We start from the raw sequence: 72,089 nt of genomic DNA on the forward strand, positions 1-72,089 counted from the left end.
AGATTTGTGATTGCTTTAGTGATCTGTAACTGGTGAAATAGTCTATGTGTGGTTTAGTGATTAATGATTTAGTGTTCAGTATTCTGAGATATGCATGCAAGTGTTAGGTAAAGAAAGTGTGTATATATGCAAGTATTATTCAGTACAGTCGCATACATAATTTGATATTTTATGTTTCTGTTTGGGTTCTTCATTCAGTGAATTGATACTTTATAATTTTTGTTGACTTCGAGTGTGACTGTGTCTCAGATTCAATGCTTTAGTTGGTTTGGGTTTATAATTGATATGGGTCTAGTTTGAAAATTTGATGAAAGGTGGCCTACAGGTTGGTGACGTTTTTTTGACATGTGTATCTAGTCTGAAATATTCGTAAAAGTGGTCCACAAGGAGATGAGGGTTGGATCCTTCAGAAAGGGGGTAAGGGCTCCCTTCCAGTAGGATTGGTAAATGAGTTCAGAGGTGTTGTAGCTCCCTTCCAATGGGTGTTGGATAACAAGAGAAGGTTGTAGCCTTCTTCAGGTGGGTTCTGGCATAATGAAAAGAGTCTGCATCAGTACAAATATTTTTCTTTATATCATAAGAAATAATACAGAGACAATAACAATGATGGTTTTCTCCCACATTGGGCTTCCACCTAAAATCGTAGTGTTACTACATGTGTTTTTTATGATATATTTATGTTCTTTACTGCAAACTAAAAATTAACTAATATATTGATGCAATGATTAAATATAATCATCTGATAGAACACATGAAAAATTAGTAAACTAGATATATGTTGGTTTCCTTCTCTGAAGTAATGTACATACACACATTTATTTAATAACAGTAGCGTACATCTTTTAGAATATAAATTTTGGAAGTTTGAATTTAAAATATCTATTCAACACTTCCCCCCACCACCCCTCCCCCCTCCCTTCCCCCCCCCCCCCACCCTCTCTCAGTATTTTTCCAAACAATTGGTATCAGAGCAAGTCCCTTAGAAGAAGTTGATCGCTTAAAGGGAGATCCATCAAGATGAGAAGTCAAGAGGGGGTATCTTCTATCAGGTCACCTTTTTTAATGGAGCTAAATTTGTATTTTGGAAAGTCAAAATGAGAGCATATTTTCAATCACTTGGAACTGATGTGTGGGAAATCATTGAAGGAGGATACCAATACCCGTTTTCCATTCCCATAGATGATGCAGGGAAGAAACAATATGAGACCAATGCAAAGGCAGTCAATGCTCTCTTAGGGAGCTTGGAAAAATCAAAATTTGTGAAGGTCATGCAATTGAATACCATAAGAGCTATATAGGACAAGATTATCCAAAGTTATGAAGGGGGCATTAAGGTAAAGAACACTAAACTTCACATGTTTAGAATTCTGTAGAGACTCTCAGAATGCATAACGATGAAAGTATTTCAATCATTTTCCTTAGAGTAGATGATATTGTTAACTCAATGAACAATATTGGTGATGAAATAAAATATTCTACTATTGTTGAGAAAATTACCAGATCTCTAACCTCAAAGTTTGATTACAAAGTCTCTTCCGTTGAAGAAATGTAGGATTTGAAGAATCTCACTATTGAACAACTCCATGGGATTTTAAAAACTTATGAAATGAGAAAAGGGGTTCATCAGATATTAGAGAAGCAACATTCAAATCTACATATAAAGGGAAGGAAAAGGAAGATCTTAAGTAAACATGTTACATTTCAGACGAAGAAGAAGCGAATTTCATGAAGAAACTTCAAGTAGGAACTGGTAGGTTTAGAGGTAAGCTTCCTTTCAAATGTTTTGCATGTGGAAGGGTTGGTCACTATGCTACTAAGTGTCCTTATAAAGAAAATCATAAGAAAATGATGCAAGAGCATGCGACTTGGAGGAAAAATCTTCAAACTTATTCCAAAAATTCAAAAAAATCTATAGGCAAAGGAGTGGGATCCTTTAGCCAGCAATTTCCGTGCTTTTCTAGCTTAGGATAATGATAAAATTAAGAATAAGATCAAGTTATAATAAATTGCTTTATGATAAGCTGTAGTAGCTTTATTGCTTTAAATCGCTCTATGTAAAAAGCCATGCTTTTGTAAAGTATCAGGGCCGAGAAGGCTTTATCTATTAATTATAAAACAAAATAACAGGATGCTCTGAGTTAGGTGTGCCCATAAGCATTATCATCTGCAAAAACCCCTCTTTGTGCATTTGATTTATGGTTCTCTGTTGAGTCGTAATTGTATGCGTGAATCAATTTGATGGCTTCTTTTGAGTCTGAATATCAATGAATTAACCTTATTTCCAATTAATATTTTGGTTGAAGGCTCTAGATTGTGTTTTCATTCATATCGGTGAGCCCTATTTCTTTAATTGTTGTATAGAGTTTCGTAGCGAAAACTCTGTTTTACACATGAAATCATGAAAATACTTAAACAGAGCAGAGTTCTGGACCTGAAATTATATTGAATTTGGTTCATACCCATATCGAGTCCGAACCACTATCACATCGTAGAATTGTAAGTGGAGTGGGAAGGTTCTTTGGAACCACCAAAGCCCGAAACCCCGATAGTCTGGACCCAAAACACTATAGAGAAGAGTGTATAAGTTATTGGGTCCACAAGGTGTATCGCATCGCAAGTTCAGTGCGGGAGGAGCCAAGCCCTGGAATAGTGGAATCACCGATTGCCATCTTCAATAACACTATGTGTTATCGCATTGGAGGAAGGAGAGTTGGAAGGGCCAATTAAAGCGTCGATAGTGTTATTGGCGTAATACGAAATTCTTTGAATTTTAAAGCACCGATAGTGTAATTCTTCAGAATTAACACGAAGACTATTTATAAGCCGCGACAGTGTTTTAAAGCCCGATAGTGCATTTCTGTTCCTTTGGAACAAAAGCCCCGTCGACTGTGTATTTTGTGTTTAAACACAGTTTCCTCATTTTAAAGCGCCGATAGTGAAATTTACACTAATTTCATTAAATCCATTCAAAAGCCCACCGATAGTGTTTTAGTGTAATTCCTATGGAATTACAGTTCCGATAGGAACAAAAGGCTCTATTTATAAATTATGGCTGATAACAAGGGTTGGGGTGATTAAGAAAAAAAACCATGAAGCTGTTAGGTTAACAATAGATGACTGATATGTCAATTGATGCAGAAGTTCAGCGGGATATTGAAGAAATTGTAGCCAGATTTGAGAGGTTGTCTTTATTGCCTACACTCAGGTCACCATTAGTGGTATCAGAGCAACCTGTTGACACATAATTGAATCTCAGAAGCAGGAGAAGGAAATTTAATATGGTTTTCATATTTGGAAGAGGACGAGGACGTGGTGGAAGAGGATGGCTTGTTGCAAATGCTGAAGTGATGGAAGCTGTGCAACAGATGCAAGCTAGATTGGATGCATTAATAATAGGCAGAAATATAGATGATGGAGATGTTAGTGAACCTGAAGTTGAAGTTGCAGAGGAGGAAGCTATAGAAGTTAACCATGGGATGAGATTCTTATAGTCAGTGTTGAGATCCACAGCTAGGCCAAAGACTGAGGTTTCAATAAATGAAGGAGGACTGAATCCAAAAGAATTGATAGATTGGATTAATGGCATGGAGAAATTCTTTAATTATGAAGAAACATAAGATGAGAAGAAAGTCAAGTTTGTTGTCACCAAGCTAAAAGGCCATGTAGCACTTTGGTGGGATGGTGTGCAGGCAGAAAGAAAGAGACTTGACAAGCAACCTATCAAGAATTGGAGTAGAATGGTAGCAAAGCTAAAAGGTAAGTTTCTACCAAGTAATTATCAGCAAACTTTGTTTAGATAGATGCAAAATCTTAGACAAAGATCTATGGCAGTGAAAGAATACACAGAGGAATTCTACAAGGTAAGCATAAGAGCTGGAGAAGCCCAGGAAACAAATGAGAAGGTGGCTATATATGTTAATGGCCTTAGGATGGACATTCAAGATGAGATAAGTCTACTGTCTCCTAAAACAGTAGAGGAAGCTTATCAGATAGCATTGAAAGATGAAGAAAAACTCATGAGGAAGCAGTCTACCAGAGGGAGAGGTACTTTTCAAGGAATGAGAAGTCAAGGTGGTAGAGGAAGATCTACAACACCTAAAGATGGAGCTAGCAGTAGCTCAAACCAGCATGCACCCACAGGAGGTGATGCATGGGGAAAAGGGAGTTTTCTAGAGGAAGAGGAGGCAGAGGAAGAGGAAGTGAAATAAGATGTCACAGATGTAACCGACTAGGACACAGACCCTTTGAGTGCCCAGAGAAAGCAGAAACAAATCAGAGGAATGCTATTGCTGCTCAAGCTGAGGGAGAAGCAATAGAAGAAACAGTGACAGAAGAAGAAAATATACATGAGAGAGGAGAATCTTTGGTAGTTAATAAAGTTCTACTCAAGCCAACAAAGGAGATAGCTGAACCTTCACAAAGAAAGACTTTGTTCAGAACCGTGTGTAAGGTCCAAGGGAAATGTTGTTAGATGATCATTGATAGTGGCAGCACTGATAATTTGGTCTCTACAGAAGTGGTGGAGAAATTGAAGCTGAAGACAATGAAACATCCAATGCCTTACAAGGTGTCATGGTTACAAAAGGGACATCAACTATTAGTGAATGAACAGTGTGAAGTGGATTTCAAGTAGGAAAGTATAAAGATAAACTTGTATGTGATGTGATGCCAATGGATGTGTGTCACATATTGATTGGAAGACCTTGGCAATATGACATAGGAGCCATGCATGATGGAAAAAGAAACACCAACAAGTTTGGAAAGGATGGTGTCAATCATACGTTGTTGCCTCTGCAAGAAGATGTACCAGGAAAGAAGACTAATCCAAAAACTTTGTTACTAGGAGGAAAGGAATACTTTAAGCAGATTGAAGAGAATGAGGTAAATTTTGTTGTAATTTGCAAGCCCAAGGTAATAATGACTTCTACAAAAGTTTTTGATTTACCCATTGAAATTCAAGAAATGTTGGAGAAATATTGTGATATTATTGTTGATGATTTGCCTAATGAGCTACCACCCATTAGAAGAATTAGCCATCATATAGATCTAATTCCTAGAGCAATTCTACCTAACAAAGTAGCTTATAGAATGGCTCCTACAGAAAATGAAGAGATTAGGAAGGAGGTGCAAGAATTGCTTGACAAAGGGCTGATCAGAGAAAGCTTGAGTCCTTGTGCAGTACCAACAGTGTTGATTCCAAAGAAAGATGGAGGCTGGAGAATGTGCACAGATTCAAGAGCCATCAATAAAATCACAATCAAGTACAAATTTCCTTTACCTATAATTGAAAATTTAATGGATTGCTTAAGTGGAGCAAAGTATTTTTCAAAACTAGATCTTAAAAGTGGGTATCATCAGATAAGGATAAGAGAAGGGGTGAGTGGAAAACCGCTTTTAAGACAAATGAGGGATTGTATGAGTGGAGAGTAATGCCTTTTGGGTTTTCAAATGCACCAAGTACATTTATGAGACTCATGAATGAAGTTTTTAAAGATTTCATTGGTAAATTTGTAATAGTATATCTGGACAATATATTAGTTTACAACAGGTCTAAGGAGGAGCACGTGAGACATCTGAATTATGTGTTACGAAGGCTGCAACAGGAGAAATTATTGCTGAATTTGAAGAAGTGTTCATTCATGAAAGAAGAGCTAGTATACTTGGGTTTTCTTATTTTTGCTGAAGGGTTGAAGATGGATCTAGAGAATATCAAGGCAATCATGGAGTGACCTTCACCCAAGAGTGTTTTTGAGGTAACAAGTTTTCATGGTCTTGCTAGCTTTTATAGAAAATTCATCAAGAATTTTAGTAAGATCAATGCATCTATTATTGAGACCATAAACAAGGACAAACATCCATTTAAATGGACTGCTGAAGTAGAAATAAATTTTCAGCTGTTAAAGAAGAAAATCACTGAAAATCCTATTTTGGTTTTACCTGATTTTAGTAAGCCTTTCCAAGTGAAGTGTGATGCCAGCGGAGAAGCTATTGGAGGTGTATTAAGCCAGGAAGATAGACCTATAGCCTACTTTAGTGAAAAGCTAAATGATTCCAAAAAGAAGTATTCTTCTTATGATAAGGAGTTCTATGCAGTTGTGCAGTCATTGAAGAAATGGAGGCATTATCTAATGTCAAAGGAGTTCATACTTTATTCAGATAACCATGCACTACAGTATATTATGCAACAGCCAAATCTTAGCCAGAAACATCCCAAATGGGTAGAGTATCTTCAAGGTTTCCATTTTGTTTTGAAGCATATAAATGGCCAATTAAACAAAGTTGCAAATGCCTTAACTAGGAGAAGTGTATTATTTCAAGAGAGTCAAATCCAAGTGTTGGGGTTTGATTTTCTTAAAGAATTGTATGAAACAGATCCAAATTTTAAAGAGGCATTTGAAGCTTGTAAAAATCCTGTTTTGATGGATAGGATAGATGGTTGGATTACTTCCTACAAGATGGACTGTTGTTTAAGAAAAATTAGATGTGCATACCAAACTGTTCAATATGGGAGAATTTAATCAAAGAAAAACATAGTGGAGGACTTGCAGGTTATTTTGGCAGAGGGAAGACATTTGAATAGTTGAACAGATTTTATTTCTGGCCGAAAATGAAATCTGAAGTGGAAAAGTATGCGAAAACTTGCAAAGTCTATCAATATGTAAAGGGAAGGAGCTAAAACACAGGTTTGTATATCCCATTACCAATTCTAGATAGGCCTTGGGATATGGTAAGTATGGATTTTGTTTTGGGCTTACCAAAGACTCAAAAAGGTAATGATTCAATTTTTGTTGTAGTGGACAAATTTTCAAAAATGGCACACTTTATTCCATGTTATAAGACTAATGATGCTTCTCACATTGCTAATTTGTTTTTTAAGGAGGTTGTAAGATTACATGGATTGCCTAAGAGTATTGTCTCAGACAGGGATTCCAAATTTGTTGGACATTTTTGGAGGAAACTATGGAAGAAATTGGGAACTAAACTAAGTTTCAGCTTCGCCTATCATCCAAAAACTGATGGAAAGACTGAAGTTATGAACAGGAGTTTGGGCATTCTTTTAAGGAGCCTTACTGTAGAACATCCAAAGCAGTGGGATCAAGTATTGGCACAAGCTGAATATGCATATAATGATTCACCTAACAAGAGTACAGGATAGAGTCCATTCCATATTGTTTATGGAATGCATCCAAGAGGAGTATCTGAGTTAAGAAACTTGGGAAAGGAAGAGATGAGAAGTGCAGAGGGTGAAGATTTTGATTCAGAAATGCAAGCAATACATGAACAAGTGAAACAATAGCTGCAGGATAGCAACATCAAGTATACAAACAGAGCAGACATGAGAAGAAGAGAGGTGAAATTTAAAGTTGGAGATCTGGTTTTAGCACATCACAGAAAGGAGAGGTTTCCAAAGAGGGAGTATAACAAATTGAAGTTAAAAAAAAATTGGATCGTGTAGAGTGTTGAGGAAATTTTCTGCAAATGCCTATGAGATTGAGTTACCCCCTAATGTTGGAATATCACCAATTTTTAATGTTGCAAACCTATACAAGTATGAAGGTGAAACTACAAATGATACAACACAAGATCAAAAGACCCAAGAGATTGACTGGGTAAAACAGTTACCCACAGCAAAGAATTTGCAGCTAGAAAGAATTCTAGACAAGAAGGTGGTTAAAAAACAAGGGGACAAGAGTACTTCTAGTATTTGGTAAAGTGGGAGGATCAGCCAACCGCTGAAGCTACTTGGGTTACAGAAGACATGCTACAAAAACTGGGCAGTTCTGTAAATGATCTCATGGACAGGGGCCCCTGAAGAATTTTGTCCTTAGGAGTTTGATGCAGGAGCATGCGACTTGGAGGAAAAATATTCAAACTTATTCCAAAAATCCAAAAAACTCTATAGGCAAAGGAGTGGGGTCCTTTAGCCAGCAATTTCCATGCTTTTCTAGCATAGGATAATGATAAAATTAAGAATAAGATCAAGTTGTAATAAATCGCTTTATGATAAGTTGTAGTAGCTTTATTGCTTTAAATCACTCTATGTAAAAAGTCATGCTTTTGTAAAGGATAAGGGCCAAGAAGGCTTTATCTATTAATTATAAAACAAAATAACGGGACACTCTAAGTTAGGTGTGCCTAGAAGCATTGTCATCTGCAAAAACCTCTCTCTGTGCATCTGATTTATGGTTCTCTGTTGAGTTGTAATTGTATGCCTAAATCAGTTTGATGGCTTCTTCTAAGTCCGAATATCAATGAATTAACCTTATTTCCAATTAATATTTTGGCTGAGGCCTCTAGATTATGTTTTCATCCATATCGGCGAGCCCTGCTTCTTTAATTGTTGTATAGAGTTCCGCAGCCAAAACTCTGTTTTACACAAGAAATCATGAAAATACTTAACTGAAGCAGAGTTCTGGAACTAGAATTCTATTGAATTTGGTTCATACCCATATTCAGGTCCGAACCATTATCGCATCGAAGAATCATAAGTGGAGTGGGAAGGTCCTTTGGAACCGCTGAAGCCCGAAACCCCGACAATCCGGACCCGAAACACTTTAGAGAAGAGTGTATAATTCATCAAGTCCGCAAGGTGTATCGCATCGCAAGTTCAGTGCGGGAGGAGCCAAGCCCTGGAATAGTGGAATCGTCAATTTCCATCTCCAATAACACTATGTGTTATCGCATCAGAGGAAGGAGAGTTGGAAGGCCAATTAAAGCACCGATAGTGTTATTGGCATAATACGAGATTCTTGGAATTTTAAAGTGTCGATAGTGTAATTCTTCGGAATTAACATGAAGACTATTTATAAGCCACGACAGTGTTTTAAAGCGTGATAATGCATTTCTATTCCTTTGTAAGAAAAGCCTCGTCAACTGTGTATTTTGTGTTTAATCGCAATTTCCTCATTTTGAAGCGCTGATAGTGAAATTTACACTAATTTCGTTAAATCCATTCAAAAGCCCATCGATAGTGTTTTAGTGTAATTCCTATGGAATTACAGTTCCAATAGGAACATAATGCTCTGTTTATAAATTGTGGCTGATAATAAGAGTTGGGGTGATTAAGAAAAAAAACCCATGAAGCTGTCAGGTTAACAATAGATGACTAAAACGCCAATTGATGCAGAAGTTTAGCCAGATATTGAAGAAATTGTAGCCAAATTTGAGAGATTGTCTTTATTGCCTACACCCAAGCCACCAGAAAGGGAAGAATTTTCCAAAGTGGAATGTTAAAAGAAGATTTGATAACAATAAAAGTTTTTATACTCACGAAGATAGTGAATATTCTTCCAATAATAAGGATGTTGAATTTGATCAAGATTGTCAAATTTCTTATGGCATTTGAAGAAAAATGTATATATGAATCTGGTGATGTTTTTATGGATGATCTAGAAGAAAAGGAAATTTGTATTTATAAGGAAAATACTCTTTTTGAAGAAATAACTCATCTAAAAATCCGTCTAAAAGAATCTAAATTACCTGAAGAAGTTTTGAAGAAACAAATTCTAGAAAAGGAAAGGCACTGTGAAAATTTAGAACTTGAAATAGTGGGTCTAAGAAAGGAACTTTAGAAAACTAGGGATCTAAATATTATATTTTATAAAGGATTTGAGACTTTAGAATAAATCGTTAAAGTGCAATTCTCTCCTTTGATAAATATAGGTCTTGGATACAATTCAAATGGTGAATCATCAAAAATCATAAAATCTTATGAAACGAGTACAGGAAGTTACGTCAATGCAATGAACAGAAGAAGTCATGAAGATTATAGTTCTCAACAAAAGAATGAAGGATAAAATGCCTCTCAAGAAAAAAAAAAAACTTACCATAATCAAAGAGAAGTCTACTCAATAAGGTATTACAATCCGAGGTATTCCTAATTCAGTGGTCAATGCTTCACTTGTCATAGTTTTGGTCACAAAGTTGTTCAGTGTGTTTCTTATAAGATTATTATGGCTAGAGAAGAAATAAAACAAAAGAATGAATTAGGGGCAAATAAATCTTCTTATAATGTTTTCTCACCTCTTCAAGATGAAATTGAATGTTTTATTTGCAATAAATTTGGTCATAAAGAAACTGAATGCAGAAGCAAAATGGGGCCATCTTAACAGCATGAAAGAAAGGAAATATCACCCAAGGTATGAATAAAGAGAACTACAGACTCTTAAAATTGTAGTCTAGATTTGTATGCAGGAGATAAAGAAAATATGTGGTACATTGAAAATGAATGTTCAAAGCATATGACAAGTGACAAAGATAATTTTATTTATTTTAATGAAATAAAGAAAGAAAATAATGTAACTTTTGGTAATAACTCGCCTGTTGCTATGAAAGGGAAAGGAACCGTGTTGGTAAAGAAAAATGTCAAAGCTGGAAATGTTTTACTTGTTGATGGATTAAGACATAACTTGTTAAATGTTCATGGGGTAATTTTTTGGGAGAAAAGAAGAAGGAGAGCTTGGGAGGATGCGGAGTGGGAGAAGAGTAGAGGGTTTCAACCAGTAACAGAGGTCGATTTTCATGGAGGGGCTTAGAGGAGGGAGCTCCACTCCCTCCTACAAGGATGCCATAGACAGTAGAGGCAAGAAGCCTCTAGAAAAGGATGGCGGTACTATAGAGGAAGGAAGAAGGAACCCATCAGAGGAGAAAGGAGGAACCAAAACCAAGAAGAATAATGATGCAAAAGACAAGGAGAAAGAAGACAAAATACTAGAAGAAAAAGACAAAAAACAAAAGGGACCTTACAAACCCAAAGCTGATATTTCACCTAGGGTAGTCTTAAATGATCCTGCTTTGCAGGCACACATGGATCATATGAGGACTTATGCTATTATCTGCAAATTCATGGGATTATGGCCCACTGAAAGATCTCTACAAACATGGATCAAATATCACTAGAAACCTAAAGAAAGCATTGACCTACATCTTGGGTCAAAGGGATTCTTCACGGTAGTGTTCACAAACATTGAGGACAAAGATAGAGTGTTTAAAGGAGGGCCCTACTTCTATGCAGCAGCTGGCCTCTATATGTGGCCATGGATGATGAATTTTGTCCCTGAGCGAGAAACTTTTACCTCCGTACCAGTCTGGCTAAGGCTCTTTTACCTCTTGATTACTGGCAAATATAATCGCTAGTGGCTATAGGCAATAAATTAGGTCGGTTTGTTAAAGCCTCCGAAGCCACAAGAAGAGAAAAATACACGTCCTTCGCAAGGATATGTGTGGAAATGGATCTTTGTGGAGCCCTTCCGGAGGAGGTAATCTTGGAAGTTTATGATGAGGAATGGGTGCAAGCAGTGGACTATGAGCATATTCCATTCAGATGTCGTAAATGCCATGAACATGGGCATCTTTACAGAGACTGCCCCCTCAGTAAAGCAGAAAACAAGGGCAAAGCTAATACAGTGATGGACAATAATAGTTTTCACAAAGTGGTAAATAAAGGAAAAGGAGGAAAAAGAGCGTTAAAGAAACATCTAAATGAAGGGCTAAAGGTCAGTCAGAAAAAATTCCAAGTTCTAGAGGAGGAAGAATTGAGTACAAAAGAAGATCAAGCAATGGAAGGGAGTCCAGAGGAAAAGGAGAAAGAAGTTACTTAGAAACAATTAAAGGACATTGGTATCCAAAAAGAAACAATGATGAGTGATGCAAAACTGGAAATGGACCAGGAAATGACCCAAAGTGAAATGGACCTGGAGGACTAGGAGCTTCAAGAGATTCTTGACAAGGAAAACCTAGATCTAGAAGGATTCTTGATTCAGGGAACCATGGGAGGGGTATATTTGGTACCACAGGAAGAACTCAATAGAATACAATAGTTTTTTTTTATGGAAAACTCAGGCCAAGGGGTTTGAGAAAGAAGAAAATAGTAACAAGCAGGATAATAAAAGTGTGAAAACGATGAAAACAACCCCTGGGTTAGCCACCAGAAATCCGGGAAAAAAAGAGGTAGAAAAAAGTAGAATGAGCTCTTGATGGAGTGTGGAAAGCTAATGATAGACTCAGGTAAAATGAAAGATTTAGCCAACTACTCCTTTACAAATCTTTAATTATGAAGTTCACATCTTGGAATATTAGGGGTTTAAGCAGTAAAAGAAAATAGAGAATGCTTAGTAATAGAATGAAACAAGCGGCGCTAGACATAATTTTCATCCAGGAAACAAAATGTTCCATTCAAAAATTAAGACAAATTCATAGCAAATGGCTCAATAGATTTGAGTTTCTATAAGTCAAAGCAAAAAATATAGCAGGGGGCATCCTCACTCCATGGAACCCCTAAAAAATTGGCATAATAGATGCAGAGGCATCTAGAAATTATTTATCAATTGTTATTCAGCCTGTAAGAGATAAGGATAACTATCTGGTCACAAATGTTTATGGCCCCCAAAGAATAGAGGATAAACTCAAGTTTCTGGATTCCCTTGTGGAGCTCAGGGATAGACATGCAGGAATTCCTTGGATCATGGGAAGGGATTTCAACATGATCAAATATCTTTCGGAAAAAAGAGGAGGAACCAGAGCTCTAAGTAAAGATGCAGTCGCTTTTCAAACCTTTACAGACAATATGAATCTTGTGGATATGGAAACGATCAATGGCCTCTTTACTTGGAATAATAAAAGAGGAGGGGAGGCTCAGGTCGCCTCCAAATTAGATAGATTCATTATCTCAGAAGACCTTATGCTTATAGATAAGGATATAACAACGAGATTTCTTCCTTTTAGAGGCTCAGATCATTGGCCGATCCAAATGGAAATCGAGGGCATAGGTACTCCCATGAACAAACCTTTTCGATTTGAGAATATTTGGCTTTCTCACCAAGAATTTATCAACAACATCAAGAAATGGTGAGCAAAAGATCTGCAGATACAAGGAACAAGAATGTTCCTTCTGCATAAAAGATTAAAGCACATCAAAATCAAGCTTAAGAACTGGAATAAGAATGATTTTGGCAATATTTTTGTGGAAAAGAAATCAGTGGAAATCAAAATGTAGGAACTAAATCAAGCTCTAATTATGGATGGCTTTGATAAAGACAAAAGTGATCAAGTTGATAGATATCATCAAGAATGGGAGAATTGGGGCAAACAAGAGGAAATATTTTGGAGGCAAAAATGAAGAGTTCAATGGCTGAAAGCAGGAGAGTGAAACACTAGATTATTTCACAGAACTACCATGGCCAATAGATCTCACAACAGAATTTCGTCGATCAAGGATAAGGATGGGAATATTCATACTTCTCATGAGGATATAGATTCGGTATTGGTTTAGCACTTCCATGGCATATCTCAGGAAATCGATTCAGACAGAGAATAGTCCATCAGAGAAGTCACTAAACACATTCCTAAGCTAGTTTCTAGAGAGGACAATTTCAACTTTAATAGGATAGTAACAAAAGAGGAAGTTAGTGAGGTCCTCAAAGAAATGCAGAATAGCAAAGAACCCAGCCTGGATGGTTTTAATGTGGATTTTTTTAAAGCTTGTTGGAATATAGTTAAACAGGATATTTTGAATGTTGTGGAGGATTCCAGGTTGAACATAACTATTCTGAAAGTTCTCAATACCTCCTTCATCTCACTGATCCCTAAACAGGAAAATGCTCAAACTCCTGATAAGTATAGACCCATAGCTTTATGCAATGTGGTTTACAAGATCATATCCAAGGTAGTAGCCAACAGGCTCAAACCTCTACTTCCTTCACTTGTTTAAGGGGAACAATCAAGTTATGTGGAAGACAGACAAATTCTAAATAACATTATTCAAGCTCATGAGGTGGTTCACTCGTTGACCAGCAAAAGGCAGGCGGGAATGATCATGCAGCTGGATATTGCCAAAGCTTATGACAAGGTGAACTGAACCTACATCAAGAAAGTGCTAATTGCCTTTGGTTTTGACCATAATTGGGTGAGATGGGTTATGGCCCTTGTGAATTCCTCAAGTTTCTCAATATTGGTGAATGGTTCTCCCTCTGAGATTTTCATTCCTTCGAGAGGCCTCAGGCAAGGAGACCCACTTTCTCCATTTCTTTTCATCCTCATGATGGAAGGGCTTGGTCAATCTATCAAGCATGCTAAGGCAATGGGTAAGATCAAAGGTATTCAACTAACTAAGAATGGTTAGGCTCTGAGTCATTAACAATTTCTAGATGACACCATGCTACAGGGAATCCCCACTGTCAAAGAAGCTTCTGCCTACAAACAAATCCTGAATGACTTTTCCCAGGCCACAGGTATGGAAGTCAATCTCTCCAAATCAAAAATATTTTTCTTTAATACTAATATTGCTATTCAGAGAATATCTCTAGGATTTTAGGTTTTCAAAAGGATTCCCTCCCCTCAAAATATTTGGGAGTTCCTCTAACTGCCAAATCAATGCACAAGAGCATTTGGGAACCGTTGATCAATAAGATGTAGGACAAAGTCAGAAAATGGACCAACAAAGCTTTAAATCTGGTAGGAAGGTTGGTCCTTACAAAGACTGTTCTACAAGCTATCCCTATTTTTATGTTATCAGCTCTCCCAGCTCCAAAAGGAGTTCTGCAGCACTTTAGAAATATCCAAAGAGATTTTCTCTGGGGTAAGGAGGAGACTAGGAAGAAATGGACCTTGGTTTCCTGGGAAAAAATCTGTAGACCCAAGCACCATGGGGGCCTTGGCCTGGATGACCAGGAAATTCTCAGCAATGTTCTAGGGGCCAAACTTTGGTGGCGTTGGATTCATGATCCAAAAGCTCAATGGGCAAGTATTTGGAAAGAAAAATATGCCAACTCCTGGCAAAAAAGTGACCTCATAAGAATGTACAGAAATATAAAAGGGTCATATATATGGAATAAAGCTTGGGAGAACAGGGGTCTAGTACAAAAAAACAGCTTCTAGGAAATTAGAGATGGTGATCTAGCACTATTCTGGGAGGATAGATTGCAACAAGAATCAACATTACTAAAAGAGGAATTTTTAAGCCTTAAGAATGAAACATATATACAAGGCTTAAATAAGGTAAAGTATTTCTGGGATCATACTTAGAATACAAAAAAGTGGAGAATCTAGAGAAAGATTAATTACGGGGATGATAGACGCTTGAAAACAAAAGCAGAAGAAGTTATGAGAATATTGGATCAAAGGATGATCCTAGTAGTAGGGGGATGGGATCAACTAAGATGGGGCAACAATAAAGAGGGAAACTTCAATCTAAAGGAAGCTAAAGGTATTCTCTTAGAGCTGGATTCACATGTTTGGAATAAGATCTGGAAGAACCTTTGGCAGCACCGATGATGGATGAAAATCAAACTCTTTATGTGGCTAGTTCTTCAAAAGAAGGTATTGACTTGGGACAATATCAAAAAGAGGGGTATTCTGGGGCCTTCTATTTCCCAACTCTGCAAAACTCAAGAGGAAACAATGGAGCATATTCTCAATAGCTGCAGCTTCTCCTCCTGGTTATGGGATGCATTTCCTATCATTTTTCAAAAGTCCTACAGGGACAAAGGGAGTATTATTAATACCCTTAATAGCTGGAGTAGAAACTTCTCGGACAACGAATTCCTCAGCTCAGCTTGGGCCCTAACACTAATCTTCATCATTTGGAATGTCTGGAAAGAAAGGAACAAGAGAATATTCAAAGATGAAAAGAATCCCCCCCAGCGACTTTTGGAGGTAACCTTGAAGTAGCTTAAGGAGACAGTTGGCACCATAGTTCGTAAACAGCCCAAGAATCCTTTAAGAATTCTCAGACAACTAGGGTTGCAGGGGCTCATTCCCCAAAGCCTAGATAGGAAGGTGATCAAAAGGGAAGAGTAGAAGGATTTCTCGCATCCTCCTCCAATAGGTTTTTTGAAACTCAACATTGATGGTGCTTCAAAAGGCAACCCGGGAACTGTTGGTTTTGGTGGGGTTTTAAGGGATGAAGAAGGAAACATTATCTTTATCTTCCATGGTCATTTAGGTAGAGCTACCAACAACATGGAAGAATTAATGGCATTGGAACAATGCTTAGAGTTTCTGAAGCAGGACAACCGCTTTAATGTAATTATCGAAGCAGACTCCGAGTTATCCATTAATTCGATGAAAACAATCAGCTGTGGAGCTGTTCCAAAGAAAGTTTCTCAACACTGGAAGCTAATCCGGGTTTTCCAAAGAATCCAAAGTCATCTCCTTGGTCTTCGCACAGTTAGTTTCAACCATGTTCGAAGAAAGGCCAATAAGCTAGCAGATATCCTAGCCAATCAAGGAGTGTGCTGTACAGAAGGAAAGGTTTTGAGGAAGTGGTAGGAGTTGCCTCGGAGCAGACTAAAGGCTCTCTGTAAAGAGCAAGCAAAAGAGGACATGGATTTATATCGTAACAAAGCCAAGGAGGTGAGTATGAAATGATCATTTCACAGAATGTTTTACTTCTGTTCTTTAGTTTGTTCTTCGGAGGTTGGCCTTGGAGAACCATGGTTTCTATCAACGGGTTTTCTCAGCGACCCAGGTGGGTGTATTGAAGTACAGTTCACAACATTATAGGGTTTTATGACAGGCATAGATGAGAGATTGCGAGAGATGGGAACCTCTACTTTTCCGGCAACAACAAGTTCCAGTATTTTCTTTTTGGTGATGCAAAACAGCAACATCAAAGCGGGAAATGGTTTTCAAGTGATCGCATGGCCCCTAAGCGAGGAATGGTTTTTGTGTTTTGGGAGCGATTCCATAGGGCTTCCTACACGTGGTAGGGGGGTGGAAAGAAATACCACCCTCCCCGGGGACTATTGTTCAGTCATCTTATTCGTGCAATATGTTTCCCTACCGTTGGGTTTCGCGAGGCGGATCAACGGTCGGGAACGATTGTGCTATTCGGTGGGCTGGACCGTTAAACTCTGTTCATCTTCGTCGGGCAATTTCTCTCTCTGTCGGTGGATTGATTGGATTGTTTTGGATGGTCAAGATCAAAATGCAAGTTAGGGGAGCCAGTGTTCGGATGACTCCACAGTTTTCCTTTATTTTTCTGTCCACTTAGCGCAAACTTTGTTTATATTTTCCTGGGTTAGGTGGCGACTTCTGTAGGTTGTTGGTCTTGTCTTAGGTGATTTTCTTGTGTCGAGGACTACGGTCTTGAATGACTTTTGTACACTATGTAAATTTTTGGTTGGCTTAATGATATAGAAGGTACTACTCTTGCTTCAACAAAAAAAAAACTTGTTAAGTGTTAGTTAAATGTGTAACCAAGGGCATGAAGTTGTTTTCAGATCAAAGAATTGTGTGGTAAGAAATCTGTACACATGTAAGGTCATAATAAAGGGAACAAGAACTTTAGGAAATGTTTATGTCTTGGAAGGTGACCAAGAACATCGTTACTTAATAAAATATGAAGAAAGTTGGCTTTGGTACAAAAGGTTGGGAAAACTTAGGTTTTCTCAATTATACAAATCAAGTTGAATAGGAGAAGTTAGTGACTTTCCCAACATCTCTCCACTTGAAAATAAAATCTACAAATCATGTCAATTTGGTAAGAAAACCATAGTTCAGTTTAATTCTAAAGAAGGTACTTTAAGTAATCCACTTGAGCTTATTCATACTGATTTGTGTGGTCCTATGAGAAAGAACTCTCCTCGTGGTGAACAATAATTAATATTATTCATTGATGATTTTACAAGAATGTGTTGGATTGGCTTACTAAAATATAAACATGAATCATTTGATAAATTTGAAGTATTCAAGGCTCTAGTAGAAAATGAGTTAGATTTGAAAATCAAATGTATTAGATTTGACAAAGGAGGATAGTTTATATCAGCCGAGTTTTTCAATTTCTGTGAATAACATGGCATCCAAATACATTTTCTATAACTAAGGCTCATCAATAAAATGGAGTAGAAAAAGAAATGAACAAAAAAAATCCAACAAATGGCACATGTCATGTTTGATGAGTCAGGAACATATCATATCTTCTGGGCGGAGGCAATGCATACAACCATGAATATACTTAACAAAGCTCATGTTCGAGTAAACAATAATAAAACTCCACATGAACTATCGTTTGTTATGCCTACAACTATCAAACACTTTAGAATTTTTGGAAGAAAATATTACATAAAGAAAAATGATGATAAGCTTAGAAAGTTTGAATATACAGTTGATGCAGGAATCCTTCTTAGATACTCTTCTAGTGTTGGGTGTGGAGCCTGATTATCTTTTGTATTCAAAGGTATCACTGCATTGGACCCCAGTTCGTAATGGGGCGGCAATGCCGCCCGTAAAATATTCCCTGCAGGGGGGGCGGCTGCGCCCCCGAAGATAAGAATAGATGTAAAATTTCCTTGTAAAATGTTGTAATTTCGTAGTCAATCTGGGCCGTTCATTAGGCGGAGATCTGACGGTAGAAGTTATGTTTAATTTAGGGCTTTTTTTCCTAGAAGGAAACCCCTCACTATGGATGAGGGAATTGTATTGCATCTATGGATATTTGTATTCTGAGTGAGGAAGAGAGAGGAGATTGAGAGTGAAGAGGGAATTACAGCGGATCTGTTGTAGGTTGTATCTCTTCAATTTGTTGGATGATATAAAAGGAAGGACTCGCTGTTTCTCCATGGACATAGCCCAAACTGGGTGAACCATGTATATCTGTGTCTCTCTTGTTTTATGTGTTTTCTGTGTTTATATTTCTGCAATATTTTATGTGCTCCATTGCTATGGAATATATAATTCTCTAACATCTAGAATAAAGGGATATAAATTATATAATAAATGGATTCAAAATATTGTTGAATGCATAGATGTTGTGATTGATGAAGCATCCACCACTACCAAAAGAGAAGCACCAACACATGATGAAACTCTCCCTACTACAAGCCAAAAGGTTGTAGGAGAAGGAAATAGAGAAGCATTAGAAGAAGGAAATGAAAATATAGATACATCAGAAAGGGCTCCTTCAAGGTATATTTCAAAAAATCATACTGAATATCGAATTATAGGTGAAAAGGAAGGATGAATACAAACTAGAAGAAATCTTGTTGGAACTTCTAGTTACTTACCTTACTATCCACAATTGAACCTCAAAATGTGAATAAGGAAAGCAAAGGCGAATGTTGGGTTAAGGCGATGCATGAAGAACTTGATCAAATAGAAGAAAACCATAGATGGGAATTAGTACCAAGGGCTCATGATAAAAAATGTTATTGGGAAAAAATGGGTATTCAAGAACAAATTGAATGAAAATGGAGAAGTAATTAGAAACACAACAATACTTGTATGCATAAGTCTATGCTCAATGGGAAGGGATACACTTTGAAGAAAAAATTGCACCTGTAGCTAGACTTGAAGCCATAAGAATGTTTCTTACAATTTCAAGTTTTCATAACTTAAAATTATATTAAATGGATGTTAAATATGCATTCTTAAATGGGAATATAGAATAAGAAGTCTATATTGAACAACCTGAAGGGTTCATTCTTAACAATGATAAAAATCTTGTGTGCAAACTTAAGAAGGAATTGTATGGGTTAAAATAAGCTCCTCATGCATGGTATTATCATCTTGATAGGTACCTTCAGCAATAATGCTTCAAAAATGGGTCTGCAAATAACAGCCTATATATCAAAATTGATAAAGATAAACTTTTGATAAGTTTTGTTAATGTAGATGACGTCATATCTAGAAGCAATGTAGAATCTATGAGTCAAGGATTTGCTTTAGTTATGTAGCAATAATTTGAAATGTCTCTACTTGATGAGCTAACATACTTTCTTAGTCTTTGAGTTCAAAAAAATGAGAATTGTATCTTTCTTTCTCAAACCAAGTACCTCAAACAATTTTTTAAGGAATATGAATGGAAGACTGCAAACTGGTATGCGCACTAATGGTTACAAGATGCAATCTTAGTCAAAATGATGATTCTCCTTTAGTCAATTAATCCTAATACATATCTATGATTGGAAACTTGCTCTACCTTACATATACAAGACCAAGAAGTATGCATGTATCATCCAAATTGGATCATTGTATTTTTTCTCATCCATATCAATGCATTTCGAGAGGAACAAGTGGAGGAATCAGCTCATGGGATCGTTTTTACTGGCGGGACCTAGTTTGGCGAAACATGGTATGAAACCTTCCGAGAGTGTTTTGAGGCATCAAATTGAATTTTTGGGGGGTAAAAATCTATTGTTTTCACACCGCACCTTTCCAATCTATTCTACACATAGATACCTTTCCAATGACGCAAGAAGCATGTCAATTGGAGTCCATATGAAAAAGTTATGCCACTCAGAAGTTGAACTTCTTATTTTCACACCTATAGTTCGGGAGGATAGCTCGTCAACCCCCATTATTCATGGAAAAGGGGCTAGCCGCGTGATTATGACGTATAATACATTAGAATAGTCTATTTTTTAACTCTATTTAAGAGTTGATGTAGTCAAACTTAACCACTAGTAGGCTATCATACTGTGTTATAACCGAGCCACTAGGAGGAAGAGGCATTCCATTCTTTCAAGAGAATTCAATTCCATAGATGAGAAAATTTAGCCAAGAGAAATAGGAGGTAGGCCACACAGAGAGGATATGTGCACTCTAGCATCCCACAGGTCATAGACATTACTTCTTTGTACCTGCAACCATATTTCCAGATAGAGAAAGAGAACGAAGCAGCCTCACCTTCCAGCTGGGTTTTCTCCTGAAAGGGTTTCCCAGAGAGAATATATTTTCTCTTATGTTTGTGAGAGCTTATTTTGTTGTTCTGTACTTTTCTGTTTAATTTCATTTTACATGCATGCACTAATTATAGTAAAATCTACAAATCTAGAAATTAAATAAAATTGTAATAGTGTAGAATCTTAGATTTTTAATATAATATTATCATATCTATTGTGATAAACTATCCAGTGGAATATCCACGGAAGTTTACGAATCAATGTAGTTGTAATTGTTTGAATATTTCAAGAAAATCCTAAGGAAACTCATCTCCAAGTAGTTAATAGAATATTCATGTATTTACAAGGAATTCAAGATTTTGATCTTTGGTTCTCCAAAAACGTAGATTTTTCACTTCATGCTTACACAAATGAAAAATGGGCATGTAATATTGATGATTGGAAGAGTACTAGTGGAGGAGAATTTTATTTGGCACCTCTCTTGGTTTCATGGTTTGGTAAGAAACAAATCTCCATCACTTTATCTAGTACTAAGGTAGAATATATTGCTATTGCTTCTTGCTATACTCAACTTCTATGGATGATCCAAACATTCCAAGACATGAAAGTCACTTTTACTCAACCTATACCTATTCTATATGACAATACTAGTGCCATAAGTATCTCTAACAATCCTTTCATGCACTCAAAAACCAAGCACATTCCAGTAAAATATCATTTTTTGAGAGAACAGGTGCTTGAATAAAAGGTAAAACTGAAGTATGTTCCTTCAAAGGAACAAGCTGTAGATATATATACAAAGCCACTTCCATGTGATTCCTTTGAATATATCACACAAAAAATAGGAATGATCCCTGCTTCATCACTATGTTAATTATTCTGACGAGTATGTCATGTTTAGGGGGAGTTGTGACTGTAAATTACTATAGTTTATTTTCTGTATGCGGATGATGAGAAAGAAATTTGTGTATGTACACAGTTTATGAGTTAGACAGATGCGTACAATTCTCAATGATTGATAAAAATGGCACAGATTCAAGGGGAGCCTCCTATATGCATTCACCATTTCATGTTTGGTCTTATGTTTCTGACATTAGTTTGTTGCAGTTTGTTGGTTCAGGGGAGAAACTATTATAACCCTAAAGTCCCTTGTTGGAATTATGGTTTCATAAACATGGCATGTTGCATATCTTTTTTAATGTCTAGATATTTCTATTGTTACTGCTAGAGATTTATATATTGTTGTTATGTCATTAGTTATCAATGATGCGGAAGAGTTTGATGCTCCATATCCCTATCTTAATTCTTGATGAGGAGGATGTTCATGTTGCTTCTATGATGCTGCTATCAAATATTCATGTTGCAGGTTTGTATATGGTATATGGTGGTTTTTCATGACTATCATGGTCTTACAACTTCATTGTTGAGGTCCTAGTTTTGTTTATATGTGTCATATCTATCCCTTGATGTAAAGGTCACGTAAATACCCATGATGTGGTAATTGTAATATTCAGTCATGTATGGGCTATTGGGATCAAGTCATGCCTTATATGTAACCCCATTATTTTAGACAATTAATTTAATGTTGGGTCAAATATGTAACCCCACTGTGTTGGGTGATTGATGTAATCATGAGTCATTGGTCATAATAAAGGTCATATTTTAGTTATACAGCCTTGTACTCTATTTAATATCTTCAAAACGTTCAACATATGCTCGGTGGGGAGCATGGTAAATACTTAGTTCTCATATTTAGGAGTTCAAACCCACAATTATCCTCTCTACACAGGAGAAAGAGAGGTCTTTATTCAACATTGGTCATCTCTTTGTTCTTGATTTCAAAGAGGGGAGAAAAGCTTGGTGTTTGGAGAAGAATGCTTGTAGATGCTTGGTAAGAAGCCTTGGTATTCGCAGGTGTGTGTTTGCAGTCATTTATAGATGGTGACCAAGAACGAAAGTTGTTTCCATCAAGTCCAAAGAGGGGGATTATTGGAATTATAGCTAATTGGTTGTCCTTGATGGAAATCTACTTGATAAATATGTCAACATTGTGATAACAAGATGATTATGAAAACTCATACAAACGTTACAGGTGACATGGACAAAGGAATTTCAGTTCATAGATAGCTGGGTGATAAAAGAAAAGTTTGAGTAAGTATATGCGGGTTCTAAGAAGCAATTTCGTGTACATACGCGAGTATTGTGAAGAAAAGTAGCGTACATAATCCGCACCATGGTAATCTCGATACCAGGGGTCTTTCATATGGTATTGGCCCATAGTAATGGGTGCGACAATAATTATTTAATCCCGTCAAGGAATACCAACAACATTACTATGGGACTAGCCTAAGGTATTGACTAAGGCTAAAGTTATATAAAGAAATGGAGATCAAGGTGTTGTTTGTGCAAGTATTGGGTTGTCTATGAATGATGTCATTTGAAATAGGTGTGCACTAGGGAGCAAGGAGAAGACTCATATATGAAATATCTAAAATATGTTGACATATATGCTTGATTGAATTACTTGTTGCAAATGTCTAAGTAGCTAATATTAATGAAATTGTGATACTGTGATCTAAATGATTTATTCGGAAGTTTGTGGTATTGACAGTAAAGGTTGCGGAAATTGAAATTGTGTTTGCAATGAAAGCTTTTCAGATTTGCATGTAGGTATGTTTGGGAATAGTTGCGTACATATAAAAATACATACTTGTAGGGTCACATATATATTTTGCGAAATAATTTTCAGTATGTTTAGATCTGGATGGAGGTGTGTGCATGGTAAGTGTGTACGTACACTGATATTCCTTGTGGAAGTTGCATATACAAACTAGGGTTTGATATTATGATTGATGTTTACAGTTGATGTTGTCTATTTTACTTGTTGTTGTCTGCCTATGATTTCTATTTCATGATGATATATGTATGACAATGAAAAATGAGGTGGCTTTGTTGAATTTACCATTTTTAATGGTACATAACTTCTACTGGGTGTATAATCTATGATCTGTAATTGGTTCAGAAATTTGTGATTGGTTCAATGATCTATAATTGTTGAAATAGTGTATGTATGGTTTATTGATTAATTATTTAATGCTACGTGTTTTTAGATTTGTACATAGGTGTTATATAGAGAAAGCACGTATATATGTGAGTCTTATTCAGTACAGTCACATAAAAAATTTGATACTTGTTGTTTCTGGTTAGGTTCTACATTCAATGACTTGACACTTCATAATTTCAATTGACTTACAATATTCCTATGTCTTAGATCTAGTGATTCAATTTTTTTGGGGTTATAGTTTATATGGGTTCAGTTTGAAAATTTGATGAAAGGTGGACTATAGGTTGTGTTATGATTGTTTGACAGGTGGATCCAATCTAAAATATTCATAAAAGTGATCCACAAGGAGCTGAGAGTTGAAACCTTCAAAAAGGGGTAATGGGCTCCCTTTTGGTGGGAGTCAGTAAACAAGTTCAGGGGGTTGTAGCTCCCTTCCATTGGGTGCTGGAGAACAAGATAAGTTTGTAGCCTTATATAGGCGGGTTGTTGTGTATTCACAAGAATCTTCATTACTACAAATGTAATATTTTTCTTTATATCATAAGAAAAAAGATAGAGACAACATCAACAATGGTTTTCTCCCACATTGAATTTCCACCTAAAATCCTAGTGTTCTATGTGTGTTTGTTGTGATTTATTTATGTTCTTTGATGAAAAATGAAAATTAATTAATCTATTGATACAATAATTAAATATAATCATCTGATAGAATACATGAAAAATACGTAAACTGGATATATGTTGGTTTCCTTCTCTGAAGTAGTGTACATACGCAGGTTTCTTCAATAACAATAGCCTACATATTTCAAAATATAAATTTCGATATTTTGAATTTAAAATACTGATTCACCTCGCCCCCCCCCAGTATTTTTCCCAACAATCCCTTCAGATGGATTCAAGGTTAAAGTGGGGGAACCATTTACCAAAATTGAGAAGAAAGTAGTTAAATTGAGAGAATGAATCTAGGTTTCATAAGTGATAGAAAATTGAAAAGCAAGGATAATTTATGAAGAAAGCACCAACTAAGATTATCAAATGTTTAGATAGATCAAACATACTGATCATACCTCATTTTCTAGGTTTTTGCAATAAGTGAGTTGGATCATGTCCACTATGATTGCATCTAGGATTTATCTCCCTTCAATATATCTCAAATACTTTGTAGAGATATGAGATGGAAAATTTGGTTTCATCTATTAGTTAGTACCTTGGTAATGTTCTTGTAGATTGTATTGCAAAGAAAAATAGGGAAAAATGCACTAGGTTTAGGTTTTAACATCGTACAGAAATTACCTGCATATGAATTCTAATAACAAAAAATAAACAATAGCGAGAGCATAACACATAAAAAAAATATACATAGAGATTTTCCCCTAGATCCCAAAACCAGGACTACCAGATTGATTTTTCATTTTGTTCCTTTCAATGTTACAGTACATATATATACATGTCGAAGCATCCAATACCATGGACCAAAAACCATTGAACCCAAAACCATTGGTCCAAAAAACAAAGTTCCTTGGTGCTCTGCCCCGCACCCCGTAGAGGGGGGCTAACTGCCCCCCCTCAAACCCCCCGTAAAGGTGTGGCTACTGTGCATTGGCGTAACGAAGGGGGGGGCTCCGCCCCCCCTCTAACCCCCCGGTTTGGCTAGGGGGCTAGTTGTGGAAAGAATATAACACAACCCAACATTCTCCCACTTGTTGTTTTCTTTCCACAGGAGGCCACAAGAGAGCTTAGTCATTTATCTAGCCCTGCATCGCCCATAGTTTCTCTACACCAAGAAAACTTCTTAGGGCTCATATATTTTTTCAATGCATTTGCAGTATTCTTCAAAGTGTCCACCTTTACCAGCAACACTTTTTTGTCTTCTATCATATCCCTTGTTAACGCTCAAATTTGCCCCAGGATGAGGAAGGCAAAACTCAAGGCAACATCAAACCACGCTCAGCCTCGTAGCTAGCCCTACGAGGACGGGAGAGGGCTCTCTCCGGGTCAATCTCGGAAAAATATAATCAATGAGGCTCTAGATGACTGAAATTGTAACTAATCTTAGGCTAGGTATTAAGTGCAGAAGTTTAAAGGTGAGTTTTTGGGGTTTTTGTTGAATCAAAGGGAAAGCAATTTTGGGTGCGGGGATGAGACACAGTTTCTGCAGAGGTCTGATTGGAGCAAGGTAGGCAATTGTTTTGATGCCTTAAAGCTAATGAGGTGAGTAGATCAGACAGGTGAGGAGCTAAGGAGAGCAAGAAAACCTCAAGAATTCTCCTTAAACAGATGAAAACATAGGAGATCAAACAAACTTAAAGGCAGAGCATTACAAATTATGAATTCTACCTTAACACTTCATTTGTTCAATTGCAGAAGATGAGAGAAGGAAAATGATACACATAACAACTTAAAAGTACTGAAAGAAGCACACCATCAAGACATAAAGCCACATGAATTCCAAACAGTGCTGCAAAACCCTCGTCTTTCCTTTGCCAAAATGCTGAAGTAAAATGTACAATAAAGTCTCAAAACCTCTTCCCCAAGAGCCCAACCATGAAAATGACTAAGAAAATACATAATATAGGCAAGCAAACTCATTCCCTTGCCTCTAGGGGTTGATCTCATCATCCTAGGAGCTGTTTCAACCAATTCTAAACATGGAGCAAGAATCCAGTTGACCAAAACAACCTACCTCTAAAAAGAAGGAAACTGATTCATCACATTAATTTCTTGGTAATTTGTGACTGAACCATCTAGAAGGAGATAAATAAGTGCCATGTTACCTCACATACATCAAATTACATCATTTTTGGTCAAATATCATCTCAAGGGGTGAAATTGGTGAAGACTGGCTGAGTTTCTGAGCTGAAAGGTGAAAACGGTGCTGAAAAACCCTGTGCGCCGCGCGCCTGAGCCCTACACGCCGCGCGCCTTTCCACCTGCTTTTGGGGCTCTTCCCGGCATCCAAATTGAGCTCAGGTTGGCTTGGTGGAAAGCCCTGGATGTCTACTTTCCAACCCAAGTGGAATTTTTCAATTTGGTGTCCATTTTCTCCTCCAAAAGTTCATTCTCCCAAGACTGCTTCCTGTGTGTCCAAAAAGGGGCAGTGAGGTCATTTTTTGCATGTTTTTTGACCTTTTGGGGACCCAAACCTTGATGAAATGCCTTGGCAATAGCTGAGCAGATATATTTCATCATGAAAAATCCAAAAATGCAAACCATTTGTGATTTGGAGCTCCCAATCTTATGGGTTGCGCGCTGCGCGCTACGCGTTGAGTTGAAAAACCTGTTTTGCAAGCCAAAAATTTAAAATTGTCAAAATTTTCTCCAAATTCCTTGAAATTTGGGCTGAAGGTGCCTCATCAAGTGCCATGTTCAGCCAAAGAATCTTCGGCCAAGATTCGAAGTCTATCCTCCCTTTTTTGACATTTTAGTGCCCTTCTGGTACATGCAGTTCTGTGGTAGAATCACTGTCTCGGTTGTATGATGTGTCGGTGCCCGTCTCCATGGTGTTACCAGTCTATGGCAATGATATGTTCAGCTCGTTGAAAATGAGAAATTGGTACCTTTATCTCCAATTTCCAAGTGTATGAAATGAGAATTTGGTGCCTTTTATTTCAATTATCAAAATATGCCAAGTAGGAAGGGGCTGTGGTACATAGAGACAGTGGGTATAGGATTAGGGCATGTGAATTTAGGGGGTGGGAGAACTTAGGGAATAAGGAAATGAATGGACAAATGGAATAAGGGAGTGATGGAGGAATGATAAACTTGGTAGAAAAACTGTCAATCATAACCCTAGCACTGTTGCTTTGGAAATTATGAAGAAGTAGGGTTTGATTTCTTAAACAATCACCATTCATCAAACACCATGAAGTAAGCACCAAACTTGGATAAAAAAAACAGAGATGGAGGCCCTACCTACTTGTACAAATGATGATCCAAGCACATTGGGCAATTTTGGAGCAAAATTTTGAAGTTTTTTGGGCTTGTTGGTTGTATGCGCCGCGTGCCTGCCCAACGCGCCGCGCACCTCTGATGCGCTGCGCCAGTGTATTTTTACACTGTGAAAACTTGCTCAATGCGCCGCGCGCCGCAGATGCGTCGCGCGCTTGCCCAACGCGCCGCACGCCACATAGTGCATTTTGTAGGAGGCGTTCGGAGGTCTTCCCGATGTCAAAATCGGGCGAAGTATAGCTCGTTGGAAAGGTATTTAAGTCTACGTTCCAACCCAACCGGAATTTTTCAATTTGGAGTTCATTTGCCTTGTCAAAAATCAAATCTTCCAAGACTGGTAAAAGTGTGCCAAATGAGGCTGCCTCAAGACAGAGTGCTGTTGCAGTCAACTTTTGAATGCCTTCCTCAACTCAAAATTGAGTTCATAATAGCTCATTGGAAAGATATTTTTGTCTAGTTACCCTTTGACTCATCAAGAAAGTTATTTGGCCAACCAAGCTGGGAGAAAACCGGATTGTCCCAAGGTCACTTCAGAGGTGCATCAATTCTCCCAAGGCGATTGTATTTTTGACATTTCTCTAAAACCATGACACCTGTGTAAAACGTGAGGGAGGTTTTTCTTCTTTGGCATGTTTTTGACAAAAACCTCTCTCTGTTTTCCAAAATTCATCTTTTATTTCTTTGAAACATCTTTTGAGTGAAACTTATCCCGATGTGTGAAATAAGGAATTTTGTGGAAATGAAGCGAAATGAAGGGGATGAGGGGCTTGTAAATTCTTGGGGAAATTTTTGGAAGTAGGGAGGGATGTTAGGAAGTAGGGGAAAGTAAAATCTTAGAGATGGAGTGAGGGGAAGGGGTCCAAAATGGCAAAACACAGGCCTAGCCTAGAAAATTGCCAAGTTGTGGCAAGAAACTAGGGTTTGTGGAAAAATGAGGAATTTGGGGAATCTCAGCGATGGGAAGTGTTTAATAAGGTACATTAATGATAGGGGAAGGTGTATGAACATCAGGATACAAATTTTTCCGATGATTTGACCCTCCAAGAGAATTTACCTCCAAAACCCTAGGAGAGGGAAATGAACCTTGCCTAAGCGCAACTGAAGCATGAACAAGGTGTAAAATGACCCAATGGAACCTGACATGATGAGGAAAACCCTATGAATGATGATAGACTCAATACTATCCGTGGCTCCCTCAGGTCTGTAAAAGACCCGGTTGACCCTAAGAGCATGAAGGGTGTCTATGTCATTCCCTGTTCCTGTGGGACCCCTTATATTGGTGAAACTGGTCGGTCTATCAATCAGCGGATCAGCGAGCATTCGGCTGACTTAAGACATGGTAGGACCAAGTCCTCGGCCCTGGCTAAGCATGCGGGGAAGACTATGCATCATATATGCATAGAGGATGCTCAAGTCATTGCCAAAATTCCGCAGTTTCACCATCGCAAATTTAGAGAGGCCCTGGAGATTGAGAAAAGGCCGAACAATCTTAATAGGGATGATGGTTGGAAGATTAGCCGTTGCTGGGTCCCAGCCCTGTCTTCCTAGCCTCCTCATTCCTCTTTGGGTTAGGTCTTAGGGTTTCTGTCTTCCTCCTCCTTTAGTTTCTCTTTTGGCAGGTTTGTCCTTTGAATGTAGAGTGAATATAAATCATTAAGTTGAATTTAAATTTATTTGTTATATATAAGTTTATTATATTTTATATAAACTTAATATATTGTTAAATTATAATAATATAAATTTATTTTATATTAATTTAATATAATTTTGTTATATAGAATATAAATTCAATATTAATTTATTTGGTATATATAATATAAATTTATTTGTATATTAATCTATTTAATATAGATTAAAATTTATTTGTTATATATAATATAAGTTTAATATATTTTATATAAAGTTAATATATTTGTTAAATTATAATAATATAAATTTATTTTATATTAATTTAATATATTTTTGTTACATAGAATATAAATTCAATATTAATTTATTTGTATATTAATCTGTTTAATATATATTAAATATAAATATATGTTAGATTTAATATATTTGTTATATTATAATAATATAATTAATTTATATAAAATTAATTAATTTATTTGTTTTATATAATATAAATTCAATATAGTTTTTGTGTATATTTTTTTTTTCTAAGCAACATTACCTACTTTGTATTAATATTTACAGCGGAAATTTACATACGATTTTCTTGCTGCTCATGTGGCTCCATGGCAGCTGTGACATATTCCCAAAACCCATTACATTTCTGTGAAACCCACCACCTGAAGGTAGCAAGACATCTCCCTACAAACCGCCAACAAAAAGACACAAAACATCTCTGTGAAACCCACGCAGGGGCAGAGTTTGTCAAATGGATACAGGGCCTGTGATGATGGCCCAAGCCAAAAAAATGTTGGCATTATGATTCAAGTGTTGTCCTTGATGGCAACTCACTCAGAGGTTGGTACAGATGCTCAGAAGTTGGTACAGGAGATGGCAACTTAATCAGAAGACAGATCCTAGTACAGCTTGCCAAGGAAGTTCATACACGCAGGTTTGTTAAGCCCAAGTCGCGTGTACACGCAGGTTGGCTTCAGAAAAAGCGCGTGTATGTGGAAAAGTACCTTTGGTCCATGGCGGTTAGTCCTTGGAAGTTGTGCCTATGGTTTCGGACCATTGTGTCTCGACGGGCGTGTCGATCCCTAGTTTTGAAGTTGATGGTATTGTGTTTCTATGGTTTTGGCTCTTGGTATTGAACAAGGCCTAAGGCTATATAAGGAGAAGATCACTAGGCAAAGATAGTGTGTGTGGGTGTCTGACGCAGTGAGAGGATCTGGTATTGCTGGTTATCTGTTCGGGATGCTTGGCAAGGGTCGGATCTGACAGCAAAGGCAGAAGTAATCATTTCTAGATCTGCACGCGGGTTGCCTTTGGAGAAAGCGCGTATACACGCGGTTTTGGTACAGTGAAGTAGCGTATGCATGATAAGGGTTGATATTTCAGGTTGTTGCTGATTCTGGTGGTTGTTGCAGAGTTCTAGATTCTGGTTTGGGTTCTGTGTTCTTGATGACAGGGTTTCAGTGATTCGGTATTGGGTTGTTTAATGAATTATGATGCAAGTATAAGTTGATGATTGTATTGCGGTAATGTTTGCTTTGTACTCTTGGATCCAGTCTGAAAATTGATGAAACGTGGTCCCTGAAGGTTGTAGGGTCAGCACCTACGTACTAGTAAATGGATCAGCTAGTACAAGAGCTGAGGGGGTTGTAGCTCCCTTCCAGAAGTGGTTGGAAAACGAAAGAGAGGTGTAGCCCTCTGCAGGTTGTAGCCTGCATACTGGTAAAGGACTGCACCAGTATATTGTAAAAGAAGTTTCTCATTAAAGAAGAAAGAGACGAATTGCAGCAGGTGGTTTTCACCCACATTGGGTTTCCACCTTATATCATGGTGTTCATGTGTATGGCTCTTGTGTGATGTTCTGTTCTGTTATACTGCACCTGTTTACTGTTAAATTGCTTAATAATGTTCTGATGCATTTACTGAAGATAAGATTAACTGAAATATCTGCATATACGCTAGTTGCTTTAGACACAGTCGCGTGTACACGCGGATTCACTTAACTGAAGTCGCGTATATGTTTCTGAGTATGAAATTGAAAAGGTTTTATTGATCTGATAATACTGATTCACCCCCCCTCTCAGTATTATTTCCAACAATTGGTATCAGAGCAGGTCCTTCAGAGGAAGCTTGATCGCTTGAAGGAAAAGATCCATCAAAATGGCTAATCCAGAAAGAGAGGCACACATCAGGCCACCAGTCTTTGACGGGAACAATTTTACTCACTGGAAGATAAGAACCACTGCATATCTACAGTCTCTTGGAGCAGAAGTTTGGGGACTCGTAGAAGGAGGATACAAATTCCCATCAGCAACTCCTACAGATCCAGCAGAGAAAAAGCAATATGAGCTCAATGCCAAAGTAGTTAATGTCCTATTGAGTACTTTGACTCAATCAGAATTTATGAAGATCATGCATCTCAAATCAGCTAAGGAAATATGGGACAAAATCGTTACAAGCTACGAAGGAGATGATCAGGTAAAAATAGCGAAGCTTCAAACTCTCAGAATCCGGTATGAAACTCTTAAGATGCGAAGTAATGAAAGCGTAGCTAATTATTTCCTGCGTATGGATGAGATTGTGAATTGTATGAGGGATCTGGGTGAAGAATTTGAGGAAGTTGTCTTAGTTCAAAAGGTTTTGAGATCTCTGTCTACTAAATTTGATTCTAAAGTATCTGCCATAGAAGAAAAGGAGAATGTGCGGAAAATTACCATGTCACAGCTTCACGGGATCTTAACTGCTTTTGAAATGCGACAAGAGGTACCACCAGAGGCCGCATTCGAAGTGTCAGAGGAAGAAGATGAGGTAAATTTTGTCAAGAATCTTGAACGGGGAACTGGACGGTTCAAAGATAAGCTACCTTTCAAATGTTTTCTATGTGGTAGAGTTGGTCACTATGCTGCTAGATGTCCTCATAACAAAGAAAGGATATATGAAGAAGATGGTAGAAGCTATTATTCCCATATTAAAAGTTCATTAAATGATAGTGAAGATATTAGAAGTCTCATGGCGCACAAGAAGAAGAATGCTTCATCCAATAATAGCGAGGATATTAAAAGTCTCATGGCACATGAAGAGAAGAATGCAGAAACTGAAGAAGCTGCCAAATTAAAAGAACTATTGGAAACAGAAACCAGAGTAAGGGAGAGATTGCAGGATATAGCAAAAGATCAGAGCACAACTATTCAGAGACTTGAATCAAAGATCCTCTCTCTAAAAGAAGATCTTGAAGATCAAGAACATGAAGTGATCAAACTAAAGCGACAAGTGGAAGAAGGGAGAAAAGTAGAAGAAGACCTAAGGAAGCAGTATCTGAAAAAGGAAGAACAACATCAGGTTGAGGTAAATATCTTGAAAGGTAAACTAGAAGAAAAGGATAAGCTCTTACGATTTCAAGATAGTTCTAAAGTCTTGGATGATATTCTTAATAGTCAAAGATCTCCTGCTATCAAGACTGGTCTTGGTTTTCATGAATATGTTGAAGGTGAATCTAGTTCACAAGGTGAGACAAGAAACTCTAATGAGAAATCTGAAATGCTCAAGGAACAACCAAGGAAAGAAATTCCTCAAGGAAGATCCTTTACTCCTAACTATGGACGTGATAGACGATTATTTCCTCCGCCGAATAATGTTGAATGTTATGTATGTCATAATCTTGGACATGTTGCAGCCAGATGCAGAAGTAGAATGGTTCAAGAAAGATCATCGCATCCCAGGTACTTCAGAGGGTATTGCTTTGCCTGCAATGCATATGGACACAAAGCAATTGATTGTGATAGAAGGAACATGAAAAATATAAGGTGCTATACATGCAACAACTATGGGCATAAAGCAAGGGAATGCAGGAGCAGATTTCAAAATTCAAGACAAAAGGACCATACATCATCACAGTTGCAGGAATTGAAGAAGACAGAGACAGAAAGGTGTGGGATAGCTCAGTCAGCTGACATAACAGACACAGGGGAATCTGAAAGTGAAATTCAGTATTCCATCCTGCATACGCTTATATAATGAAGACAAGTCGCGTATATACGCGAGTTACAGGCTGCAAAGTCGCGTATATGGAGAAAGGGCAGCAGAACAGAGGGTAGTCATGGTTGGCTCAGGCTCAGGGGGAGCAGAACAGACTCAGGAAATGGTTCAGACATGGTTGGCTTACACTCAGGGGGAGAATATTCTTCAAATAATGCATTGTTGGCATTATGGTTAGAAGGTGTTGATAAAGTCTATGAAGCTAAATGATACATCTTACTGTTTAGGAATGGTATTGCAGGCTGATGCTTATGGTACAGATCATGATGCTGTTGGTGGCGTTCATAAGTCTTGGTATAGATATTTCATCACTATGTCATGTATCTCTTTTATGATGTCAAGGTCATGTAACGGCCTATGTTGGTTTCCCCACTATGCCTGGGATGAATGATGAAATGTTCATGTATTATCATCTTCACATGGTTAGGTAGATGAGTCAATATTGGTATATCCCCACTAGGGTGGGTGATGAATGTATGTTGAGTCTTTTGGTGATAGGAAGGTCTTCTATGATGTATAAGACTTTGTTCTTCTTGAAGAACATCTTTTGCAGATCTTGCCTACAGTCAAGGGGAGCATGAACAGCACAATTCAGCAAGAGCAGATTGGTACACCTTGGCATACACAAAGGGGGAGCACATTTGGAGATTTCAGCATGTACTCAGGGGGAGTATGGACAGCAGTATGGACAGGAGAGGGTATACCAAAGAAGAGAATATCTTGGTCCACCCTTTGCCCTTGATGTCAAAGGGGAGAGTGACTTGGTGTGGTGGTTGCCATCAAGTCCAAAGGGGGAGATTGTTGGCATTATGATTCAAGTGTTGTCCTTGATGGCAACTCACTCAGAGGTTGGTACAGATGCTCAGAAGTTGGTACAGGAGATGGCAACTTAATCAGAAGACAGATCCTAGTACAGCTTGCCAAGGAAGTTCATACACGCAGGTTTGTTAAGCCCAAGTCGCGTGTACACGCAGGTTGGCTTCAGAAAAAGCGCGTGTATGTGGAAAAGTACCTTTGGTCCATGGCGGTTAGTCCTTGGAAGTTGTGCCTATGGTTTCGGACCATTGTGTCTCGACGGGCGTGTCGATCCCTAGTTTTGAAGTTGATGGTATTGTGTTTCTATGGTTTTGGCTCTTGGTATTGAACAAGGCCTAAGGCTATATAAGGAGAAGATCACTAGGCAAAGATAGTGTGTGTGGGTGTCTGACGCAGTGAGAGGATCTGGTATTGCTGGTTATCTGTTCGGGACGCTTGGCAAGGGTCGGATCTGACAGCAAAGGCAGAAGTAATCATTTCTAGATCTGCACGCGGGTTGCCTTTGGAGAAAGCGCGTATACACGCGGTTTTGGTACAGTAAAGTAGCGTATGCATGATAAGGGTTGATATTTCAGGTTGTTGCTGATTCTGGTGGTTGTTGCAGAGTTCTAGATTCTGGTTTGGGTTCTGTGTTCTTGATGACAGGGTTTCAGTGATTCGGTATTGGGTTGTTTAATGAATTATGATGCAAGTATAAGTTGATGATTGTATTGCGGTAATGTTTGCTTTGTACTCTTGGATCCAGTCTGAAAATTGATGAAACGTGGTCCCTGAAGGTTGTAGGGTCAGCACCTACGTACTAGTAAATGGATCAGCTAGTACAAGAGCTGAGGGGGTTGTAGCTCCCTTCCAGAAGTGGTTGGAAAACGAAAGAGAGGGTTGTAGCCCTCTGCAGGTTGTAGCCTGCATACTGGTAAAGGACTGCACCAGTATATTGTAAAAGAAGTTTCTCATTAAAGAAGAAAGAGACGAATTGCAGCAGGTGGTTTTCACCCACATTGGGTTTCCACCTTATATCATGGTGTTCATGTGTATGGCTCTTGTGTGATGTTCTGTTCTGTTATACTGCACCTGTTTACTGTTAAATTGCTTAATAATGTTCTGATGCATTTACTGAAGATAAGATTAACTGAAATATCTGCATATACGCTAGTTGCTTTAGACACAGTCGCGTGTACACGCGGATTCACTTAACTGAAGTCGCGTATATGTTTCTGAGTATGAAATTGAAAAGGTTTTATTGATCTGATAATACTGATTCACCCCCCCTCTCAGTATTATTTCCAACAAAAAACTCCATTCCATAACGGAAAAGAAACCAAGAGACAGCAGTTGATACATACGACCCAGAACCACCATTGAACAGAAAAAAACTAGAAAGACTAAAGACAACAAGAGAGATAACAGAACCGACCATGATCCCACACGCGTCCAGGCATCATGCATGAGAGCCACCTGGGCTTAGCCTTCTTTCGCGTCGTCCCCTGGCTCGTCCTCGGGCTTAGCTTCACGAATCCAAGCCCAGCCATGTCCTTCTAGTAGGCCGTCCAAGAAGGCCGGCAATTCAGGTTCGATCTCCCGCAGTGCCGCTTCCCTCGAGCTTGAGGCCTCCCCCAAAGGCCTCTTACCTTTGTCCACAACCCGACATTCTTCCGCCAGAGCCTGAGGCAGACTTCCCTCTTGCACCAGGGGAATTCCTTCTTCGTTATCCAAGGGATTCTCCATTGGAGGTGGCCGAGGCAAGCCATCTTCATTCTCGTCCGGGATCCTGGTAAACAACACTGAAATATGGGCATTGATGCCCAAATTTTCTCTGGTATTGCGCAATGTGAAGATGACAGAGCCGAATGCAGGTAGGCTTGGCTCGCCATTGCTGGACCCTCCAGCTTCCACAAATTGGCTAGCCTGCACCTGAGGAGCTCCCGCACGTCGATAACAGTAAACACAGCAGCAATGGTGGTGTAGATCAGCTGCAGGCCCGCGAGAGGATCTGGCTCGCCCTGAGCCTCTGCCTCGACGACATGGCATTCGCTCCCGCACCATTCTTCCAGATTCCTCTTCCTCAGACGAAGCTTCCTTCCAATTCGGCTTTCGATGGCAGACAAAAGACTGTAAGCATGAACCAGGGAGGACCAGCAGTCGGCCAGCCTCCCCCAATTCCACAATGACTCCAGAATTCTCAAAACGCAGAGCAAGAACACCATCGCTGTGGGTTTCATCTGCTCCCAAATCGACATTCTTAACGACCCCTTCATTCCTTCGATTTGTCCCCGCATTGAATGCGGCCATCCTCCTCTGCTGTGGTTCCTGCGCCTTCATAAAGGCTAGTGTGCTGCATTGCTGGTCGATGGGAGGTGGCGGCGAGGAGCCTTAAAGCCCTCCGTCCGTCGCGTGTCCTATCGGCCGTGGCAAGTGGCCTTACCTGGTCATGCGAGGTGGCACCCGCATCCGGGAATAGTTTTTGTGTATATTATTTAATATGTATTAAATTGAAATATATAACTAATTTTTATAATTAATAATGTTCATATATATTAGTCTAAGAATGGTAATAGGGATTTTATTTGTTTGTTTTTTAATATTGAATTAAGAATTTTAGTAAATATAGATTTATTAATAAACTTATTTTATTAGATTGGACCATTATATAATGTAGAATAGTATATCTTAAAGAATAAATTACCTAATATAACTAAATTTGAGAATGACATAATATTTAAATAATAATAATTATAGACATATGACCATTATAGTTAATATGATATTATATTATATACTAAAAATATCAAATCGATTCTAATTTTAGATATAAATTAACAAGTTTACCTGTTGTAGCTATTTATAGTATTGTTAGGGGTTTGACTAGGATCCTTAGGTCAAATTTAGCAGTTGGCAATATAGCCGTTGGAGTCTCTGCACTCTCTATTTATTCAGCTTAGCCGGATTGGTTCTTCAACTTGTCCTGACGATGAACCACACTGGTTGGTTCGAAACGCGTCGACAAAAGATTGATTATGTGATTTTGCCGAAGATTATCTAAACGATGATAGACTCAGCTGAATGATGACATGGACCGTCATTTGGACAACTTTAGAAGGAGTGAAAGCAAACCCTAGACCTAATGCCTAGTGACCAAATTTTGCTTGAAGACTCTTTGAAATGACAAAATTTGACCTTGACACTCTGAGACCACTTTGTAAGAGCATATTTGATCACTGGAGGAAGGCTGGAAAGACTGACACTAACATCCCTCACAAAGTGATATTGAACATTAATGTGCTTTGTCTTTGAATGATAAGCAGGGTTATTTGCCAAGAAAATTTCACTTTAGCTGTCACAGTCTATCCCTATATCTCCCTATACTAACCCCATACTTGAAGACAATCTCTACAACCAAACTGATTCCTTTCTTACATGACTGACTGCCATGTATTCTGTCTTTGTAGTTGATAGTACCACTACAGATTGTTTCTTACTCATCCAACTTACTGCACCTCCAAATAGGTAAATACATACCCACTTGTAGATATTCTTTGATCCAGATCTTCAGCCCAGTCTGCATCAACAAAGCCACGAATATCCAAAACTCTATCCAATCCTCGTCTTCCTTGGCAGAACTAACCATAATCACAAGTGCCACGCAAATACCTGAAAACCCGCTTCACTACTGTCCAATGTTCCTTCCCTGGTTTTGACATAAACCTGCTCAATACTCCCACTGTATGTGCAATGTCTGGTCTAGTACAACCCATCTTATACATCAGGCTACTAACTACACTTGCATATGGAATACGGGACATGTCCTCTTCCTCTTCTTGTGTCTTGGGACACTGTTCAATAGATAACTTTACACCTACAAGAATAGGAACCTTCATTGGTTTACTATCCTTCATATTAAACCTCTACAGTATTTTCTCGACATACTTCCTTTGGTTTAACTAGATCTTCCACTTTGCCTGATCTCTTTTAATTTCCATGCCCAAAATATAGTTTGCAGCACCAATTTCTTTCATGTTGAATTTGGAGGACAATTGGGTCTTCAAATCCTGAATAATTTCTTTGTCATTTCTAACTAGCAACATATCATCCACATACAAGACCAGATAAATAACACAGTCACCAATTAATTTAAAATACACACAATGATCTCCTCTGCTTCCGGTGAAGCCAAGTCCCCATGTAAATGTATCAACTTTTTGATACCACATCCTTGGTGACTGTTTTAACCCATATAGGGACTTTTTTAACTTGCATACCAGTGATTTATTACCCTTCACCCCAAAGCCTTCAGGTTGCTTCATGTAGATCTCTTCTTCCAGATCCCTGTGAAGAAATTATGTCTTCACATCCATCTGTTATACCTCAAAAACAAAAGAAGAAGAAACAAATAAATGTAATATAATAGAAGCTACCTTGGCAATAGGAGAAAAAATGTCACCAAAATCAATTCCCGGCACCTGGGAATAACCTTTTGCTACCAACCAAGCTTTGTATTTCTCCAACTTTCCTTCTGCATACGTCTTCTTCTTGAACACCCATTTTCTTCCAATGGGTTTCCTTCTAGCTGGCAAATCCACTAGATCCCAAGCCTCATTTTTGTGTAAAGATACCATTTCATCAGCTATGGCCTATTTCCAGAGTTTTCCATCCTCTGAATCTAATGCTTCCTTCACATTTCTAGGATCATCATAAGTAATAGATAAAGCAAAATTTGAACAAAAGGCAGATGAACTATATCTTTCTGGTTCCCTTCTTTCTCGAACTGATCTTTGCACAACCAGAGTTTGTGGCTCTTCATCTTCTAATTCTTCTCCTGCTATAGAGTTTGATTCTTCATCCTTTATCTCAAACTATATCTTCTCAGGTTATTTTAAGGGGCTTCATGTTTAATAACATCTTTCACCTCTCTAAACACCACATCTCAGTTGTACACAACCTTCCTTGTTACTGGGTTCCAAATCTTATAGCCTTTTAAAACATCCGTACACCCAATAAAGTGGCACTTTTCATATTTACTATCCAACTTTGTTCTTTTCTCCTTCGGAACATGTACATATGCATCACATCCAAATAGCCTCAGATGTGAAAGAGAGGGTTTCTTACCAGTCCATACCTCTTGTGGAGTCTTATCCTCCAATGTTGATGAGGGTGATTTGTTGGCTAGGTAACATGCAATCTCCACCGCATCTACCCAGAATTCTTGTCCTAACCCGACACCATTGAGCATGCTTCTTACCCTTTGCATCAACGTCTTGTTCATTCTTTCTACAACTCCATTTTTCTCAGGTGTGTATGGAGTATTCTTTTTTCTTGCTATACCACACTTCTTACAGAAATCTTCAAATTTGTTCTTTCAAAACTCTCCATTGTTATCTGTCCTCAGCACCTTTATCTTCTTCTTTGTCTAGTTTTCCACCAGAACCTTAAATTCCTTAAACCTGTCAAAGACTTCAGATTTATTCTTGAGGAAATATATCCATGTATTCCTTGAGAAGTCATATATAAATGATACATAGTACACAGACTTACCCAGTGATGGAACCTTCACAGGTCCAAACACATCACTATGCACAAGCTCTAATATATGTTTCAACTTCTTACCACCAGAGGGGAAACTCACCCGATTCTGCTTCCCATATACATTGTTTTCACATAAATCAAAATCTAGAGAGCTATTAGTCATACCTTCTACCATACCTTTATCATGAAGTATTCGAAGACCCTTCTCTCCAATATGTCCAAGCCTTTGATGCCATAGCATGGTCTTTTCTCCAGAGACCACTAGATTTTTTGCTCCACTTTCAGGAACCATAGAACTGTTGCACGCATCAACAACAGTGCTACCTTACAACTTTTACAGAGTTCCAATCCGAACTCCCTGCATCAATACCAGTGCTCCCAGAACCATCTTGCAGGTATCTTTCTCGCGCACTGTTTTTACACCTGCATCATCCAGCTTGCTTACATAAATCATATTTCTGGCCAATGCAGGAATATGCAGAAGACCCGGAAGTGTTCTAATCCTTCCACCTTGCGACTTAAACTTGAATTTTCCATGACCAACGATTCTAGCCTTCCCGTCATCCCCCAAGAAGACATCACCACCATCATATTTCTCATACTCGTAAAACCACTCTCTATGGGGAGTGAAGTGAAACGATGCATCTAAGTCAATCAACCATGCCTCATGATCTACATGTGTACTTGAATAAGCCAAGTACACATCTCCACCTTCATATGAGGTGGTTTTTGCCTTTGCAGAAGGAGCATCATCAGATCCATTTCCTTTGTCAAGAGATTTAGCTTTACAGTCCCTTTTGTAGTGCCCTTCCTTTTCGCATTTCCAGCACACCTTTATAGGTTTTCCAAGAGATTTAGATCTCTCTCTACATTTAAATATCCCACTTGATGACTTATATTTATTTCTATTATGGGACCATCCTCGTACAGACAAGGCATCACCATTATGGCTCTCCATATTTTTTCGTCTCATCTCCTTCGTCAGTAAGGATGAGACTATTTCATCAAACTGCAATGCAGTTGCATTGCTACCTATTGCAATAACCAAAATATCCCATGAATATGGTAGAGAACACAACAAACTAATGCACTTATCTTCATCTGAAATTTTAATATCAACAGACAATAACTGGCTTACCATAGTATTAAATGCATTCATATTCTCTGTCACTGAGTCTCCATCTTTAATCCTCAGGTTATACAACATTTTCTTTAGGAACAGTTTATTCACTAGAGACTTAGATTGGTACAAAGTCCCTAACTTGTCCCTCAAATCCTTTGCCGTAGCTTCCCCTAATACATTCAACAATACCGAATCTGAAACACACAATCGTATTATGCTCTTTTCCTTCTAATCCAACTTCTTCCATTCTTCATCAGACACTCTTGTTGGTTTAATACCCGGATCTACTGCAATCCGCTGATCTTTATCCACCAATGGATCCTCCATCTTGAGTTTCCACAACTCAGAACTCTAACCATTAAATTTCTCAATATCTCTCTTTCCATTGCTCGCCACCTTCTTTCACCACGAGAATCGATCCTGCAAATCTCCCATTGAACAATGTCTACCACAGGCCCAAGCGAAACCCATTAGCAACAAAGGCGTATCCTTGAAGCCAAAACAACTCTGATACCAAATGTAGGTTTTAACCTCGTAAATAAATCACTTGCATACGAATTCTAATAACAGAAAATAAACAATAGCGAGAGCATAACACATAAAACAAATATACACAGAGATTTTACCCTGGATCCCAAAACTGGGACTACCAGATTGATTTTTCATTATGTTCCTTTCAATGTTACAATACATATATATACATACCAAATCATCCAATACCATGGATTGGAAACTATCGTGCCCAAAACCATGTGTGAAAACCATGCACAAAACCATGGAAAAAACCATGGGTCCAAAAAGAAAATCCTCGGGGCGCTGCCAAGGACCCTGTAGAGGGGGGCTAACTATCCCCCTCAAACCCACCATATAGGGGGGCTGTTGCGCCCCCTCTACACATCTACGCAATGAAGGGGGGGCTCTGCCCCCCCTCTAATCCCCCGATTTGTCTAGGAGGGCTAGTCATGGAAAGAATATAACACAACCCAACACTAGGTTTATCAACATTTCCCTTCATTGAATCAAAGGATAGGAAGGTGGAATTAAGGGCTATTAGAATTGAGGTTTTCCTCCTGGATTCTTTCACTACCTCCCAAATATTATAGCCAAGTGAAGGCTAGAAAACCTAGTAGAAAAAAGATGTAAACCCATATAGGTCAAGAGCCTTTCTTTTTGGCATGTCCATGATCTCTTTCTCCAATTCTTCCATAAAGATGAGCCTCGTCAAACCTTAATTTTGGGATGGGATTACTAAAGAGGGGATGTATTTGATGCTCAAGTTAATTTCATCCTCACAATTTGGATGTGGATCATATAGGAGTGCATCCTATAATAGGTTATGTGTTTTTTTTATTATTATCTCTTGATGCTTTATGATTTGGGATTAAATAACAGTTTTAAGAAAGGAGATTTTGCTTATATTGAAATAGCTAACCATGGAATTATGTAATAATTTATTATTTTCATTGTCTTCGTTGAGCCATCTAATTATGGAATTTCGGCATTGTAAATTTTCATCCTAGATTCTTTGTTTTCATTTCATGAATGAGTGAGGCACTACAAGTAAAACATGTTTTAGCGGAGGTTTTTGCAGAAGCCCCTAAGAAAATAGACCAAAAATATGTTTGTATCAGAGGTCACTAGCGGAGGTAGGTGAGAAAATGTTTTAGTGGGTGTGTTTTGGATGATGTGTTTACAATATACAAACTCACCGACGCTTTAGTATCCATATAAGAACCTGTGTTGCATATAAATGGTGCACCATGGAAAATTTATTTTTATAGGAAAAAACATTCTGCCCTAAATAACACCACAACCTTCTAGAATAATTTATGCCAGCGACACCCTTCATGTAGTAAAACATCTTGGTGCATACCACTAAGTAGCACCACTAGAGTTTTAAATTTTATAAAAATGTGGCGTTGTTTTCCAATGATGCACCGGTGTGGTAAAGATACTAAAATTCCCTCAAGTATCTACTAAAAAGCATTGTTGGGTAGTTTTTATTTTTACATATAGAGCAGTGCTATAGTCCGACAAAGCACTAGTGTAGTACCTGTATTAGGTTGCCCTGGGGCATCATAAGAAAAGCACTGTGAAATATTTTTTTTAATTTTAAAAAATGTGGTGCTCTTGGATCTATTATGCGCCGATGTGGTTAGTGTAATGTACCAGAAGAGGGTTAAATGAAAAAACCCTCATGACCGTAAATTTCATTTTTACCATCTACAATGCTGGAGAGCTCTAAAGCATTGGCACCACTCCTTCCTCATGCAAATTCCCTAACATCGGTGCTTCTCTTCTCACCATCCTTTCGTACCATGTTCACTACGTGACTTTCCAATTTTTTCAAGCCATGCTAAAATTTGTTTTTCTCCATTACATGTCCACAATGCCTCCCTGATGACCAAATTCCTAGGTGATGTCTATGTTTCTATCTAATTAAATTTTTAATAATTCAAAATTAAGTTAAATTTTCCATTGTTTATGAAAAAAAAAACTTTCCCTACGTAATGCGTTCGATATATTTGTCTCGCACCAGTAGTGGTGCACCCTATATATTTATAGGGTGCACCACATTTCAATGCATGAACATAATGCACCACGATTGTCACAGTGTGTTTTATAAATAAAAAATTACTGGGAATATGATAAATTGTACGTCAATGTGCTACTCCTGATGCGTTTATTTTTACCAAACGCACCAGAAAAATAACATTTCAAAATATAGTTATAGCTCAGTGAATTCAATAACCTAAACGTTATGTGATAGTGCGAAAAGGTTATACTTATGTACGGATGCACAAGTTTGATGTACCGCTATGAAAAATTATATTTGTGAACCAACAATGGTACATCATACTTATGTGCACACCATCATTGGTGCGGTTATGTTTGGAAGTGCACCGAAGATGGTGCATTATTGTGTTTTGAGAGGATCGATGCTATTTTTATTATTATTGAAAGTTATGTTTTCATATTTATAAATGCATGTTTCGTTTGATAAATACAAAATGTATTTTATGTATGAGCTTCATGTATTTTATGTCAATTATGTAGTAGAGATGTTAGTAGAGGGAGCAACAACAGGAGCAGGAGCAATAATTGGGCCCATACAATATGGTCTGAACACGGGAGGCCAGAGATAGGGAGAGGGATTTATACCCTCATCCTATTATTGTAGTGAATTGAGCACTCTTAAGGAATGTAGGCTCCTTAAGTGCTATGAGGAGGCTACATCCCTAAAGGTGCACTTTATTTTATTGGCGTATTTGATCGACCGCTGGAGTGCCTAAGAGGAGTATTTTCATATTAGTCCTGGGGCATGGTATAGGCCCACTAAAGGGGAAATATACTTTATCATTGGCCTATACAAGAGAGGGGAGGGTTTTCCTCAGTTCCCTTATGTCCTACATGGGGTTGTAGCTAAGAGTCAACTTCACTACACTCAGATATATGTAGGGCCTCACGCACTCCATCCAACATATGTTCAGGTCTATGGTGGACAACGACGAATTTCTTCTGTTGCTGCACAGGAGGTTAGGTTCCTTTCTTTATTAGTCACAACCATTGCACACTATATTAGTGATGGGAAGCACATTAGTTTCCCTCTTTTCTAATTTATTGATTCTTTGATTCGAGATCCACGTTGGATCAGATGGTCTTCCATTTTTTTGAGTCAGTTTTGCATGGCTTTAGATAGATGTTACCCATTGAGACATAGGAAGGAAACCTTCCCTTTTGCTTCATAGTTATTTTGTTTATTTTTTGTGAGGTTTTTAGAGACGATGAATATATTTGACCATCGGCCTCCTAGGACAATCATTAAGGTCCATATGAGAATGTGGGGGAATATGATGCCCAAGAGGTAATTGATGGAGTATTCGACCATGATTTCTATCGAGGCAATAATGATAATGGGAAATGAGGATGTCGACCATGCAATTTTCACATTGGCAATTTTGTATGTGGGGATTGATTAGAGACACTGTACCAACATCCTCTTCATAGCGGATGAGCCTTTAGATGATATAGGTAATATTAGTGTTTTCTTTACATTAATCTATTTTCATTTTATTGTTTTAATTAATTAGAATAAAATTTATTCTATCACGTTCTTTAACTTGTTTTATTAATTTGTTCAATGAAATTTTCTAATTATTGTTGTGTACCATATATTTTGTACACATCATCACATTCACTAGGGAGATGCCTCCTCCCCCACAAGATGGAGGAGATGAGGAAATGGGTGACGGCACCAAAGAGAGTGAGGCACATCATCAGGGAGGCATGGGTGTCCAGGGCTATAGGGCCGGTCTACGATTTCAGGTGGACTAATACAATAGATTGGCCATAGTTTTGATTAACGTGGGACTATTCCCTATGAGCGATTGATATATTAGCACAAATACTAGGTTCATGAATCTGTCTTAGGACTGTCCAAGTGAGACAATGTCTCTTATGTGTCATATAATTGGAGCTAGTAGGGTACTGGCACCGTTGAGGGATTGAGAGCATACAACAACAAATACATCAGATGAGGGTGGTGATGATCATGATGAGGGCGATGATCATGATGAGGGTGATGATCATGATGAGGGTGATGATCATGATCATGATGATGAGGGTGGTGATCATGATGCTTCTAGTAGTACTACCCCATTAGATCATGGTCGTCAGGGTGGTAGTGATGCTTATGGTAGTACACCTCCTCGTCAGTTGTCTCGTGTTGAGATGCCAGAGCTAGAGGATGTGCCTTATGTTTCCCCTAAGAGGGAAAAGTAGACACCTCCTCCTCCACCTCAGAGTCTAAGAAACTGCATTGAGACAATATTTGACCACCCATCGTCTTCTACTCCAAACCATCCACCTCCTCCTGATCTATCTCAGCTGAGTTTGATAGACATTGAGGGAATAGTTGACCATCCACCGTCTTTTACAGAAGACCAAGTTGGAACTACTACATCTATTATATCGACAGATATTTAATTACGTTGACTTGATTTAGTTATTTTAATTATATATATATATATATATATATATATATATATATATATATATATATATATATATATATATATATATAAGAGTTGTCTTTCGTGTGACTTTTTGGAAGATTTTACGGTAGGTTTTCCCGGTCTAATTTCTCTAAAATTTGGCAGGAATGTATTGAAATCACAAACTTGATGGGTAATCCTATGTAATTGAAGTGCCCTAGAGGTTTTTGAGGGTGCTGAATCCATATATACATTAAAAAAACTAGTTTAAATAACACAAACCAAGGTTTCACCTCAAACGTTTCCACCAGATTCTGGCACCGGAAAGTCCAAAAAGTTGCACTAAAGCCAACTCCTATATATATATATATATATATATATATATATATATATATATATATATATATATATATATATATATATGGTGAATTTATTTTGTTCATGTTTATGTACTTAATATATATGTTGGTGTTGATGTGCATATTGTTAGGTCATGTTAGATATGTTCATTTAATGTGATTGAAGATAGTTGTGTATGTGATTTACTCTATTGGAAGTTCTCCCTTAAAGAGACAAGTGAAATTTTTTCTATTAATAAAGATATAACATTTTGGTGCTATTTTGGTTCTTTATTTTCTGTTATACTATTTTAAATTTAACTCGTTTTAGTAATAAATATGATTAAATAATACAAAAATGATACTATATTAGATTTAAACTTTGGAAAAATAATACATTTGATTATTTCTTAATGAAAAAGTCAAAAAATATTATTTTTTCCACATACTTATCATGAGATAGTCACTAAAATTGATTTTTTCACATCTCTTCTAGCTAATATTACATCATGTTCTCAATTATAAACACATGTCTACTTTAAATAATTTAGCTATAAATACATAAAAATTAGATACATATTTTACATAATCTAAATAGGAAAAAAAAATGCATCACCAAGTCTATTTGAAAGTCAAACAAATGCCTCTTAATCACATTCACAAAAGTGATGCACTTGATATGTTATACATGCACCAGAGCATCATATTTATCAAACACTCTGTGAAAATTATATAAAAAATTATAGTTGTAGTTTGGTGCATTTGATAACGTGAAAGTTTTGTACCGGTGCACAAAGGTTATATGTGCATGTTGATGCATTAGTGTGACGCACCGCTATGGAAATTTAAATTTGTGAACCAATAACGGTGCATCATACATATGTGCACAACAATGCCAGTGCGATTATTTTTTGTAGCGCACCGAAGACGGTGCATGGCTGTGTTTTTCGCGCACCGACGATTTTTTTTTAATTGAAGTTATGTTCCCATATTAATAAATACACTTTTTATAAAATAAAAATAAAAATTGTATGTTATGTATGAGGCTGATATATATTATGTGTCAATCATGTAGAAGAGACGTCAACATAGGGAGCAGGAGCAGGAGCAAATGGTGGACCCATACAATATGTTCTAATCATGGGAGGCCAGAGAGAGGTAGAACACCTAATTTTTGTCCTACAATTCACACTCTAGGTGTCTTAGTTGGATCTTAGAGGTCCTTGCTACAAACTTCCATGGCACCATGGGTTTTAGAAATGGAACTATGAAAAGTTTATACTTTCTTAAACATTGCTATTTCAAATGCTAAAGTAAGATTAAAATTAGAAGTGGTATGGAGAAAATATATCATATTAGGGTTTCATGGGTATTATTAGTCACACACCAAACACTTTGAAAACTTGCAGGCATGCCTTTCACACCACTTTCCTATTGTATAGTTGAGGTCCTTCAAATCGATGATGTGATGTATATGGCTTAGGTTCGTGACTTTGAATGGCATGACGTATGTGGCTTGGGCTTGTGCTATTCAATGATCATTCTGGGTAGGATAGATTTTAATAATATACCAAACACAACACCTTATTATGTAGCCTTATCAATTATTTTTACTGAACTTATAAAGACATGTCTATTTTAAATAATTTACTTATAAATACATAAAAATATAATTTATTTTACATAATCTAAATAGGACAAAAAAATGCATCACCAAGCCTATTTGAAAGTCAAAAAAATGCCTCTTATTTATTTTTAACTAAACAAGAAGAAAAAACATGTGAATTGATAACAAAAGTACATATCACTCTCCATTGTCATCACCATAATTATCTTCCTCGCTTGCCATGATTACACTGTTATTCTCAAAAATATTTTTTGATCTAGGGTTGTGTCTTAATACGAACCACCAATCCCTATGCAACATATATGGGTAAAAAAACACCTAGTTGCATTCTGGGAAAACATAAGGCTCCCTAGCTTCATGCCACATCTTTCTAGAGTTGATAGATATCAACCCACTATCACGATCTTCCTTTAAATTATTCCGATAAAAGGTGTTCCACCACTTGAACCTAAAAATAACACATTGGAGCAAAGAGAAGTCCACTTTAATGATCTCTTGTACCTTGCCAATGTAACCTAATGTCCTCTGCATTAGGTTTTGATCACGGTGACTAGCATGACTAGATTGGTAGAATTGGACTTCCACTCCATAGTCATGTGTCATGAATCCATCATCAACATCCTCTGTGTTAAAATGACGCCCATATGGCCACATAAATGGGAACAAATGCACCTATAAAAAATTGAAAAAATCATAGTGTCATGTGTCTAATAAGCAGAACATAATTAAAAATATCAAATATATATAGATGTTACAATTCAAAGGTGCAATTTGAAGTTAAAATTGTACATAAAGATATTATAATTATATATTTGTTTCACCCAATCCCTATGTTTAGCACATCTTCTTCATCGCACGTTTAATGACCATATGCACCATAATTCTCTTTGACTTGATCAACAACCCCATTGTTGGGGGCATGTCATTGCCATATTTTCTTTTAAATGATCAGGAAAACACATGGTTATACCATTCAACCATTTGAATTTTTTCCTGCCACTGTCACATTTCCTCCTCTTCTCATTCAACAATGAATTTGTTGATGGCTTCAATTTTTGAATTGATGAAATCAAACCAACATATATATATATATATATATATATATATATATATATATATATATATATATATATATATATATATATATATATATATATATATATAGATAGATGAGATCAAAATATGCATTAATATGAAGTTCAATGTGAATAGTCATTGTGTAGTAATTTGGAAAATGATAAGCCTACACTTACTCTTTATCATGTGCCTCTTTCCGTTCATTTCGAAAAACTCCACTTCTCTTTTACCTTCATCCTTTTGTTGTCCCAAAAAATTGCACCTTGTGTGTTTTCAATTTTCTTGATATCCTCACTGGCATAATAGAAAGACTCATATGTTATATACCCCTTTGCCATAGACCCCTTGGGGTTTTCCATTTTTCGAACAAAACCTTTCAATTTCTTCATGTACATCTCTAAGAAGAACATCGAATCACAAGAAATGACCCAAAATAATTCAACCTCATCTACTATGTGAATTAGAATTTGAACTTGAAAGTCCTTGAAACTCATCGACAACTCCTTCTCAAACATATAAACAATCTCAACTATCTATTGACGCCGCCATGGAATGATATCCATATGAATCTCCTTTGATGTGATCCAACATACCAATGTAGATAATTTAGATATGGAACATCATAGGTTTTTGGGGAATTCATGATTCACACAACCATGCATGAGAAAAGTATAATGACACTGCACAGTAAATAGTACATTATACAAAAAATAATTATAAAATATCCCATTACATAAAAATATAAATATAAATATAAAATCATGTTTTTGACATACTTACTCTTAGAAGGTTCAAATGGTCATGTGATTTCAACCCTCAGAAACTGTCTTCCACAGTGAAGAAACATCGTATTGAAGACCCACATAAAGAAGGCAACCTCACACTCATTATAACTTAAAAACATTTTTCTTTAAATCCATGGGACGTCACCTTCTTTAAAAGACTAAGAGGGACCAACCTCTCTTCTATTTTATTGTCTTGGCCAATATTCCTTTTTAGTTTTTGAATAAATAAGATCTCTCCTAACAGTCATTGTGTCACTTTCTTTCGATGATATGTGCCTCCATACAAAAGATGAAACATTTTTAAATATATGCATGGGATCTAGTAAGTGAGAAATCTTAAGATTATCCCAATATGGGAGCTCATAAAAGATATATTTCCTTTTCATCCCAGTGGGAAATTTCTCAACATATGTGTCAAAGAATTCTGGACCATCGAACATAGGTTCCCCATTCAAATCAAACATTTTGGTAAACTCCTTCTCCTTCTCTCTCTCATATTCTCTAATCCATTCAGTTGGTGTCATTATTGTATGACTTTGGGTTCTCTCTAGTTTACCATTGAAAGTAGATGTTTCTCTTCTGTAAGGGTGTTCTTCTAAGAGGAATACCCTAAAACAATGATACACTGGCTTTCGTAGCTGGTTAGACCACCTAGCCTTCAGAGAAGGTCCAAAAAATTTACATCCATGATACCCTTTTGTTACAAGACCTGTGAAGTTATTGTATACATGTCGTCACGTTAGCAACCATGAAGATATGAACAATTGCAATTAATTAAATTAATATGAAAAATAATATTGTTACTAAACAAATCAATAAGAATGTAATTTACCAAAGAAAAATCCTAAGCTTGGATAATGATGTATGGTGTAAGTACATATGCCATACAATGAAAAACTCCTCTCTTTTGTGATGGGCCTTGATACATCGTACAAATGTATCCCTTCCCATAATTCTTTCAATCCATCTAGAAATGGTTGTAAGTAGACATCCATAACCTTCATTTGGATACTACAAGGGACTATGAGAGACAACATAAAACGCTCATTCTTCACAGACAACCATGGGGGGGTATTATTATTGGTCACTACTACAAGCCAAACATAATAGTTGGTGTTTTAGAGGGAATATGGGTTGACACCATCCATGTCTATGATGAGTTGTAGACTTCGTACTTCATCCTTGAATTTTTCAAGCCATGTATCCTATATATGCTTCATCCCTATTGAATCTATTAGGATTCGAATAACTCCCAACTCACTTCTATGTGAGGCATGTCATCCCTATAACATAGCTAATTCTTTGCAAAGAAAGATCCTTTGTGTTAGGTCCCTATACTACCGGTGTAGCCCCTTTTTTATTAGTGCAACCCTCTTATTGTATTTTTGTGCACATGCATTCCCCATAATTTTATTATTGTGCCCCATTGTTGTGACCTTACAATATTATTGTCATGGTAGCCTCTTATTATATTGTTACCCCTTAGACTCCTATATATAGAAAGGAGTGCTTGTCATTTGTATCATCCAAAAAATTTTCATTTATGTAATGTAAAGGAGGTTTCCCCTTCAAAGAGGCTTATTTTTAAGTCGTTGATCTATTTCTTCTTCTATTTTGTGAGCTAGTTGCATAACATTTGGTATGAGAGCTTCTGATTCTAGGGTTTCGCTGCTGCAAATGGGCCATCATGTCATTTTCGCTATAAAGTTTCTTCTATGCAATTTCAGACCCTGAAATTAAAACCCATTTGAGCCGAAATATTGATGAACCTTGTGTCATGATTTTAGATCTTTTCTCGCTATAGTTTCGGCAATATGAGCTGAGGAAGTTAGGCTTTTTGTAAGCTCCCAAATTCCATCTTAAAGAAGTGACCTTGGAAAAATCATCATAACATTATCTCTGAACATCGGATTCAAATTTCATAAAATGGTACAAAAATAGGACAAACTGTAGTTTTTTGGGTATTTGTTTCAAGGTTGAAGGTTGAAACAGTGACATGTGGAGCTTCGTACAATTTCTCTCTACTGAACCAGTCTATAATCAGGTCATTGTGCGAGATTGTGCCCAACTCTTTCTTGGAGAAGCCAATATCGATCCGATTTGTGGGGTTCGAAATAGGACAAAGAGGGATACCATAGCATGAAATTTCAGAACTTGAAGATCCGAAATTACAAAGTTACAATCGTTTCAAGATCGAGCTCCTAAAAGAAAGAAAAAGAATGACTTGAATCAATAAAATAGAAACACCTAGTAAGAAAAATTGGATGGATGGTTTGAAGAATGCAATCAAAGCTAAGATAAATGATTTTATCTATGGAATGGAAGTTAATATCGATGGTATAGAAGAAAAATTTAAAGGAAAAATGGAATATTTGAAGAAAGACATGGAAGGTTTGAAGGAACGTGGGACAAAGTTTCTACAAGAAAGGCTTCCTGATCGCAAAAAGGTAGTAGAGGAAACTCATGATGAGAAAAAAAGAAACGTTAATAATGATTTCATAGAATCTAACATTAGATTGAAGATCCATGATATTCCAAATATTGATATGAGGAAGTTTGATGGCAATGATCACGTAACATGGATACTACAAATGGAGAAATATTTTGATCTCCATAATGTGCTAAACACACAAGAGGTATGTATTGCATCTTTATATTTAGAACCGAATCAATTTGTATGGTATAGAGGGCTTTGTTCTCATAAAAGACTTGTCACCTGGTCAATTTTCATGGAGGAAATGATAGCACGTTATGAGGATATAAAGAGAAACACATTCTTTAGAGAATTGATAAATCTCAAACAAAAGGGTTCAATGATAGAGCACATTGAGGACTTCCAAAAATTCAATATAAGGGTAAATGATATTCCAGAGAAGAATATGATTGAAGTCTTCATAGGGACTTTAAAGGACAACATCCAATATGAGGTTCACCTTTGGGAACCTCATTCATTGGAGAAGGCATTCAAGTTGGCAAGAAAAAATGAAAGAAAAATGAAGGCAAAAAGGAAGCCTACCACTCATAACAATAAACATGGAAGTGTTGTTTCTCCTAGCCTTCCACAACCTACAAGGTTGACACCACAACAATTGGAAGAAAAAAGAGCAAAAGGGCTTTGTTACAGTTGTGATAGAAAAGACACTAAAGGTCATAAGGGTGATGAGAATAAATTAATTTACATAAACTAAGAAGAGGAGGAAGAACATGAACAAGAAACATCAAAAGAAGAGGATATACAACAAGAACCAACCCTAGGAAAATAAGAAATGAATCTCACCATATCTTGTAATGCATTGATAGGAATTACCACTCCTCAAACTGTCAAGATAAAAGGACATATAAAAAATAGAAAGGTAATAGTGTTAATTTATTCGAATATTACCCATAATTTTATTCATTGTAAGATAGCCAAGGAATTGAATTGCTTCCTATATCCAACACCCGAGTGTCAAGTAATGGTTCCAAATCGAGGAACCATAAATTGCTCTAGAAATTGCCATAATATCAAGATATCCATGTGATAATATGTCTTGAATAGTCCAATTCTTTCCATTCCAACGAATGGTGTTAATCTTGTACTAGGAGTCCAATGGTTACAGTATTTGGAGACGATAGCTTTCGATTTTCAAGAACTTTTCTTGAATTTTTTTTTTTGGGAAGGAAAGGAAGTTGAATTAAGGGGTATCATAGAGAAACCAGGAAATATAATCATCTCTAATGCATGAAAAAGCATCTAAATAAATAACAATGGGATGTAATTGCAAAATGATGTTCACTAGAGGTTCAAATAGTGAAATCATCTATTTCTTCTTATCTCCAAAAAATCTTGGACAATCATTAAATGGTTCAAGAAGTGGAAGATCACATCGAGCATCAATAGCAAGTTATCCAACTCTTAAAGGATAACCTCACTTTCACGTAGAATCGAATAAAACAATAGGTAGATCAACATCAGAGGGAAATAAGTTTTGATGTAGGTGACTCGTATTGTTACGACTACAACCATACAAAAAAATGTCCCTCAAGCAAGCTAAGAAGGATAGTAAATTATCACCAAAGTAGTATGATCCTTACAAGGTGTTGCAAAAGATCGGTACTATGGCATACAAATTGGAGCTTCCTGCATCTTCCCAAGTGCACCTAGTTTTCCATGTTCCATGCTTAAAGAAGGTTATAGGTGACAAGCTCTCAGTTCCAACAATATTGTCAGAACTTGATGAGGAAGGAAAAATCATATTGGAACCTGACACAGTCATGGAAACAAGAACCCAACTGCTACGATATTGATATATTCTAGAGTATCTCATCAGGTGGAAGAACTTACCCGCTGAAGACTACACATGGGATGACAAGAATTTTATATAGAAGCATCTAGAACTACTCAAGCATTGAGTACACCACTTTGTTGAAGGAGAGGGGCATGTTAGGTCCCTATACTACTAATGTAGCCCCTTATTGTTATTAGTGCAACCCCCTTATTGTATTGTTGTACCCATGTAGTCCCCCTATTGTTATTATAATGCCCCATAGAAGCCCACTATTGTTATTGTTGTGCCCTTACAATATTATTGTTATGTAGGCTCAGATCATATTGTGACCCCTTAGACTCCTATATATACAAAGGAGGCCTTGTCATTTGTATCATCATTTGTGTAATGTAAAGGAGGCTGCCCCTCAAAGAGGCCTATTTTGAAGTCGTTGATCTATCTCATCTTCTATGTTTTGAGTTGGTTGCATAACACTTTGAATCCCTGGGATTATGCCTCAATATCTTATGAGGAGGACCATGTGATTTACCCATTTTTTTTAATTACGGTACCTACTATGCCCATATTTCAGACATATCTCTTTGTCTACATATTCTCCTCTATATAGAATACAACCATTCAAACATGCATGATATGATATGTACTTAACACCCAACATTTTCAACAACTGCTTTTCCTCTTCGTAGCTACCTGACAATACATTATCGCTCAGAAGAACCTTCATTTAATATCCTGTAGTTGGTGGGGAATATAGTTATCCAATGTCAATATTTAACATTGCTAAAATCAACCATTTTTAGTTTTTATTGCGTGAAAAAATATAAGGATCTTCATCAATCATGTAGGTAAATTACCTCAATATTTCCGGGAATCATGCATTCGACATGCCAAACATTTCTTTCCCATTGTACAACAACATCATTGTCACTAGATTAGAATACTTTAACTTGATGCCAGGTCCAAAAGGAGGGGTGGCGGAAACAAATTTTAGGCTTCCGAATAAGGTATCAGTGATATGAGCATCATCCCCTAGCTCATCATTCTGGAATTTATCTAACAATATTTCCTCCATGGTAGTCATATCATGTAAGTAATCATCCACACCAACCTTTATTTGATTGCCTCTATTTCCAACTTGTGATGAAGAACTACAATTGTTGTAGTCATTCCTAATTGGCGAATCTGGACATAGTGGGAATTGAATAGGTGGTTGATTCAACCATTCTTTGTATACTTCTTCTTCGAGTCTTTCTCTTAATGCAACCTTTTCTCAATTTTACATTGTAGTAAGGTTCACCAGAAATTGGTAGATGGGTCACTCATCATCACTAGAATTCTAATTTCAAAAAATATTGAATGTCATCAATATAATATCAATGATATTATTAAGCACGTCAATGCAATTTGTATTTTGAAATTTCATTATACCGAACAATTATTACCATCATTGATCTAAGATTGTGATTGGAAGATGTCATGTTCCAATTGGAAGGATTAAGAGGTTTTCCATTTTCATCTACCAACTACTTACGATATGTTGCTCCTAATAAGAAATTCTGACTTTTTTGAAATGGAGGAATATTTTTTGCATCTCAACTTGATTCTGAATTAGGATCCCATAAATTTTGATACATTTATATTCAAATTGACATGGATTAAAAAAAAAATCAATTAGATAATCGAAATATAAATAAAATCTGAAGTTACTAGAGATAAAAAGGGAGAATTTTGTGAGGGAATTTGATAAAAAAATATAGAATGAGCTAGAATTTGAAGAATTGGCCATTTCATATTATTGAGATTTTATCCATGCATTTGTGAAAAATTTGAAATAAAATTATATGTGCATATTTAAATTAATCTCGAGAACCATATAATCATAATATGAATTTCAATATAGTTTTCAAACCATTTTTCAAGAATAAGGAGACTTTAACCAAAAAATGTATACTATGAACTACTGTAATTCATGTGGATGCATCCTAAACGATAATTTGAGATTAATATGCCATTTTATGTGAAATTAAAATTTCAGCTAGATTTTAAACCCTAACCAGTGCGCTTATCAGAAAAAAATTCACCAATGTGTTTAAAAAAATAATAGCATCATGGTGTTCAAATAATGCTCACAATAGTTTCCTTCATTCCAGAAAGAAAATGTGTTATCATATCAGTGCTCTTCTAAAAAATCCACCAACGTGTTTAAAGAAAAAAACAACACCACTACACACCTCTTTCCGGATTTAAAAAAGTAAAAACGAATTCAATGAACTTGGTGCTCCTATAACAATTAGAGAACGGATGCCTTTAAATAGAAACTACATTGGTGTGTTAAAAACTTAATTGCATTGTTTCAGGATTTTGATTAAAAAATGTATTATGTCGGTCTATTACAAAAAATTAGCGCTCTCGCAATGTCAATGCGTTTTTTTATAAATTCACTAGTGCACTCGACTATCGAACCCATCAATGTGCAAAGAAATTGAAAAAAAACACATTTTTTTTTCTTTTAAACTAAAAAATGAGGGGCAATTCATTTTTCAAAATCTAACTTCATAAAGTCTTTTAAATAGTAACAATGTATTCACCATTTCATTATTTTACCCAAAATTTCAAGTGAATTATTTGCAAGAGAGACATACCACAAGGACTGTGCAACAACAGAATACTTTCGAGCAATAGAACTATTCAGAAGGTCAGAAGCTGAAAGTTATGGTGATTCACTCAAAAAACAACATATTAATTTTTAAAATTTTATTGTTTATTTTACTAATAAGAAATTTTACAATTTTTGTTATGGTTTAATTAAAAGGAGATCATTTGCAAGAGAGACATACTAGGAGGATTGTGGGGGTACAAAATATTTTGGATTCATCAAAAGATTAGAACTTGAAAGGTATGGTGATTCGCTCAAAAAACTATATATCAAAAATCTTTAATTTTACTGTTAAAATATTTTATATTTTTTGTTAGATTTATTCACAATTCAAAAAATAAAATTATAACCTTGTATAGTAAAAAAATTACTATAGATGTTACGAGTAAATCTTTTTATGATTTTCTTTCTTATTTAAATTAATTAAAATTCAGGAGACAAAAAAAATAAAACAAACAAACAAACAATCAAAACAAAAAAATTTAATACTTAACTTAAACCATTGCTTCTTCGAGCAAAATTTCACTTTAGGGTTTAACTTCCTCTACGATTTCACAATAAGGGTTTTTCAATTTAGATATTTTAGATTTAATGGGTTTGTGTACTTACTATATATAGGGTGTTTGACTTATAAAGTAGGGCAATCACTTATTGGATTAGATCCAAACCCTATTAGTGCTCTCTGTTTTTTTAAACACGGCTATATGTTCCACAATGTTCCCTATTTACTATAACGTGTTGATGCTCCCTATGTAATACAACGCACTGGTATATTATAACACTTTCAATTTTGTCGAGTCTATTGATTGTTGCTCTCGGTGTAATATAACACACCAACCACTTCTTCCAAATAGCACCATTAAATCGTTGTAGTGCATTTATATTTACAAATTGCATGGTAATAATTTAAAATTAATTTTCCATGGCGGTATTGAACAATTAAACACCCAGTGCATTTAATGATATGAACGCAACGATGCATTTATCCAAATAAATGCACCGGTTACTAGAGCTTTTTTTGGCTGAAAATTATTTGATTTATTGGTAAAATATATTTAATGCCTTTTGTATTGAATGATGTAGGTTGTATATTGATAAAAAAATGTCTCTGAAAGTCTCAAGTAACAAAATCACTAATGAACACAATGATAACACATGAAAAGATGCAAAGGAAAATTCTTTTAAATTCTTTACAAAATTAATATGTTTGAACTATAAGTAAGTGTAACTAATATGTGTTAGTTGATGTGTCATGCAAATACACAAAATCAACAAGGTTGGTAATATTATTTCTATTCTAAGTGTGGAAAAGTGTAAAATCATGATAAAAAAGTTGCAGAATGATGAATGAGGTGAATGAAAAAAACTATCCAATATGAGTTTTTTTTTTTTTTGAATTTTCATTAATGTTATACTTAAGAATATTAGATAACATGTTTCAAACAATCTATTTATTCATATATGTTTAATGTTCTATATGGAGAAACAACAAAGGAAAATATTAATGTCATTCTAAGAAAAGTAAAATTATAGAACATGTAGATGATGATAAAATGGTCCTTAGCTCATCTATAATTGTGCTTGAGGTTAATGAAAGGCAATTTTTTTTACAGAACTATGAGGGATCTAGTGGAATGAACATAGAGACATATTTTCCACTTACAATACAAAAATCAATCCAATGATTCTAAGAACCAAATTATATCTAAACTATAGGATTCGTTTCCAGAGCAATGGTCGCTGAGACATGTCAATCTTGCAATAGAAAGAACATACAACAACAAAAAAGAATCATTGAAAATGTAATATTCCTAATCATATAAAATGATTTTCTAAAATTTTATGTATCTATTACTACAAACCATTCATTTATTAATATCGATTTTGTTATATTTAGTTTTCATATATCATTATAAAAATAGTCTATTTATTACTTTTTTGAGGAATATTATGAGAATCCTAAATGATCTACGCGTTGATATGTGAAATATGGCGGTAGGAATGTCCAAAAAAGTGTATAAGGAGATGGTCAAAGAAATGGACATAATTACATCACAGGAGGAGCCATCTCAAGAAAAGCGCGCTTTAAATGTATGTAATCATGATTGAATTCTTACATAGCAAAAAAATTTAGCATTAAATATTAATTTTCAAGTATTTTCTTGTAGAAAAGAAAACAAGATGGAACTCATTCAACACATAAACAGGAAAACAAGGAAGAAAATGCTTGATTTCAAAGTTTATGAGTAATTGTTAATATTTTGTTATAACAACTCAAGGTTTCATTTTTGTATATTTTAAGTTGTTTTACAACAACCATCCTTGAATGTCTTCAAATAGGTGTTACCATACAAATAAGAGTCATCAGAAGAATTGATTGACATTGGGTTAAATAAGGGTTGTGAGTATATGTTGCCATATCAAAATTAATTGTAGAATTGTAAGTATTTATGTTGTTTTACTTCTATGAGTTTATAATTAAAAGAACAAAACAAACCTTTATATTAAATCTATGATTTATAATGGGGTTTAAAACATGCAAGAAGCAAAAGTATGGAATTATGCCAACAGAAGACTTGTTGCAACAAGGCAAAACTTGGTTTTGAAACCATGTGCACAGTTTGTGAATCACTTCTTAATATGGTACATTTCTATTCTATTTACATTGATGTATATTATTCATTTCAATTTTTATTATTCTCACCAATGTAGATACACTTATGGCACTTTATTTTTATTTTTGTATATTGAACATTATCAAGAAGACGAAAAACTTTGATCCAATCAACAAAGCATTCCTCTAAATAATCCAAGTCATGGAAGTAGCTCGAACACTGACAATAGTTCCAAGGAAGAATGATGATCTATTTGGATATCAATGCAACTTGTTGTATTTTTTGAAATAATTCTGTGTGAAAATTAGACATTTTGTTTAATGTAATGGACATAGTGTCCCAATTGAAAGACAAGGGATTACCAATAAAAATCCCATGTTTTATGAAAATATCATCTTATTTATGTATAATAAAATACATTTTAATTTATTTTACTATGTTATCTGATTTCACTGTGAAATATTACACCGCTAATTAAATATATGGATAATTAAATATTATAATAAAGAGATGCAAATTTTGATAATATAACAAATTAATCAAAACATCATATACAAATGCACTAATCAAATTTTAATTTATATGAATATTGTTATAAGATATATGTCTATTTGTCGATAAATAATGGATTTAAAAAATTACAATAATTGCACTGCCACAGGTCAATGTTTCCAAAAAAGAGAAAATCTCATTCCAAAAATTGGTGTGTCTATAACATAAAAAAACACCTGTGCATTATTTTATATAAAAGTGTTGCGATGACATAATTTTGCATGATCGGTGCCTTTTATGAAAATGACAGCGCCAAAGTTTTTATTTCTTCAAGCATTGGTATTGTTTGAGATTAATGTCCCAGTGCATTGTAATTCTTAAAGCACTAGTGTTTTCATAGAACTAACACCCTAGTGCTATAAAATATTATTTCCATCTTGGTGCATTATGAAAACTAACAACACATGTACTTTTTAAAAATGAATGCACTAGGTAATTTGTACAAACGATATGCATCGACGCTGCAAGTTTAAGAAAAAACACTTGTATAGAAATTATCTTTTATGTGTCTTGATGTCGTTCCTTACAGGAATGCCCCAAGGCTTTTATGTATATTAGCACTAATATAGTATATATTACACGTCAATGCTATTTTCATTCAATTCCTTAGTGAATTTAGTTATGTATGTCGCTCATTTCTTTTATATTTGCAGTGTACTGGTGCTACCTATTCCATGAAGCACAAAAAAAAAAAAAAAAACATCCACTAAAACCTTGGCGCCCATATTTTTCCAGTTGTGATGAAGTTTTGTTAAAACCTCCACTAAAACATTCGTTTGAAGTTTTTTTGAAATTTTTTTCCAATTTTATAACACTAAAATCCTCTGTGATAGCCTCCACTAGAAGGTATTTTCCTTGTAGTGAGGCCTCTTCGGTAGCTAGGGCCTCCATCCTTCCATCCAAGAAAATTTTCTAGTGAATACATGTCATTTTCTTATTCATATTGGATCATTATATTATTATTCATCCATATTTATGCTTTTAGGGCTAAGAAATTGGAGAAATCAACTCACAGGACCATTTTACTGATGAGTCATAGTTTGATGAGTTAGGGTCTCAAAAATTCTGAAAGTAGTTTGAGGCATCAAACAATGTTTTTTTGGGGTAAAATTTTACTACTTAAGCACCACACCCATAACACTATTCTACACTTAGATACCTATCAAACAATGCAAGAAAATCTTGAAAGACAGTCTATATGCAAATGTTATGCCGGTTGCAAGTTGACATTCATGTTTTGACCACCATGATTCAAGAGGATTCTATGCCAAACCCCATTATTCATGGAAAATGGGCTAGCCACGATATTGTGATCAATAAGAGTTTAGATGAGTCGATATTGTAACTCTAGTTAAGAGTTGAATACTTTAAACCTCACCAGTAGACTATCAAATTCTATTCTAACTGAGCCACTAGGAGGAAAAGGGATTCCATTCTATTTGAGTGTATTTTGTTCCATAGAAAAGCCAAGGAGTTGCGAGTGGATAGAGAGAGAGTTAAAATAGGGGGGTTTTATGCATTGTAGTATCCCAAGAGGAATAGTTCTTACTCTTTTGAACTTGAATCCATTTACATCTAGAGAAAGAGAGAGAAAAGCTGGCTCACCTTCCAGTTAGGTTTTCTTCCGTAAGGGTTTCCTAGATCATATCCTGTGTTCATTGTAATTTTTTATTCTTAATTTGTTGTTATCATATTTCCATGTTTTATCTATTTCATGCATAAGCATAACAAAATAAATAATGAATCCAAAAATATAAGGATAAATTGAGTCAATGAAGAAGGTTTTTATGCTACCATTTTGAAGTATTTCATGGGGAAGTTCTTCACTGACCTACCTATGATAAGGAGCTTTATGAAATCTTAAAATTTATAAAGAAGTTGAAATTATATTTGATAGGAAAGGAGATAGTAATCCACACTGATCACCAGCCACTACAATACCTGCAAGCATAAGTAAGATATAGAAAAATAGGCATTACAAGCAGAGAAAACATTAAGGATGTGATAATTAATATAAATTCTATAAAGGAGGATGAATATTGTATTCACTGTTCATTTGAAGGTAGTTGAATCATTCAATTTTTTCATTAAAAAGTATATCAACTCTCGTAATAATTCCTTATTGAATAAAATCATTAGTAACTTTTTGTAACCTTTGACTATAAATAAAATATTTCAATTTGCTCAAGTAATATACTTTCATATTAAATTTATAGGGGGAGAGAGACTAAAAGTAACAAAAAAATATTATGAATAGGAACTTTTTACATCTCATTATGAGGGACATTCATAACTCCTTAAAGTAATTGAAAGTTTAAAAAACATATATTACTATATTGATAAATTCTTTTACATACCTATATGAGAGAGGAGTGTAATTCCTTCAATGCTTAAAGTGAAGTTGGTGCCTCCATTAAAAATACATAATTATTAAATGAAAAGAGTTCAATGTGAGCTATAAATAAAATATTTAGTGTATGTATGTAGGTATACAAAAATTTAAAGTAAAAATTTTCTTGTCTTTCATATGTCTAAGTGGATGTGTTGATAACAAAAAAGCATCAATGTCATCCATAAATACAATATTCCAATGTACACCTTATTTAATATATATATATATATATATATATATAGATATATATATATCTTGGATATATGATTTAACAAGAGGGATTAAATCCTTCGAGGTTATAGGTACAAACCTATAACTTGAGGAAATGTTTATAGCTCGAGGGATTTGAAATATAGAATCAACTCAATGTAACATTATAATAAAATACAAAACCAAAAGTTAAAATGCATTTCTAGCTATATAATGCCCCATTTAAGTTATATATCCAACAATGGAGTATATCAAGCCTTTATATAGGCTTCATCACATCAAATGCAAAGGATGAATACCATCGCCAACTCAATACCATGGTTTTGAAAACTATTTAGGTTTAACCTTTAAAGGCATGATTCATCACATAAAATATGATGGTTAAATACCATGGGTTGCCTAATACATGGGCATGAAAACTATCTATCATGAAAATATGTCCCCTTTACTTGAAAATAGGCAAATATGATTCCAAATTCTCTTTTTTCCTTTAAGATAGGTGAATATGATTTTGTATGAGATATATCATGTGGCTATTTATACCCAAAAATAATAATAAGGTTTTGAAATAAGGAGAAATGTGAGATTTTTAAATAATATAAAATACTCGCTAACTTAAAAATATCATTTGATTTAAATTGATATTAGCTTGTGTGGTTGGGCGAAATAATTCTTATCATCTCAACCTAGGTCCAAGTATTGGAAGTTGGCATGTTCACACTCTAGAATAGACTAACTTTGTAGTGCTTTTAAGTGAGTCTATATTGAGGGCTAGCCTAGTACTAACAACTTCTCTCTTTCCTTCAAGTTGAGAGGGAGGATGACTTTCTTCCCTAGGAAGTACCTAATACCTCAAATTTTGGTCAATTGAGTTTATCTTGGGTGGTTGGGTGGAATAGTCGTTATCCTCCCCACCAAGGTTCAAGACTTGTGAGTTGACATGTTTATGCTCTGGAATAGAGTAACTTGTTGAACTCTTGAGTGAATCTATATAAGAGGTTTCCTAGTACCAACAACTTCTCTCTTTCCTTTGAGCTGAGAGGGAGGCTAACTTTCTTCCTTGGATGGTACCCAATGCCAAAATTTTAGATGAAAAAGGAAGAAAAATAAAACTTAAAAATATCGTTTGGAAAATTTTGCTTTTAGCAATATTTTTCCCTAAAAAGAACCTTCATTATAAGTTGATGGGATTTCTACAATAGTTTGATTTAGTGATCAAGTATAAGAAGGGAAACACAAACAAGTTAACTAACATGTTTTCAATGCTACCCATATCAAAGATCACAGCTTTGGTAACTCTTATGCAGATATCCTTTCACCCATGATGCATATAGAGACATATATAAAGGATGAGGACTTTAAGGAGCTGTTTTAATACTTAGAAATATACAGTCGTGCACATGATGGTGACAACATAGTTGACTACCATCTCCAAAATGGGTTATTCTATAGATTACATAAGTCATGTGTTCCTAAAGGTGTGCGATTACAACTTATGAATGAGGCTCATACCTCAAAGTTTGTAGGCCATTTTGGTGTAGGGAAGAGAATGACCAACTTGCGGAGGTATAAGTATTTAGGCTCATAAGAGAATGCATGTTTTTTTGTACCAACAGGCATAACGACTGGAAAAAATGTCTATGTCATCCCTTGCCTATATTCACTCATCCTTAGGAAACCATTTCCATGGAATTTCGGATGCTTATAAAAAATTAGGAAGCAGTGTGACTACCTGTTCATGGTATTTGAACTGTTCAGTAAATTATGTGTTCTAATGCCCTATAAAAGGACCATCAACAAGCAATAAGAAAGAAACTTATTCTTTGGAGAAGTCTTGGTGCACTTTGGATGTTCAGGAGAACTAGTTTAGGAAAGGAAACAAGATTTCCCAGTTCATTTTGGATTGCATTGTGTGAAGATATTCACATGAAGTTGAAGAGGTGTACAACATTCCATCTATAGACAAATTGGTAAATAAAAGTAGTCAATAGGACTTTGCTACAACTTTTGAGAGTTTACAATAAGAAGCATATAAATTTGGGATGAAATTTTGATATATATACAACACTCTTATAATAGAGTGGTCCAAAATTGTATTGGTAAGTGCACATTTGAAACCTATTTTGGATATTTTCCACCTTCACCTTTAGATATTTCATATGGGAAACAAGGAGGGGTGATGGAGGATCTCACCAAGGATTCCTTAAGGGTAAAAAAAAATGTTGAGAAGATCAAGCAAATCCATATATAGGTGCAAGAGATGTTGCATAAGTCATAGGAAAAACATTAGGCATGCTTGGCATAGAACATAGAAGTCATTCAAGGTGGAAGATAGAATATGGTTATAGTTGAACAAGGAATGGCTATAGGGTCCTAGCAAGGAAATAAAGGCTATGAAATATTGTCCCTTTGAGATATTGGAAAAGGTTGGAGAGAATTCCTATAGACTAATTCTACCCCATACATACACATTTTCTTAGTGGTGAATGTAAAATTTTGAAACTCAATGAACCTTCCATGGTAGATGAGGAAGAGGAATAGGTTTGGCCTTCTGTAGAGGATTTGGAACCAAAATATTAGGTATTGTTGAAAGAGGATATAGTTTTGTAGAAGAATTCTAGAACTAGAAGACAAGGGTAGAATGACCTTCGGCAAATTGGATTGAAAGGACAATGTCCAAGGAAGGCTAGATGGTACTCCAAGGAGAAGGTAGAACAAAAATTTTCTCACCTCATTCTATATTGGGACCAAAATCCTCCCAAAATGGAGAGGAATTATATGGATTGGATCACTGTATTATTTTTCATCCATCTTGATGCTTTTCAGAGTGGAAAATTGGAGGAATTAGTTCACATGACCCCATTTTAGTAGTGGGTCCTAGTTTGGTGCACTCGGGTCTGAAACCTTCTAGGAGTTTAAAGAATCAAAAAACTTTTGTGGGAGATAAAAATTTGTTCCTTAGGTTCCTCCCTGGCGTTATTTTATGTTCATAGACCTTTCTAATGCCATAAACACCTAAAATGGAGTTAGTATGGAAAATTTGTGCCAGCTATAAGTTGCATTTCTTTTTACCACCATGATTTAAGAGTATTCTATATAAGCCCCATGATCATGATGAAGAAGACTCTAGAAGAGTCAATATTATAACTTCATTTAAGAGTTGAATGAGTCAAACTTAACCACTAGTAGGCTATCTAGTTGTGTTATAATTAGGCCACTAAGAGTAAAAGGGATTCCACTGCTAAGATTCAATAGTTTGAGAATAGAATATTCTTAGTAGTATACACAATCCAATAGATTGTATGAAAAGATTCTCAACATATTTTCAGTTTCAAAACATTTATATAACAGTGTCCAATTACAAAATATTTATTTGTTATTTCGGCACTTTTTTATTATTATTTGTTATGTCAAATGAAAAAAGCTTGTGTTTCAGTTCTCCACTTGGACCGGACCATTTCCGCTTGGACAGGGTTGGGATTGTGAACGGTCCTCCCCATGAGCTTCCAAAACATCCTCCCACACCTTTAGTTTGATTATATTTTACTACTCTAAATGCTTAATTCGTATGTGCTTAATTAGTTTGTTTGACACTAAAGGATGACACTCCAACAGTTCGTTTGCAACCAACAAGCTTAATGGGATATTGTTTAATCTGACTATGCATACAAGCAACTCAACCTTTCCCATACCCAGGTCTAGTAGACTGTTCTTCCCAAGATTTCCCAATCTGTTGCAATGGTTGTGAAGGTACCATCAATCAATTGCTTAAATTATTGGAATGGAATGATATCGATTAAATTTTGTTTGAATATAGGATGACACTCCAACAGTTTGTTTGCACCCAGCAAGCTGAATGGGATACTGTTTAATCTGACTATTGCATACAAGCAACTCAACCTCAACCTCTCCCATACCCAGGTCTAGTAGACTATTCTTCCCAAGATTTCCCAATTTGTTGCAATGGTTGTGAAGGTACCATCAATCAATTGTTAAATTGATTAAATTGTTGGAATGGAATGATATCGATTAAATTTTGTTTGAATATTGCGTGGACGTGTATGAATGGGAGTTGTATAATGAGGGGGCAAGGATAATTCTCGTAATTTTTTCTTTTTGATTACTACGGTTATATCATGTCTCCTTCAACCTTAACCACAAGTTTGTTCAAAATTATTTTGCATATCTGAAACTTTTTATTGACATGACTAATAAAATATCATTTCAATAGTTGTTAACTCAGGACCATTGGTAAAATAATTGAAAATAAAAACTATCCTGACTGGCCAGAATGTAGATATATTCATTATTTGTAAATTTCAATTTGTGATTGGACTTTCAACAACTGTACATAACAACAAATGTTATATCTTATATTCATATGCTTTAATAAAACCATGGATTGTTTTAGTGGTTACCAGACATTGTTTTTATGTGTTTGTTTCTTGATATGTAAGGGTTTAATGCATAAATTATTCAATAACGAGGATTTACGAGGTTCGTTCCCTTGATTAAAATTTCATGGTTTTATTTACTAGGGTTATATCATGCCTCTCCTTCGGCCTCCTTCGGCCTTCACCACAAGAATGTCCCAAATTACGATGCATATCTGAAATCTTTTGTTGACATGATTGTAATAAGGGAAGGGTTTTTAAGGCTAGGGATTTTTTCTGTGTGTGGAGAGGCAAATGAAGAGATGGTGCACCTTTTCCTCGAAAGTTCCTTTGCAAATTCAATTTGGAATGAAGCGTCCAAGTTTCTCTAAATAAAAGAAGTGGTGGATTGATCCTTTATTGATTTGGGTCTCACACGCTGGATTGAGGCTCAGAATGAATATAGGATATTTCCATTATACATATTTTGGGGAACTTGGTGGAGTAAAAATCCCAAAATTTTCGACCAATTGTCTTTGATATGCAACTAATTTGCATGAAGATATTGGTTTTCTTTAAGGAGATTGGGAAACAGAGGCCAGAGTCACACAAGATAATAAGCATCTCTAAGGAAATCTGATTGACATCACCAATGGGTTACTCTGACAGAGCATCCTCATATATGAGGGGAATGTGGGTGCGTGGCTTATATTGCGATGAACCCTGGCTAGGCCTACGCTTATTTCTACTGGTGTAGGTGTGTTAGTTCCAATAGTAGAGCATAAATGGTAGCACTTTGGGGAATTTTGCCTTGTGCGTTTTGGTTGGAAATTGAGGAGAATGAGATAACAAGAGATTCCAAATCAGTTATTGAATGAGCACCAGGTCAATTTTTTTCTGGATGCCTTCTTTATTCCACTAGAAGCAGCAAATTAGAGCCCTGATAGAGTCTTTCAAGTGCATCTCCTTCGTCCATATTTATAGAGAAAACAATTCAATGGCCGACCTTCTTTCCAAAAGAGGTCATTATGTTTTGTCTGGAGTTATCTGTTACAAATTTCTTGTCAATGTTTCTGTCAGCAGTTCTGGGGTTTTCACTTTCTAGTGGAGGTGTTGGCTTCTTGCAGGTTGTGGTAGCTCCTCAAGTTTTTGGTCTGTTCTTGGTACAAGTCTGTTATGATTGTGCTTTTTTGTTTATGTGCTCTTAGATTAAGAATGCTTTTACAGTAAGTGATTTTTGTATAGAGAATCAGATTCCAACTGTTTGTCGGGAAAGCATCGTGTGTCTAAGGTCATTTTTAGCATTTTATGCGAAGTACAGCTTCTTTACAAGCTCCGTTTCTTTTTCTCAAGGGTCTTTATTGTTGAAATTTTTAGATTCTGGACAACCTATAGTTGAAAATGTAACTATTTTTGTTTTTATTAATGAAAGTTAGTCATTTTTTTCTTACGGAAATAAAACTTTAACATCACTGGTAAAATAATTGACGATGAGTCATACGCTGGCTTAAAAGAATGCAAAATATATTCATCATGTATAAAAGAGTTTTTGGGAAGAAGTCACATTGAAGATTTGGGTTGACTCCTTTTGAACCAGTGAGTGTGGTTCATCTTCATTATTAGAGATTGTTTATATGAAGATAGTTCTTTTATATTTATATTAGAGTAATGTTTAATAATATTTTAATATTAATGTTTTAACATCAAATATTAAAGTATGGTTTAATATTGAAATATTTTAATACTAAATATTTAACATTGGAGTTGTCTATAATGCGACTTTTTAGAGATTCCGGTGACCGGCTGAAGAAATTGAGGTTAAATCTTGATTTGTTGCAGTTAAAATGGTTTTTTAACTGCATATTTGGATTCAGCACCCTCGAAAACCCCTGGGACGCTTTCATTGTGCAGAAACTAGCTATCATACTTGCGATTCCAATAAATTCCTGCCGGATTTCTACAGAAAAAACCCGCCGGAAATACTTTCAAAAAGTCACGTTATATTTAATAATATTATTATTAACTTTATATATATTTATTAATATTTTAACATTAAAAAATAATATTATCTGGTTTTGATGATGAACCATACTTGTTGGTTTGAAATGCGTTGGCCAAAAATTTCTCTTATTTGATTTCTATCGAAAGACTTTGCTTAATAGTTAGCTTTTAAAGCTAAATAAGTTTTTATAATAAATTTAATCTTTATATTAAAATAATTGTTAATAAAATCACAATTATTATTATTATTATTATTAAGCTTGTTTACTGTATTGGTAATGCTTAATAATAATATTAATATATGGGATTATCTAAGATTTTCTATTTATATTAATAACATTAATGTTAATACATATTACTAATATAATAATAACAACAACATTCTATACTTATTAAAAGTTATGGTTTATAATACACGGTTATATATATATATATATATATGAAAAATTAATATTAATACCAATATTAATATTAAATATCTAACATATACCTAATAATTATTAATTTGGTTGATATATGTCTATGGAGGTACATCAACCGCATTTACTAATGTGATTTTGCATGTGCTCCATATAAACCTATTGTCATATATCAACCACATTTATTATGTGATTGTGCTAGTATATGTGTGTGTGTCGTAATAACGTACATCTAAAATATCAAATTTAATAATTATGCCAATAGATATGTCTATTTTGGAAAAATGATTTCATAGTTTTAATTTATTTTTTAATAATTATTAGGTGGATCATAAGGATTTAATCTCCATAGAATATTTTAAAATATTGTTAGTAGTATACACAAATTAAAAACTAAGATTTATTTCCATAGTTATGTTTTTATACCCTTTTAATTAAATTCACTGATAAAGTAAAATGTCATATGAACAAGTGTCATATGAAATGATATCTAGTTTTTTGGGAAGTGGTTTTCATAAGTCATCTTATTATAACAAAGTCTATTTGCATATTAAAAATCAACATGATAAAAATCTCGATGGTCAAAAATCTTATTACATGTTTTTTTTTTTTTAAATGTATATATGTTTAACTTATATATTGATTTTTTTATTGATAATAATAATAATAATAATAATAATAATAATAATAATATTATTATTATTATTATTATTATTATTTCATTAATTTTTATAGTTTTTTTATTTTATTTTTAATTTTAGCAATTTGAATATATGATGAAGTGTTTTGATGTTTATTATGGATTAATGCAATCAACATTTAGTAGCTATTTAATTTATATGGTCGCACTAATTAAATAACATACATACCTAATTCAGAGAGTTGTGTTGGTATTGTGTTTACGCCCTTGGGTTAGCTCAATTGGGGATGGTCATGTAAATGAATTACTATGTATGAGTTAGAAATAATGGAGAAATGGTTATGTGGTTGTAACACATCTTCTTAGTTTAGGAGTTGTTCCTAGAATTTAGGAGGTTGTTTACAACTACCTATTTTTCAGTGATGTATTTAATATGTAATATTCATTCATGTAATGTAGAGTGAATGTGAGCGAGAGTCTCCTCCTTGTTTGTTGAGTGCAGTCTCCAGGTGGTGTTCTCACCTGTGAGCTGCAACTCCTTCTGATTAATTCAAAGTTTAATTATTTTTATCTTGGTATCAGAGCTTAGGGTAGAGGTAGCCTTAAATTTTTTTTTTGGGATGTATTATTAGTTACACATCTGTAGTGGTAGGAGTACATGTAAAGATAGTCGTGTGATCAGGTGGAGCTACAGTAACAACTGAAGCGAAAAGGCATCAGATGACTGATCATCACTGAGCCGAAGGAAGGGTTGGAGCGGAGATTTGGAGCGGAATTTTTTTTTGGAAAGATTGCACCAATTAGCGCGTTCTTTGGAGGAACAGTCGCGCCATTGGCGCGGTTTTGGAGCTTATAAACGCGCCAGAGAAAACAACGACAAAATTGGCGCTGATCCGTGGCTGAGAAACGCGCCAAAATTCCTGCACATCAAGAATTTTCACTTTCCGCAATTAGCGCAGATTCGGCGTTGATTAGAGCGCCAGCCCTTTCTTTCTGTAAATCTGCAATCTTTGTTGCAGATCGGAGTTGCCCGGTGGAGGCACGTGAAGGTTTCTGCTCGGTGGCAGCAGATTTGATTTGCCCGTTGGTGGCGAATTGAGGATCCTTGATCAGCTCGGAGGTAGCAGATCGGATCTGCCCGGTGGTGGCGAAGTGAGGTTCCGTGATCCGCTCGGTGGTAGCAGATCGGACCTGCCCGGTGGTGGCGAATCAGAGCTCTGTGATCTGTTCAGTGGTGACAGATCGGTTTTGCCCGGTGGTGGCATAGTGAAGTCCCTGATCTGTTTGGAGACAGCAGATTGGACTTGCCCGGTGGTGGCACAGAGAAGTTCCTGATCTGTTCGGTGGTAGCAGATCGGACTTGCCCGGTGGTGGCCGATTCGAGTGTTCAGTAGTGCGAAAATGAACAACAGTCTGGAATCATACCTCCACGAGTCCGGCAAGCTCGATGGAACGAATTTTTCCAACTGGAAGTTCAAAATGCAAACCTTGCTGGAGAGTGCGAACGCATGGGCGATCGTCTTGGGAAATGAACAGAGATCCGGAAATACAACCCAAGAACAGGATTGGGATAAAAGAGAAACAAAGGCAAAAGTCATACTGAAGATGTCTGTCAAAGACAACATTATCCCTCATATTCGAGATTGCAAGTCGGCCGCAGATATTTGGAGCACGATCAAGGGTCTGTATGAGACACAGAACACAAATCGTGTTCTCGCACTCAAAGGAAAATTGTATGCACTAAAGATGGACGAGAATGAATCTGTTGATGGATTCACAGCCAGAATCAAGGATCTGAAAGACAAATTGGGATCCATTGGAGAAAAGGTATCAGACTCAGATCTGGTTACCCTCACACTGAACAGGATGACCGATGAATATCAGACATTCATCTCAGGGTTGTCAGCGAGGGAGAAAGCCCCCTCTTTTGATGAGCTGACAGCGATTCTGCTCCAGGAGGAGGAGCGAAGACAAAATTTGAAGACCCAGAGCAATGACCTTGCTCTGATGGCAAAGAAAAGACAGCACAGAGGAAAGCAGCGCCAGCACCAACATCAGCACCAGCAACCGCAGCAGCAGCAGAAAGGGGCCAACTCCTTTCAAAGGAGACCATCTAGAGGTATGAATGATAACTATGCTAAGAGATGTTTTTACTGTGGAAAGCCTGGTCACCAGATCAGAGAGTGTTATAAGAGGCAAACAGATGAAAGGAGAGGTAAACAGAAGAAGCATCAGGGCTGTTTTGCTGAAGAAGAGGAAGACCACAACTATGATCTTCGGCTATTTACAGTCGACTGTGCACTTTCAGCATCAAGAGGAGATGAGGACAATACATGGTATGTCGATTCAGGCGCATCTTCGCACATGATTGGTAAGAGAGAATATTTTGAGTTTC

Source organism: Pinus tabuliformis, chromosome 6, assembly GCF_031772625.1.
Source record: "Pinus tabuliformis cultivar Carrire ecotype Pingquan chromosome 6, CPIR1, whole genome shotgun sequence".
In the NCBI taxonomy this organism is placed as follows: Eukaryota; Viridiplantae; Streptophyta; class Pinopsida; order Pinales; family Pinaceae; genus Pinus; species Pinus tabuliformis.